This window comes from Balaenoptera borealis (assembly GCF_965194805.1).
Source record: "Balaenoptera borealis genome assembly, chromosome: 4".
Classification (NCBI taxonomy): domain Eukaryota; kingdom Metazoa; phylum Chordata; class Mammalia; order Artiodactyla; family Balaenopteridae; genus Balaenoptera; species Balaenoptera borealis.
The window spans coordinates 34,983,370-35,055,458 of record NC_138861.1 but is presented as its reverse complement, the minus strand read 5'-3'; the positions used below and the strand labels follow the sequence as shown (position 1 = coordinate 35,055,458).

The following is a 72,089-nucleotide window of genomic DNA, read 5'->3' as shown; positions in this document are numbered from 1 at the left end:
TGGGCAAGTGGAAGGCAGAAAACAGAGGCAGTGCTCTCGGTTGGGAACAAGGCATCGTGGAACAGAGACCAGAAAAGAAGTAAAGAGTGAGTAGGGTTGGTTAGACTTATTCACTGACACACTCATCCATCAGTGCAGATCCTAGACGTTTCTTCTTCAACGTTGCCCTTAAACCATTGTAGGGTACACTCACTCAGTTTAATTTTCAACCTGGTCAATTCAGTGGAGGGAAAGTAACCTAGTTAATTCAGGGAAAAGAATAATTTACAGCATGAATATGTTGTTTGTATAAAGTTTTTACCTTTGATTGGCTACATTGATGTTGTTAAAGACAGTGATAATCCACCCCTAGAAACATTTGACATTAGGAACTCTTTTGACTGGTGTCACTCTGAAATTAGGGTCCTTCCCTCCTTTCCTCATTACACAATTTCTTTTCAAAAGAATGCTGCAGAACAGATTAACAGTACATTGTTCTTCTGTAATTCTCTGGTTACTGTAACAGAGTCAGGGTAAATTTGAAGGAAAGAAACGCAAACCAGCTTGAGGAAGCACTGCCCAATTTGATCAAAACGAAACGCAACCATCGTGGGTTCGAGTTTGGTGGTCCAAAACATTGGAATGTTTCAAAGACATCTCAAATCCGATGCCAGTGTTGTTTTATTTGGTTTGGGGTTTGCTAACCCTTTATGTTAAACAGGAGTTTGGAAAAATGACACAAAAGTCTCACTGTCTATTTTCATGGATACCTACATACTAAGTAGCCAGTGTTACTGATAAAGGAAAATATCAAATACACAGAACAAAGTCTCCACTCACCTACCTCGTGAACTTAGAGGAAGCAAAGGATGAATCAGATCTGATCTTTATTTAGCATCCTACCTCACAGGAGTCATTTTCTCTGAGCAACTAGATTCTGAGCCTTGGAACTGCACATAAAACGATATTCACCTGGATCTCCCTGCAGTGACCCATGTAATACCCTTGGTAGAATAACACCATCCAGATCTTCTTAAGAAAGATACAGGAACTATCCACTGTCTTTGAACCCCGGAGAAATATGACACTCTAAGTTAGGTTTGGAGGAGGGGAAGTTAAATTCAGAATCCAGAGCAGCAAATGATACCTTTGTGATGCACCAAAACATATTCTTCTAGCATACTATTTTTAAAAGTTTTATTTTGTTTGTTTAGCCCAGATAGCAAAATATGGTATCGTCAGTCAAGACAGACTTCAAACTGCCTGGGCCCGTTAGAAACGTTTCATTAATAACATGTGTTTACCATTGAGTGGAGTAGAGTTTGTGTGCTAAGATTTTGTTTGTCAGTCATTCATTGGAACCCCACTGTTAATAGCATACAATGGTTTGTGGTTATGCCACAATTTAACCCAAGTTTAAAAATACAAACCAGAGCCCTGGTGGTCTAGAAGGAACAGGGAGTGAGGGAAGGTATTGGCTCAACCTGCTTTGTGGGCTGGTGGCTTGGAGTGCTTTACAAACTAATCAAATTTATTGACTATGATCCTGAGGACAAAAAAAATCCCATGCTGGTGTGTGTATCCTGGTTTGATGGCAGTTTGGTGAGGTTCTGAATGTCTGAAGGGGGAAACAAGGCAACCCTTTGGCATCCCTTTCCCCGAAGACAAATGAGAAACAGATATCACTGAATATGAGAGAGCTTTTTTTTCCAGCAGTCTAATAAGAAAAAGAGATTTTCCTCTATAGTTTTAATTCGACTGTATGTTAAGGATAAGTCAACAAAATTAATATTGTCCTAGGTTGAAGAGTCAATGAAATGTCTATTAATTCGGTAGTTGGAGCAGCAAGTATTCTAAACGCAGCACAGGAAAAATAATTGATTCTGCGTGTGATATCAGTTTACCTATGTAGAGCTGGCTGCAGGTTCGTGGGATTAAACAGAGCTCATTCCATATGCACTTACAGCAGATATATACCCTGAGGGGGAAATTTTTACATTTTGCACAGATCTATGTGTAAAATGTTCATTTAAAATACAACCAAACATAGCTGTCTACAGTAATGGATAGAAAATGCCCTTTGTTTAATGAGCCACCTCAGTGATGCAGAAAGATACTAAACCATAAATAGTTGCTATATGACGTGTTTATGAAATCTCGTAGTCATGGAAATAACACCATGATCCTAAACATTTGTGAAATCTTATATCACATGTGCTTAAAACCAATTTTCCAGTTGCTTACGATGTATCCTTTTAAAAATATTTGCATTTCAAAATAAAACAAGATCACATTGAGAGAAAATTTAACCCATGAGAGGAGGCGGTCCTTAAGTTATCTGTTTACACATTCCTAGAGGGGAGATTTGGGACTTTAAAACGTTTTAATGTTTGAGTGTGTTTTCCTTTCTTTTTATCACTTTTTTTTTTTTAAGGAAAAGAACACATCCAGAGAGAAATGGTTACTACTAAAAGATCCATTTTCCAAGCTCCAAGCGCATAGAAAATGAAGAACAGATAACATCTGTTAAAGTCACACTTTACATTTTCAAAAATCAAAGTCCACAAGTATACATTGTGCGTGGACTACATGTGCAGCGATGTGCTAGGAACCATGAAGGCCAATAAAGATGAAGAAGACTGGATCCACGGTTGAGTGGCTGACGATTTAGCCAAATATACAAACACCTAATGGTTCGTAAAACAAATCTTTCCATGTCTGGAAGTGTAACATCGCGATCTCTTATTTTTAGTCCTATACGATTCTTGGAGGTATTTCCTGTGACTATTTTGTTTGTTTGTTTTTTTATAGCACTTTGTTGTATAATACCGTTTTTCTGTAATTAACTGTAATGGGAACATAAAATGGGCACAAATAGTATTTAGGGTAATGGGCCCTTTCTCCAGAGACTAGAGGAGGCAGCATACATAGATGATGATCCTGGGGCCTCCTCGACGTGAAGAACACCGCAGCTGCACGATCCTTGACATCAGACTGGAAGACAAATTTTTAGAAACCGTGTCCGCTGCTTAAACTCTGCCCAGACCATAATAGAGTCAGCTTTGATCCTAAAGCTGGTCCACCAGAAAACAGCATTTTGAGGTTATAAAATGTTTAATAATATGACAATAATTTATTCAGACAACTCAATATAAAAAAACAAACAACCCAATCAAAAAATGGGCAGAAGACCTGAACCGACATTTTTCAAAAGAAGACAGATGGTCAACAGGCTCAAGAAAAGATGTTCTACATTGCTAATTATTAGAGAAATGCAAATCAAAACCACAATGAGATATCACCACACTCCTGTCAGAATGGTTCTCATCAAAAAGTCTACAATTAACAAATGCTGGTGAGGATGTGGAGAAAAGGGAAGCCTCGTACACTGTTGGTGGGAATGTAAATTGGTGCAGCCACTGAGGGAAACAGTATGGAGGTTCCTCAATAAACTAAAAATAGAGCTACCATATGATCCAGCAATTCCACTCCTGGGTATATATCTGGAAAAATGAAAACACTCATTCAAAAAGATTCATGCACCCCAATGTTCATAGGAGCACTATTTACAATAGCCAAGATATGGAAGCAACTTAAGTGCCCATCAACAGCTGAATGGATAAAGAAGATGTGGTATATATAAACAGTGTACCTGTATACACTGTATATATAATATAATATAGTAAATCAACAATACTTCAATAAAAAAAGTTTAATGAAATAAAATAAAATTAAGAGCTTCTGTTCATCAGAGGACAACATTAAGAGTGTCAAAGGGCAACCCACAGGGTGGGAAAAGATAATTACCTAGAACATATAATGAACTCCTACAAATAAATAAGAAAAATGCAGACAACTCAATAGAGAAGTGGGTTAAAAGACTTGAACAGATATTTCATAAAGGGGATATCAAAGTGGCCAATACATTTATGAAAATATACTCAAATATACTTGGTTCATTAGTAACCAAGTAAATGCAAATTAGACCACAATATAATACCATTAAACACCCTACAGACTGACTAAAACAATAAAGACATAAAATTCCAAAGATAAAACTGGCAAAGATAAAAGCAACTCAGATCTTTATACACTGCTGGTAGTAGTGTGAACTGATACAAGCACTTGTAAAACTGTTTAGCAGTGTCAACTAATTCTTCTCTCTCTCTCTCTCTCTCTCTCTATATATATATATAATATATATATATTCAGCACAAAAATATACTTAAATTTGCCAAAAGTCTTCACTGGAATGTTCACAGCAGTGCTATTTGTAATAGACCCAAATCAAACTGGATATTATCCAGATGTCTATCAGTGATAGAGTGTATAAATAAATTGTGACATATTTACTCCATGGACTTTTATACAGCACTGAGAATGAATGGTCTACAGGTATATGCAACAATAGGGTAAATCTTACAAAAAAAATACTCAGCAAAAATGTACAAAAAAGTACCTGTTGTATGATTCCATTTGTATACATTATGAAAAGAGGGAAAAGTAAGCTATGCTGTTGGAATTCAGGATAGTGGTTAATCTTATGACTAGACGGGAACATGGGAGGGTTTCTACGGAGGTTGGTTATGTTTGTTTTTGATCTGGGTGCTAGTTTCACAAGTCTGTTCAGTTTGTGAAAAATTCATCAAGAAATATGCTTAAGGTAAATACACATTTCAATATATGTATTTTATATCAATAAGAAATTTTAAAAATGTCTTTGTGTCTTTAGTTCATACTGCTTAGGAGAACAGTTGTGATACAACTTCTATATGATCAAAGCAATAATCCTGAAAGATGAGCCTGATGGCTGACAAAATCAAGCATAGGGACTTCCAGTTCATTTCTTCTCTAACCAGCTTCTTTCATCCTTCTTTCCTTCATTCCCTCCTTCCTTCCTTCCTTTATTTTGTTTATCTGCTTAATGAAAGAGCATCATTAAACAAACTTTGCCTAATTCTAGGAAACAATATTGTACCAACTCTCCTATGTAGATTAGTGTAATTAGTTCATCCTTCATTTACTAGCTGCTGTTTCAAGCCAGGTAGGAAGGGTAAGCCTGGTGGTGAGCCATGTGACAAAGAAGCAGCAGCGCTAGATTATAAATATTTTCTGCCTGTCTCTACAACTTGGTAAGGAGACCAGGAGAACACCATTGTCCCATAAAGAGCCCTTCACACCTTAATGCAGGCAATCGACCAAATGCTTTCTCAGCGGACCTACTGAATCTGCACAAAGATGAGTAATAATTCCTTTCAGTAAAAGGCAAGACATGCATATCAGAAAATTAATACACTTCTTTTCAAGGCTTATGACAGAAGTAGCAGCAAAACAAATTGTGAAGAGCATCGACTACACTATCTTTATTTAACCTGACAACCTGGTTCCAGGGGGGCATCCCAAATAGCTGTCCAGTGATCTCAATAACATTTCAGGGAAAGGCATTCATATGTTCTCAACCCCCGAAAGCACAAGACACAATATCATGGAGACAGCGTTGGTTTGGCCTGATAAGAGATTCTCTACTATCTGTAAAAGTCTTTATCCACAAATTCTTCTACTTGGCTTTTTGAATGGATAAGTAGGGACCAATTTATACATCAAAAAGGCAAAAGAGTTGTATGGGCTTCTCTTAGGAGAGTCCTCTTTTAAGAGTACTGTAAAACTAGACATTGAACATTAGAGAACAAGAAGTATCTTTGACATTTCTTCTAGTCCAAAATGACTGCAAAACTGTTTCAAGAGTTCCACCAAATCCTTGTTCCCTAAAATTTTACTCAGCAATTTATAAATATTGATAACACAGATATTGAAGCAAACCCTAACTTTGCAGTGACTTAATCTAATAGAAGTTTATTTTCACTCATCTGAAATGTTGGCGCTCTGCCTAGGGGTAGTGGGTGATTTTCCTCCACACCATGATTCAGAGACCCGGACTCCTTCCATCTCTTGGCTCCACCACCCCTAGGACCTTATCACCATTATCCACACTGAGCTGGAGAAAAGGGGAAAAGTGTAGAAGGCATACTTGCTACTAATAAAGCCAACTCTGAAACAACTTCTGTTCATATTCCATCATTGAAAACTAATTGTATGGCTGTCCCAAGATGCAAGGAGAAGGTTTGGGGAACTACAGTTCTTGGCTGAGCAGTCCCCTGTAAGCAATAATGCCTCATTGAGGAAGAGGAAACATGGGTGTTGGTGGATGTGGCCGTCTGTGCCACAACTGTCTTCACCTACATTGGTCGTGAATTTGACCATAAGACAGGTGAATAGGAAAACTGAGGGTTGATTTTTCAGTCAAATTTGGAAGGAAAGTGGAGGAGGGAAGGGTAGAGGTTAGCATAACAGACTTGAGGCTGGTTATGATTTTTCTCCTCTGCTTAAGAAATGTTCACAACAATACACTTATGAATTCATTGAGCAAACAAGTATGTATAGGACATCTCTCTCTTTTTCTTTTTAGTTTCTTACTTGGTTTTATTTTTTATTTTTTTAACGTCACCTATGCATTTTATTATTTTTTAAATTGAAGTACAGTTGATTTACAATGCTGTGTTAATTACTGCCGTACAGCAAAGTGATTCAGCTATACATATGTATACATTCTTTTTTCTTTACATTCTTTTCCATTATGGTTTATCATACAATATTGAATATAGTTCTCTGTGCTGTACAGTAGGGCCTTGTTTATCCATTCTGTATATAAAAGCTTACATCTGCTAACCCTAGCCTCCCACTTCATCCCTCCCCCAACCCCCTCCTCCTTTGGCAACCACCAGTCTGTTCTCTATATGTATAGGACATCTCTTAAATTCCAGATCTAGGTTCTATGGACATAGCAGTAAACAAAACAAAGTTTCTGCCTCTATGAAGCATACATTCTAATGTAAGAGTCAAAAAAATAAGCATATGCACAAAGAGATGTATAATGTCAAATTGGGATAAGTGTTGTGAAGAAAATTTGGGAGGATAAGGTGACTGAGAATGACAGAAGGGAAGGTGTCTTCAGGGAGGTGACAGCTGAGCAGAGAACAGAATGAAGTGAGGAGGTGACTCTTAAGGACACCTGAGGGAAAAGCAAGACCCTCAGGTGTTGGGTTGGCCAAAAAGCTCATTCAGGTTTTTCTGTAACGTCTTACAAAAGCAAAGGTGACTTTCCCAAAGAACAGCAGATAGCCGATTCCATCTCAGCAGTGCTGCATGGGTTAATTTATGCAATGCATTAATTTTGCTTAGGAAAGAAACATTGAGGAGGGGAAAAAGGATGGACTTTGGAGTAAAATGGTATGGTTCAAAAATGGAGTCTGCCACTTATAGCTGGTATTACTTTTTGCAAATCATTGTCATGCTTGATCCTCTGACTTTTTTCATTAGCAAAACAAGGAGACCGATCTCATTGAATTATGACAAGGTATATATGAAATAATGCACATAAGTTATTCCTGCTATACAGCACATTGCAAACACGCATTAAATATTAATTACTCCTCGTTTGACACATAGTCCTGGGGGTGGTGAGCGGGAGATCATCTCTTTTCCCTCTTTCCTTTCTTCCTCAAGCTGGGCAACTTTCATGCCTTTTCCATTTTGTAAGTTCTGAAATTCTTTTCTCATCTCAGAGAACTGGCCTTGCTTCACAATAATGAGGATAAGAGGAAGGAGAACCTGATAGTCATTCTATAAGGAGATGGACTTTAGTAACATCATCCGTCCCTCTGTGGACACCTCCTTTAGGATTTGTGCCATGTTTAATACAGTTAAGGACTTGGTTGGGAGAAACCAGAAGTTCATGGCTGTACACCACAGTGTGAAGGTCAGACTTCTAAGTGGGCCTCCTCCCCATCTTATTCTCTCTGTGTTCATTATTCATTCATTTCTTTTAAGCTCTAGGGCAGGCCGTTGTCCTTTGGAAAAGTGTTGGGGGAAGATGAGATCAGCAGGGGTTTTTTTTTTCTTAGACCAATCTTTATGGATTCTCCATCTGCCTTGTGACTTGACTATGGCCAAGTAGTTTCTGCATTCATTGGCACACTGATTTGGTTTGGTTTAGCACAAACACGTGTCTAGAAGCCCTACTGTACTTCCAGTGGAACAGGTGGGTATTAGCCCACAAACTACAGTTTGAATTATTTTGTGTGCCTTGCTTTCCATGCCATTTTGAGAGTTCAGTCCCCCCTTTTTCTAGAATGTGTTTGTCATAACAGTGTATACATGGACTTCTAAATTTGTCTCTTTGACTTTTTGACAGCAATATCCTCAAGGCATTTCTGCCCCTCTAGTAAGTCTGCAGCTCCCTGGGGCAGATCTCAGTACTTTCCATCTTCAAGGAAGCACCTTGTCACACTCAAGAGTACAATACACCATGGGTTATTAAACATTTAACTATTTACTTGCATGTGTGGTCACCTAAACCTTAGAGTCCTTGTTGTGAATCCCCTTTTTTCAGGGGCAGTAGCTTTATCATATGAGTAGCACTTTAAGATATGTTTATAGAGTTCTTTTGACTAGATTTTGTAATCACTCATTCAGTTTACTTGCTTGGAGTCAAATCAAGTCTTCCTTTTTCTTTGGACCTCCCTATTCTATCTCCAGGACTACTATTTCTCAGACACTGATAAATGTTTCAGTAATTTCATTTTTTAGAACACTCACCAACTGAAACACATTAAAGTGCAATCTCAGGACCTCAGTGAGACAAACAGAACATCCAAGAGTGTCATCAAAATGGGGATATTTGAATTTTGAACAATTGAAATTGTACTAGAACATCTCTGGCCTCTGTAACAGCAAGAGCTCATTCTCATAAAAAAAGTGCATCCATTTCCTAGAGAAAAGCTTATGTGACCATAGCCTGGAAAGCCCTGCCTTCCTCTCTCCAACACCTCCCTCCAAGCTTCACCCCCTTCTCTCAGCATCTTGCTTCAAGTACATCCATGCAAAGATGCTTTCAGGAACATCTGTACTCTCTCATGCAGGAAGACAAGCAGAGCGGATATCCTGCAGAAGGATGTACCAGTAAACATTAAAACTCCAAGAAAGACATTTGTTGGGGTATCTGCAGACACTTCTCAGGACTAAATGAGTCCACAAATATGCCCCACTCCATGCAGGAGCTACTGAAACTCTGTAAATGCTGCAGAAAATTTCTGTATTCCTTTACATCTCCAAATGCCAGCCTCTGGTGTGTTGGGACAAGGCCTAGATTTCATGGTGCAAGTAAAAAAATAAACATTTGCCTCAACTTTTCTTTCCAAAAAACACCTTCAAATTCCTCATGAATCTTGGACTGTAGTACAGTTGGCTAAGAAACTTCTGTGTCTTGTACTTATTAAGTTTTTAACAAACAGCTGCTATAAATCAAAGAATTTCAGAATTAAAAGTTTCCTTAGCGATTGCCTAGCCTAGGTACATGGTACCTTCGATAAAGTGGGAAAACTGAAAATCAAAAACATCTTAATGGTTATCAACCTAGGAGCCAGTTATTACATTTGAATTTCTACAAAATATTCTAGGAAATATATGGAGCTGTTCAAAAAGAAATCAAAGTATAATCTCTTGATCCTAAGCTTAACTAGTTGTACTAAATTAGTAGAATACATCAGTATTTTTTTTTAGTCAATGACTTGTGTTTTATTGGAACAACTTTGAGTCCATGTAAAAATAATAGCATTAAAAGCTCAACATAATTTCTGAGGTTTTTTAGCATTTATGAAAACTATAATAAATGAAATACATGCTAATTATAAAAATTTTGTGAAATATCCAACTATAAAGAAGAAAATAAAACAAACTGTTGTAGTCCTGCAACAGAGAGATACATAGTTAATATTCTGACATCTTCACGTTGTTGACTTTCTCATTTTTTGAGTAATTAAGGTCTCTCTAATATTCTTTATTTGCTCAGTTATTTTTATCATCAGCATTGTCCTACTGTAGCAGTCAGTCTCCAAGGTGTTCCTCATTGATCCTTACCTCCTGCTAGGCACACCCTTGTGTCGTCCCCGCTCCTTACACCAAGATTTGTCTGTGCCGTCAACAGCACATGACAGAAGCGAAGGAATGTCATTTCGGAAATTAGGTTATACATGACTTCAGCTTTCACATTGGGCTGGCTGCCTCTCGCTGCCTCTCTCTCTCTCTCTCTCTCTCTCTCTCACTCTGGGGGAAACTAGCTGCCATATTATGAACAACCTTATGACAGGTGAGGAACTGAGGCCCCCCAGCCAACACCCAGAAAGCCTGCCAATAACCACATGCATGAGCTTGGAAAAGGCTTCTCCAGCCCCAGTCAAGCCTTGAGAATACTATAGCCCTGGCCAACAGCCCAACTGAGATCTCACAAGGCACCCTGAGTCAGAACCACCAGAGAAGCCACTTCCCAGCCAATCCTGGGAAATTGGGTGAGGTAATATATGCCTGTTGTATTAAGCTAATATGTTTTGGTGTGATTTGTGGTGTAGCTAGAGAAAACGAATGCATCCACAGTTTTAGAGTCTTCAAGAAAACTATTTTTAATGGCTACCTAATATTCTGCCCTATAGATGTATCATGATTTAATTTACTATTACTGGATTCTCAGGTTGATCTCAATTTTTTGCTCCTTTAATTATTGCAGTCTACATCTTTTTGCAATTGTCTGTATCTGTGATTAGTTTCTTAGAACAGACTCCTAGAAATAAAAGTATTAAATAAAAATATTAATATTTTCAATTCTCTTGATATTTATATAATATTTTCCAAATTGATTGTACTAATGAGTAGTCTAATCCATTTAAATTTTATTGACTCACAAAAGGCAGATCTGTGGCGTGACTGAATTGTACTTGTTTAGAGCACCAAATATTGTTGATGTATAATCTAGCTTTATATTTAATCGCCTTTTATTTTAAATGCTATTCTAGAAAATAAGATCTTAAAATCCATTTGCTATTTGGTTATATCTGATGATTCAACTATCCAATGCAAACACATTATCTTTTCCACCGTACTTGCTCTCTTTCTGTTTTTTCTGATCTCAGGGAATAGCTTCACCATCCTCGCATTCTACCAATCCAGACGCCCGAGAGGCATCTTAGACTATTCCCTCTATCTCACCCCTTACATACACTCTACCCCCTTCTCTTTACACCTCCCTCTCCTTTCCAGCCCCACAGCTACTGCCTTATTGCAAACCTTGTTCAGCTCTTTCCCAGACTGTTCTTCCCATCCTGATTTTCAATCTTTTCTTAACCATGGCTCTACTTTGTGATAATGAATTGGTGACTCTTGGAAACACTAGTGATAATTTGATTTTTTTTAAAAATATTTTCTTGGCCGCATCGCATTGCATGTGGGATCTTAGTTCCCCGACCAGGGATTGAACTTGCATCCCTTGCATTGGAAACGCGGAGTCAACCACTGGACCGCCAGATAAATTTTGATTTTATTCAGCTATACTCTCTTACTATTACCTTCTACTTTTATGACTGCATTATGGAACACTATAATGCTAATATTTTATGTATAACAGAATATACTTATTTTCACACACACACACACAAAACACCTGAACAAATTATACCTGCTGACTGTAACAAGGCATGGCCTTCAATGGCCATGTTAATGAACAACCACCCAAGAGGGTTTGGGGATTGCAGATGCAAATCTCAGTGGTGTCAAGACAAAAATCTACCCTGAGTGAGAATCATTCCTTCTTCCACCTCTCTCAGAACATTCACTTTGGTGGGGCTTTGTTTTGTCTTCTTTGGGAACTCCCCACACCCCTCCAGGTAGATTTCACAATTGATTTGGCACAGACTGCAGGCAGCGCCAAAGTGCAGACAATGAGGAAAAGGAACACGTTGAAGATGATGCATCATTTTCCCCCTGTCTTTCAACGGGTACCTACACTGGAGCATATTAATGTTCAGAAGAAGAAAGATGGTCGTTGTTCCAAATAATAAAGTGAACTTTTGTTAATGATTGTAAAATTTTTCTTGCAAAAAAAAAAATGAATGCAGTTCATTTGGCTTTGGATTATCTGGTAGAATTTCCAGGTCTATTCTGGGCCATTTTTTTTGTTGGCCAAAGTGATCAAAAAGAACTAAATGCAGATCAAGTACAAGTTTGAATGTATTTTGCAGATACTTACTAGAACATAGCATTTTTAATGTAGCTCCTCTAGCTGACTAGTATATAATAAAATATATTTTTAAATGATGCCTTCCCCAGATCTAAAAACAAATGTATGCTTTCATTTCTACAGGCACAAAGACAATTTCCAAGTTCAAGAGATGCATCTTCTAGGGTGAGGCTGTTTCTACTTAGTTTAATGTAACTACTATCTAAAGAGACATTCAAAGGATATATTAGAATTAGATTCTCATTTTGTTTGGTTCTTGTTATCTAAGCAGTCATTTTTCACTTTCAGTTAAAATTAGCACAGAACATTCTTCAGGACAGCCCCTACATTCCTCACATATTTCCACAAAGGGCCCTTGGTTGGAGGGCCCTATCCCCATGATAGTGTATTCTTGTCAGTATTTTATGAATAATAGTTTTTCATAGTCATATCTACCTGTTATTTGCCGGACGCAGTGCTAAAATCTGTACACACATTTTCTCATTTCCTCCTCACACTGGTGCCATAATGTACTTATTATTATTATCTTCATCTTCTAAATAAAAACCTTGAAGCTTGTAGTTGAGCAAGTTGACCAAAGTCACAAAGTAAGGGGCAGTGTCCGGCTGGTTTAACTCCAAAGCCAGCTCTCTGCCTTAATGCTGTTTCTTCTCCTGTGACTCGTTGCCTAGTAATTCCATATCAGATTGACCTAAGACCTTGATTCTTCTAAGATATCTTCTAAGACTTTGAACAAGTCTCTGTACATTAGGACCCTGATTTATGAAGAAACATCCCCACAGAGTATTAACTTGGATTTAATGAATTCCAATTGCTTCCTGCTCACAGGAGAGGCCTGTATATACTCTGTGCTCTAGTGACTTAAACATTCAGTTTCTATTTTTAGTGGCCCCCCCCGAGGGGTATACAGTATTTCTCCCAGGGCACTACATTCTCAGGGTCTAACTCTCAAGTGGCATCAGCTTTTGCCAGGAAGCACTCATGACTTGACTTGCACAACTTAAGCTTTTCCTACACATACACACACACACACACACACACACACACACACACACACACACGGGAACTTCCAGAATAACCTCCTGTTCCTAGGAAGTCTCTCTTGAGCCCAACAAGAGAAATGCCCAATCAGTGTTTCTCAGACCTATTTTGTGATATCTATCTACTTGTAAGTGTCAAATAAATGTGTCCTTCAAAATAAACTACATTTTAAAATGGTTTTCCATTCCCTAAAGTAATTAGGATTACAAGCCATATTCAATCATCCCATGGTAGAATGTTCCACTGCCCCTGTTTTCCTTCTTGTCTTTCTCTTGCCCTGTCCACTCCTACCCTATGTATTTTCTTACCTACCCTTGGAGTATTTTGTCATTCAGAAGACAAGAAATAGTAGTCATTCCAAGCAATAAAGTTAGTTCTTTGTTATGTCATTGTATGCTTTTTCTTGGGAGGAAATGAATACTCTCTAAAATTTGGCTTTGGGTTATCTGGCAGAATGCCTATATCAGTTCTAGGTCATATATGTATTGCCTGAAGTTTCCCAAAAGAACTAAGTGTGTATTAAATACAGGCTTAAAGTAACATTTATAAAGACTGATGTGTTATATACAATGGAATATTACTCAGCCATAAAAAGAAACGAAATGGAGTTATTTGTAGTGAGGTGGATGGAGTTAGAGTCTGTCATACAGAGTGAAGTAAGTCAGAAAGAGAAAAACAAATACAGTATGCTAACACATATATATGGAATCTAAGGGGAAAAAAAAAAAAAAAAGGCCATGAAGAACCTAGTGGCAAGACGGGAATAAAGACACAGACCTACTAGAGAATGGACTTGAGGATATGGGGAGGGGGTGGGGTGAGATGTGACAGGGTGAGAGAGTGGCATGGACATATATACACTACCAAATGTAAAATAGATAGCTAGCTGGAAGCAGCCGCATAGCACAGGGAGATCAGCGCGGTGCTTTGTGACCACCTAGAGGGGTGGGATGGGGAGTGTGGGAGGGAGGGAGATGCAAGAGGGAAGAGATATGGGAACATATGTATATGTATAACTGATTCACTTTGTTATAAAGCAGAAACTAACACACCATTGTAAAGCAATTATACTCCAATAAAGATGTTAAAAAAAAAATCTGTTAAAAAAAAAAAAGACTGATGTGTGATTAGCACTTTGTAGTTTACAAATCACTTTTATAAATATTAAGTCACTTAACCCTACAACAACTTTTGGTGGAAGGAAACAAACATTTCCCTTTTCTTAAACATTTATCACAAGCTAGGCGTTATGTTGGTGTTTTACATTTAGACTCTCCCTTAATCTTCACAACAGTCCTTCAAGGCATGTATTAGTCCCATTTTGGAGATGAAGGAATTGAGGTTCAAAGAGGTTAAATACTTATGTAGCACCACACAGCTTTAGGATTCAAACTGAGAGTACTGAGATCCAAAATCTGGTGCCTGCCCCTGCGCTGTTTCTGACATCCCAGACTACTAAGGTGGTCCCCAGGTTCCTCCCAAAGAACACAGTCAAAGCCATGGAAGTATTAGCGTCTACTATATATCTTATTCCATAAACAATTTTTCTCTAGGAGAATGAGTAGAGAGACTTATCCATCTTTATCCACATCACCATTATATCTCTAAATTCTCTTCTTTGACGTTTCTTCCCTAAACTTCTGATTTATAGACAAGTAAATTAATTCCTTCCTGGCTTTCCTTCCTATGTCCAGGAATGAGACCTCTTGCTTCTAGATATATGAAGTTTTCATTACACCTCAAAATGTTTCTCAAGCCCAGGGGTAACTCAATTGTGCCAAGTTCTTATGTGTATCTCTGTTCAGATTATATGAACAATAAGGATGAGATTTGCACTTTGGCAAGACCTGACTTACCCAAAAGAGAATTTAGCTCTTCTAGATGGCCAAACGGTGACTCAGACTTTTTGCTACTTGCTGGAATAGAACTGTAATAGTAACATGAAATGTCCTCAGGACACTCGGCTAATGACCTGGTATAACATAAATTTTCTGTTTTCTTTGATAGACCAAAGTTCCACTTTGTGATTTAGACAAAGAAGGATGACTAAATGAGTAAGGTATCCCAGAAGAGATAATAAATAGTACCTGGGTGGGCTGAATTTTTAAATCTCTCAAAAAGAAATTTTCTCTCCTAATACCCTCTAAGACAAATTTTATAAACAACACATAACTGATTTTGTGCCAAATGATTGTTTATACAAATATGGTTTATACACACACACACACACATAATGCGTGTATATGTGTGTGATTGTGTATAGCTCCTTCATTATCAAATATAATTGCCTTTATGATAATAAGAAAAATAGTCCCATATATCTGAAGCATAATAAGAGTGAAATAAAATTAATGAGTGTTTTGAGGTATGGGTCTGGATCACTTGATAAATACAAATGCAAACCTGAGTTTCTAGTAGACTTTAGAATACGTGTTCTGTGAAATTCCATAAAAGACCAGCTTACAGATATAAGATCTCCAACATTAGAATTTCTATATAAATATTTCCTGTAAATTAACAGCTCTTTCATGGTAATATTTTCTAGGGCATCATGAACTACAGCCTGTAGTTTTGCATTTAACTAAACCTCTCCCACGAATCATACAACAGGTTCCCAACAACATGTTTTTAAATGTGTCTCCTAAGATACAGTGGAAAATGTGACTGTTATTTACAACTTAATAAATAACTCAATGATGTGAAGTGTTTTAAGTACAGCAATGTGCTACTTTAAACAAAGTAGTGAAAATATATAACTGAATGTGTCTCGTTGTTTTCACTTCTTTTAAGGTTTAGATTTCCTTTGCCCGCCTGTCTGATTTAACTTAAAAAAAAAAAAAAAAAAAAACTTATGGAAAGTGGGAACCTTGGATACTTCAAAGTTAACCAAGATCAAAGTCAAATGAGGTCCACAGAATAAGGAATAAGCCTGCCTGCAAAATGTGTCACTTTGATATTGGCTTGAAGTCTCTTAGTTTATGGCTTGTACCAAAGACCTGTCCTTGGATTTGTCAGGTATGTAAGCGCTGGGAGTTCTTAGGGAAAAGAATGGTTTGCTTAGTTTTTCCAGGAGACCGATTCAGACACCAACTCATCTGCATGACCAGGTAACTCATTTCTCTCTTGGTAATTGAAACATTGAAACTATGAGAGTCTTCTCACCGATTGCATCCTTGTGCACTGTATATAACTCCTGACAAGCATATACCTTCCACATGCTGCATCTTGTTTAATTACAGAAACCTCAGCCTTTAATATGAATTCTGCCTTCCTGAAATGGAAGCATGCTGAGAACATTGAAATTCGTTAGTACATTTTCCTTTCTCTGCTCAGTGAAGCCTTTGGAGGGAGACAGTTTCCTTGAGTGTTTGCAGGATTCCAATGTAGTTTTTGAATCTTCCCTGCCTCTCTGTAATTTTAGGGTCTGGGGATTTGGGCTTATGTTGAATTCAAAAAAATGCAGGATCATTACCATGTGAAAAGGTAGTGTGGTCTGTTATTCAAAAGATGCCATGGGTGTTCTTGAATGTTCTGCTTCATTGAAACCCTCCTACACCACACATGTTACCAGTAAAGGCACAACGTTTCTTCCTTGAAATGGTCCATGGTGTTTCATCCGAAACAGTGTATGCCTGCTGCTGGCGTTCTGTGGTTCTGTCTCAACAATATGGCTCAGAACTCACATTCAGCAGGTATCAGCCAAGAGGCCCTTTCATATCAGAGGAGGAAATAAATCACATTCTCTAGAAACACCCATCTGTTTTGAATAGTCCCATAGATAGATGGCTGTCTGTTTCAGGGAATATTTAATGTTAGAAAAAAACTAGTCCAAACAGTTTACTCTCCTTAAGTCTAAGTAGCAAGAGATCTTCCAGTAAATGCTTCAAAACTGCCTAACAGGAGAGGCCAGAAACATCCCTCTGTGACTCAAAATGAAAACGGAAAGAAAAAAAAAAAGACTACTAATCTTTATGACTTTGGTGACCTCTAGTGATCAAAACAGAGAACAAATTTACCAGTTTTATTTTCCTTTTGGAAAAGAGGGATCTTCCAAAGTCAGGAAATGTATATTTGTTTTGCAATTTTTCTACTCATTCTTTAAATAAAATAACTGATTTTTTAGTAGCAAACAGCAATGTATTCTCACGGTAGAATATTTAATAAGCAAAAGGAGGGGGGAAATCTCCTTATTTGAGGGTATATTCTTTTCAGTTTTGTTTCTATACATTTACAAACAGGCTCCCAGCAATACACAAAAGTAGGTAATTCTCCACAAAGTGATCACACAGGACAATTATTTGCAATTTGTATTTTTTACAACATACTAACCTGGTAATATACTATTTCACAACTCGTATTTTTTAACAGTATATTGTGAATATCTTTCCATGTCTTTAAATATCCCTCTACACATGATTTTAACTGATCACAATATTTCATTATATTTTGTTTAAGCATTTCCCTATTACTGGCTATTTAGGTTGTTTTCAATTTTTTTTCTATTATCCCTGGAGCTAATTCTCTGATCTCTTTCAGCATTAAGATAAAGTCTTAGACATGAAATTTCTGGTTTAAAAAATGTTCAAAACAGAATGGTTTTCCATACTTAGTATCCAATTCCCAGATAATTCTAAGAAAGAAATGGTCACCTAAACACTACAGTAGTGCTGTCCAAGGGCGCATGTGGTGAGCTGGGAACTCCTTGGCAGGAGGTCTGTGTATAGACCAGCCACCCAGGCATTCCTTGAAGGGCCTTCGGCCAAAGAAGGAACCAAGAATAACCCAAAACGCTATGTGTGAGCTAATAGCGTATGTCCACTGGTGCAAGGTTATGCCACTTGGAAAAAAGGAATAAGTAGAGAGTTATCAGGTTCTGAGGAGCTCTATTTAGTAAACACATGTAAACATATGGTTCCCACATCAGCAAAAGCCTCAACTTTTACACAAGGTATCTGTTCACCAGCTATCAGCTGAAGGTTATATTTGGGAAGTGTTTGCTGAGGGCTTAATTTGTTTTAATGGTTTTTGCATTCTCAGGGTAAATACAAAGTTCTCTTTTTCTTCTCTGTATAAGATAAATAAGGTTGGGTAAATTCTGTAGAAGAAAGGTAAGAGGGGAGAACAGAATTTCTTTTGCAATGATCAGAGTAAGGGTAACACCTTGTGAAATACTTTCCAAATGTATAAATTACATTTCCTGGCCATACTGCTTGAGTTTACACTGTCAAAGACCTATACTATATTCATACCCTCTCTCTCCCAGGAGAATGTATTAGGCTATCAGGGGGCTGTGTCGTTTTTAATAAAACATATTCATGTGCCCTTTGTTTCTTAATACAAATTACAGAAAGTAAAAATCAATCAGTCTTCTGGGTTGATTAAAACTGAGAAAAGAGGGACTTCCTTGGTGGCGCAGTGGTTAAGAATCCGCCTGCCAATGCTGGGGACACGGGTTTGAGCCCTGGTCCGGGAAGATCCCACATGCCACAGAGCAACTAAGCCTATGCGCCACAACTACTGAGCCTGTGCTCTAGAGCCCATGAGCCACAACTACGGAGACCGCATGCCACAACTACTGAAGCCCGTGCGCTAGAGCTTGTACTCCACAACAAGAGAAGCCACCGCAATGAGAAGCCTGCGCACTGCAACAGAGGGTAGTCCCTGCTCGTCGCAACTAGAGAAAGCCCACGCACAGCAACGAAGACCCAATGCAGCCAAAAATAAATAAATAATAAATAAATTTTTTTTTTAAACTGAGAAAAGATGGAAGGGATGGGTAGCATGAGCTAGAAAAATCGAGGGGCACTTCTTCAGAGCAATGGATGTGTACCAGGTCTTTGCAGTAGAAGCATCACTTGGTGAAGTTGAAGGATGTGTTACAAGGTCCAGCCAACTTGCCCTTGCTCTCAAGCCATGCTCTCCAGGCACTGCTGGCCTCTCACTACCTACAAATAGCCCCTCTGGCTTTTCCCCAAGATTAAATAACAACAGCTGAAGCCCAACATCCACAGAGAGAGGGGCTTCTCAGGCTGGGTCCTTGGCCTTCTCCCAGCATGAAGATACAGATGCCACAAAGCTACTGGTGCCTTGATTAGAAGATCCAGGCTGAATCTGTGCATCCTGGGTCCCAGGTGTGGCATTGCCTCAGATTCTGAATTTCAGGCTACTTCTCTCTGATGGTGTGTGCCTTCTTCTATTCTGTTAGAGTTATATGATTTCAAGCAAAATAAATCAATGCTGGCTAATGTATCGTTCAGTAAAGAAAAATGTAAAAAACAAAAATGAAAAAAATAAAAACAAAAAGAGTAGCTCAGCAGATCCAGAAAAAAGGTACTAAATATAGTCTCTTCTGAGCCCAGGTAGAAAGAACCAGCTCAAAACACATTCTGTGTTTGAGTCCCTCTACCCAAAATACCATGAGGGATATACCTAGGTATCTTAACCCTGCTCACCCAAGGCAAAGACTCTATCTAGAGCCAAAGTCATTTTTCTTTACTGAATGATATATATTATCAAAATGAGACATTTATTTTGTACTTTAATGTCTCCCCATACAAGTAATGGTGTCAATTAGGTGTCTCATTGACAGTCTTGTGTCTTTTTTTCGTTGTTGACATATAGTTGATTTACAATGTTTCAGGTGTACAGCAAAGTGATTCAGTTATACATACATATATATATATACACACATATATATAAATGTATTCTTATTCAGTTTCTTTTCCATTATAGGTTATTACAAGATATTGAATATAGTTCCCTGTGCTATACAGTAGGTCCTCGTTGTTTATCTCTTTTATATATAGTAATGTGTATCTGTTAATCCCAAATTCCTAATTTATCCCTCCCCCACCCCTTTTCCCCTTTAGTAACCATAAGTTTGTTGTCTATGTCTCTGAGTCTAATTCTGTTTTGTAAATAAGTTCATTTGTATCCTTTTTTTTTAAAGTCTTGTGTCTTTTTAAGGAATACCTTTTAGGTTATTTCTGGGTCCTAATTTTTTACTAGCTATGGCATTTTGCAGAATTATTATAATCTACCAGATTTAAACAGCTAAATCCCTAAATCGCTATCGAAGCTATTGAAGTATTACACAACTGAAACCTTGTTTTCTTTCTTACAACATAACATTTTCTTGTACATTCTTTTAAACTCCATTAGTGCCAGTCACAGTTTTCATATTGAAGGCAGTGCATAAGAAATATTCCCATATGACTCATTGGTTAAATCATACACACTGATAAGACATGAGGCTAGTAACAGAAATTAACAGTATTTTTTAATCTATAATAATTTTATTTATATTATAAATAGAAATATGAAACTTAACAGAGTATTTAAAAATGGCTTCTACCCTCAGTTTTTATTCTGAGGGGTTTTTTTTGTCCTGTGAAGATAGACATCAAAATTTTCCAGTAATTTCTTCTTTTTCCCTACTCTGTCCAGGATCTGAGTAGAACACCCAAATAAAAAAAGATGCTGGCCTTCTGTACGGCCACATTCTATGAGGGAAAAAAAAACAACCCTGGCGATTTGGCTGAACCACATAAATGAGAAACAGATTTGTGCAATACAAGCTTGCTCCAAGCCACAGAAGGCCAATGCCATCCTTTGGCATATTTTTAAGACTAAAGGGTAATTGAATCCCTTCTGCACTAGACAGATAGTAAAAAAAAAAAATGAAAATAACAAGTCAGCAGGGTTTGTCTGGAATCTGGAAGAGACAGTGCAGGCTCACATCTCACTTATGGGAGTGTCATGACAGGACTAAGGGGCATATTTGGATTGTGCTAAACATCCCCACATGATCAGCCATGCACAAAAGGGCCCTTTAGTCCTCTGCAGCTCAGCAATCTGTAATACCTTCCAGGAGTGCAATCACTGCTGTCTTCCCACCCATCATGGAGACGTGTAAAGCTGCCTGTCTAGGTCCCCGGCCAGCTCAGCTCAGCATCAGACTTTGCTTTATTCTATTAATGATTCCCTAATTAGACACATCAAGGCCTGTCCTAATTAAGACTCTTTTGGTTACAAGTATCCCAAACCCACTTCAAAATAGCTTCATAGAATGAGAGAATTTCTTGGAAGAACTTTGGGCTACCTCACAGACTCCAGGCGTCACAAAGGGTGGGAACACATGCAGTTCAGTGGAGCTCAGGAAATTCTGGTCGCTATTCACCCGAGAATTCCATCGCTAATACAGCTTAATTCCTAACTCCCAGTCATCTGTGTTTCTCAAGAAAATATTCTCCAGTGGGGAATCAGATGGACTCAAGTGGTATCACTTGTCCATGTATGAGCTCATCAGCCATGGTCAAAATTAATCATCACATAATAAAATATATGTCTACTGTGAGCCCACCTCTGAATTCTGGACTAATGGTATCTTTTATAAGGCTCCAGCTGGATGCTACAGGAACGCAGAACTTAGTTGAGACAATATGGCCAAGATCCCATCCATGTCTCTAGTTACCAAGGCGAGGCTTAGAGACATTCTGGGAACTGTCCATCCAGCCTGAAGACATTATAAACTTTCCTTTGTCTTCTGTCCATCATTACCTCCATTCTCTCCGTTTACAAGCTGACAATAGCAGCACCTCTATCTCCAGTCCAGATTCCTCTTCTGAGTGCAATTACCTTTTTTTTAACCCATACCTTCCATACCAATATTTGAAAGGTAATGGTCAATGGAATGTGGCAAATAATAGATTCAATCATCCATCTTCCTATTTGACCTCTCCACTAAGATCTTCCAGAGAAATCTCAAATTCAGTATTCCCAAATGAAACTCATGATCTTCCCTCATGAACCTGGTTTGCCTCCAGCGTTTCCCATCTCCGTAAACAGGACCACGCTTTACCCAATCATGTAAGCTGGAAAGGTTGGAAGCAACCTTTAGCCTGCCTCTCTCATCCCCCTTACCCAATTCAACACAAGACAGTTCAACCTGAAGTTCTAAACAGTTGTTGAATCAGTTCAACTTACTCCATAACAGCTGCCTTATTCAATCATCTGGCTTTACTCTCACATCATTGTCTGCTAAGACCTTCTTCCTGTTCTCCTTGACAGCAGTATTACCTCCCAAAGATCTGTTCTCCATCCTGGGACAGTATGGCATCACACTGCTGTACAGCTTTCAATGGTTTACCAGTTGTCCACAGGATAAAACCCCAAACCCTAACATAGTTTATGGTCTCACCAACCACAGTCTTTAGCCATATCTCTTGCCACCATCCTTACCGCTCACACTCTACTCCCCAGCCATAATGAGTCAAGTTTACTCCTCTGAACAGTATGCACCTGTCTCAGAGCACAGAGTGGTCTCTACATAAAGGCTCTTCACCTACTCCTGTGTATAACTAAGAAACAATGTCCTTATCTTAGTGTTTGCCCTGTCCCTGCCCCTCCAGACCGTGCTAATTGATTTTCACTATGTGATCTGGCATAGCAGGAGGGAGTGTAGTATTGAATATAAACCTGGGACCTGGTGAGAGACTGCTTGGATTCAAATCCTGGCTCTACCACATGCTAGGGGAACGATATTTACTGCACAGAATCATGATGAGGGTTAACACATTACCCACAAGAAGTAATTCGTACAGTAATTAGCCTGATAATTGGTTAGCATTCAATAACTTTTCATTAATATCATGGACTGGTCAGAAGCAAGAATAACAAAGCCAATGGAGTAACAAGGTAGTAGGCATCCCATGGTATTATAACCTGAAAATAAATCTATTTTTTGGGTTCAGCTGGCTCTCAGGGCCTAGAGAAGCTCACCTATATTTGCTGCTACAGCAAACCACTCAGTTTCTGTCCTCTGACCCTAAGAGTGAGGCCAAGAAAGGGAAAATGGAAGAGATATTGGGATCTATAATCCCAGAATTTTATAAAATACCACCTGTTTCTGGGTTAGTTTTTAAGAAATCGGAAGTCTGTCACTAAAAGCGATCCTTCAATGAGCTATTTGCTCATTGACGCTTGAAACATGTGCTACAACGACTCCTTCAAATTTGGCATATTGGGGAAAATGTGGGAATATCATCAGGAAGATTCTGTTAGAGGTATCATAATCAGGTGCAGATATGAGAGGTAATAGGAGGTCACATTGTCACATAGAAGGAACTTTTTTTTCACTGAGGGAATTTACTTATTTGTTGATTCCTTCTATGGGGACATTAGGTTGTGGAAGGAGAGAAAAAACTATCAGAGCATTTGGCGGTTAATCAGGTTGGCGTAACAGACTAAGAGCAAGAGGGGCCCAACTACAAGGCTTGTTTTCCCCCAAAGGACACTTGCTGAGTTCTAGAATGGCACAGGAGTCTGGGGAGCTAAACTGGAAAAACAGAACAAACTCCTACCAGAGGGAAGGGGCTTGCAACAAACCATGATGAATCTCTTCCTTGAGACATCTCCATGGAAGCTGCATGGATGGGAAGCTTAAAAGTTAAGGTCAATGTCCTGCACAAAAGAATAAAAATTATTAGGCATGAAAAGAGACAGGAAAATGTGGCAAATAATATTTAGAAAATAAGAGCTGATGATTGTAACAATGTGAATGCACCTACTTATGCCATTCAAATGTAGACTTAAAAATTACTAAAGTGATAACTTTCATGTTACACATATTTTATCATAATGAAAATAAATAAATAAAATAAAAGTTGAACCACAGATGTCCAGATACTGCAGTCAACAAACAAGGACGTTAGAATAACTATGATTATTATGTTCAAGGACTCAGAGAAAAAGGTACACAGAACAAATGAAAATGAGTAGAATTTCAACCATGAATTGGAACATATAAAAAAGAATTGTGTGCATTCTGAATTAAAAATGTGAAAGTAGCATCAAAGAACTCATGATATAGGACTATATCTAGGACTAAATTTAACAGCAGACTAGACATCGTAGACGAAGGATTATTAAAGGTCATTAGATAGAATCCAAACTGAAGCACAGTAAGGAAAGAAGGTATGGGTTTAAAAAAACCCCATATGTGTGAGTATTAGTTTAAAAGTCTAATGTATGCATGATCAATATCTCAGAAGGAAGAGAGAGCCAATATTTGAAAGGTAATGGTCAAGATTTTCCAAAACTGCTAAAAATACCAACTCATACATTTAAGAAGCTCAGATCCCAAAGAAAATTACACACAGACATTTCATAATCAAACTCCTGAAAATCTAAGACAAAGAGAAAACCTTAAAAGTAGTCAGAGGACAAAAACACATACTACCCTCAATGAAGAAACCATACCTTGGGAAGAGATGGTCTTTTCAATAAAGGGTGCTGAATCAGTTGGATAACCACCGTACTATAAATGAAAGATCTACTTTTCCATGCAAAATCAACCTGAGTGAATCTCTCAGACTTTATGTTAAAGAGGGAAGAATCCAGACACAAAAGAGTTCTAACGTGTCATTCAATTTTTACGAAGTTCAGGAACAGATAAAAACAATCAACAGTGTTAGAAGACGGAGTCGTGGTTACCTCAATGCAGGATAGGTATTGACCGGAACAAGCAAGAAAGAAAATAATGGGAGTGTTGAAAATGTTCTATATCTTGATCTGACTGGTGGTTACACACACACACACACACACACACACACACACTCACCCTCACACACACACACATGTGTGTATGTATGTATATGTGTGTGTGCATGTGTATCCATCACATTGCACCCTTAAAATTTGTGTGTTACATCTCAATAAAATATAAATACAAGAAATTACTATAGATTTGTTCTTTATCTTTTGTTGATATGCTTCTCCCAGTATTTCTTCATGTAGAGAACCAGGGTCAAATTCATGTTTACATAGGTAAAGGGCAGAGTGGATTGACCTCCTAGACATTGAAAAGTGCAAATGTGCAAGTTTGTGTGTGTGTCCTTGGAATTTCAAACAGTTGTGCAAACTACTACAGTGCTGACTCTCAACTCCAGACCATTACTTATGCTGTTTTCTCTGCCTGGAATGTGCCATCTTCTCCCTTGACCTGGTTATTCATTCTCTAGGTTTCCTTGCTTGCTCTGGAAAGCCTTTCCAGAACACTATGCTTGAGTGGGCCTCTCTTATGTGCTCCCAGAGTGCCCTTTGCTCACGATTATATATCCTGGGCACTCCATAATGCACTTGCCTCCTTACTTGTTTGTCCCTCAGGTAGGGTGTAAGTTCCTGGAGGAGAACTTGATTTACAGAAGGTTGTATCTCCAGCACTTGGTAGGAGCTCACTAATAATTTATTGGACAGTTATATGGATATAGAACACAATGGACCTGTTAATCCTTAATGGAAAGATGATGCATGATACCTGATTCCAGGGGGATAACACATGGGATTAGAGCAACCTGGAGCCATTGTTTACTGCCTACTAATCACGTAGTGATGAGAGTTTCTGACTTCTAGGGCGTGACTGAGCATACCTCCAAAACAGCACATGACACTAAAATTGTAAAGAAAGGAAACAGGGACCTGGTTAAATCTCATCTCTAGAAGACCTTGAAGAGGTCTCCTAACTATCTAAATTGGATTTGCAAGCTTAAATGCAGACAGGAGCAAGGCAGAGAGTATAAATGAATGTGGTTGATTGTATTATTGTTCTCAATTATTCACTGCCCTCCATATAAGTGTTTTCTATATCCTCACCATTGCCATACAACTTACAGGATTTTCCTTTGGAGGAAATGTACTTCCTTGCCCCGTTGCTGTCAGCTTGGCCTGTGATTTGCCAATAGAATGTGAGCCAAAATGGCATATGCCATGTCTGAGGCAAAGCATTAAAAGCTATTGCCCCATTTGGCCATTTTTCTTTCCCCTCTTCAATAAGAATTCCAAATGAGGGCTGCTCCTTCAGTATGGATCCTGGAACCTGGAATCAACACAGACAAACAGGACTGTGAATAGGAAATGAAGCAATGTTGCTGTGAGATGCTGAGGTTTTGAGGTTTTATCAGAGGAGAGCTCCGTCTAAGCTGACGGCGGCAAGCATCAGGCAGAAGGCTTGGCTAAGTCAAGAAAGCCTACCTGTCCCGAGGGACAGCTCCAGTGGACCACCACCATGTGCGACTGCAAGCTCACCCTTGACAGATCTTCCTGTGCTTTCAGAGGGACCAGATTTTTAATTAAATCCCCTCCTGATGTTTAATTGAAATATACCTCCTTTTATTTTTTTTAAATTTTCTATTGGAGTATAGTTGATTTACAATGTTGTGTCAGCTTCAGGTGTACAGAAAAGTGATTTAGTTACACGTATTCATAGATCTATTGCTTTTCAGATTCTAATTAAAGTATACCTCCTTTTAAATATTGGCAACTGGGGACCTTCAAGATGGCGGAGGAGTAAGACGTGGAGATCACCTTCCTCCCAACAAATACATCAAAAATACATCTACATGTGGAGCAACTCCTACAGAACACCTACTGAACACTGGCAGAAGACCTCAGACTTCCCAAAAGACAAGAAACTCCCCACATACCTCTGTAGGGCAAAAGAAAAAAGAAAAAACAGAGACAAAAGAATAGGGACGGACCTGCACCAGTGGGAGGGAGCTGTGAAGGAGGAAAGGTTTCCACGCACTAGGAAGTCCCTTCGCGGGTGGAGACTGCGGGTGGCGGAGGGGGGAGGCTTCGGAGCCACGGAGGAGAGCGCAGCCACAGGGGTGTGGAGGGCAAAGCGGAGAGATTCCCGCATGGAGGCTCGGCGCCGACCAGCACTCACCAGCCCGAGAGGCTTGTCTGCTCAGCCGCCGGGGCGGGCGGGGCTGGGAGCTGAGGCTCGGGCTTCGGTCAGATCCCAGGGAGAGGACTAGGGTTGGCGGCGTGAACACAGCCTGAAGGGGTTAGCGCACCACAGCTAGCCGGGAGGGAGTCCGGGAAAAAGTCTGGACCTGCCTAAGAGGCAAGAGACTATTGTTTTGGGGTGTGTGAGGAGAGGGGATTCCTTCCCTGTCTGCCCACAGAAGGCAGAGCACCGCCTAAACGAGCTCGAGAGACAGGCGTGAGCCGCAGCTATCAGCGCGGACCCCAGAGACGGGCGTGAAACCCTAAGGCTGCCGCTGCGGCCACGAAGAAGCCTGTGTGCAAGCACAGGTCACTCTCCACACCGCCCCTCCCGGGAGCCTGTGCAGCCCGCCACTGCCAGGGTCCTGAGATCCAGGGACAACTTCCCTGGGAGAACACACGGCGCACCTCAGGCTGGTGGAACGTCACGCCAGCCTCTGCCACTGCAGGCTTGCCTGGCATTCCAATTATAACTACCGTACCCCTCCCTCTCCCCGGCCTGAGTGAGCCAGAGCCTCCTAATCAGCCACTGCGTTAACCCCATCCTGTCTGGGTGAAGAACAGACGCCAGAGGGCGACCTACATGCAGAGGTGGGGCCAAAACCAAAGCTGAAACCAAGGAGCTGTGCAAAAAAAGAAGAGGAAGGGAAATTACTCCAAGCAGCCTCAGGAGCAGTGGATTAAATCCCCGCAATCAACTTGAGGCATGCTGTATCTGTGGAATACCTGAATAGAAAACAAGTCAACCCAAAATCGAGGCAGTGGACGTTGGGATCAACTGTAGACTTGGGGTTTCCTGTCTGTGACTGACTTGTTTCTGATTTTTATGTTTATCTTAGTATACTTTTTAGCACTTGTTATCATTGGTGGATTTGTTTATTGGTTTGGTTGCTCTCTCTTTTTATATTACTTTTTTAATTTTTAATTTTAATAATTTAAATTTTTTTTAAATTTTATTTATTTATTTATTTTTCTTTCTTTCTTTCTCCCTATCCTTCTGAGCCGTGTGGCTGACAGGGACTTGGTGCTCCAGCCTGGTGTCAGGCCTGAGCCTCTGTGGTGGGAGAGACTAGTTCAGGACATTGGACCGCCAGAGACCTCCTGGCCCCATGTAATATCAATCAGCAAGAGTTTTCCCAGAGATCTCCGTCTCAATGCTAAGACCCAGCTCCACCCAACGGCCAGCAAGCTCCAGTGCTGGATGCCCCATGCCAAACTACTAGCGAGGCAGGAACACAACCCCACCCATTAGCTGAGAGGCTGCCTAGAATCATAATAAGTTCACAGACACCCCAAAACACACCACTAGACGTGGTCCTGCCCACCAGAAAGACAAGATCCAGCCCCACCCACCAGAACACAGGCACCAGACCCCTCCACGAGGAAACCTACACAACCCACTGAACAAACCTTACCCACTGGGGGCAGACACCAAAAACAACGGGAACTACGAACCTGCAGCCTGTGAAAAGGAGACCCCAAACACAGTAAGTTAAGCAAAATGGGAAGACAGAGAAATATGCAGCAGATGAAGGAGCAAGGTAAAAACCCACTAGACCAAACAAATGAAGAGGGAATAAGCAGTCTACCTGAAAAAGAATGCAGAGTAATGATAGTAAAGATGATCCAAAATCTTGGAAATAGAATGGAGAAAATACAAGAAACGTTCAACAAGGACATAGAAGAACTAAAGAGCAAACAACAATGACGAACAGCACAATAAATGAAATTTTAAATTCTCGAGAAGGAATCAATAGCAGAAAAATGAGGCAGAAGAACAGATAAGTGACCTAGAAGATAAAATAGTGGAAATAACTACTGCAGAGCAGAATAAAGAAAAAAGAATGAAAAGAATTGAGCACAGTCTCAGAGACCTCTGGGACAACATTAAATGCACCAACATTTGAATTATAGGGATCCCAGAAGAAGAAGAGAAAAAGAAAGGGACTAAGAAAATATTTGAAGAGATTATAGTTGAAAACTTCCCTAACACGGGAAAGGAAACAGTCAATCAAGTCCAGGAAACACAGAGAGTCCCATACAGGATAAATCCGAGGAGAAAAATGACAAGACACATATTAATCAAACTATCAAAAATTAAATGCAAAGGAAAAATATTAAAAAACAGCAAGGGAAAAGCAACAAATAACATACCAGGGAAAACCCATAAGGTTAACAGCTGATCTTTCAGCAGAAACTCTGCAAGCCAGAAGGGAGAGGCAGGATATATTTAAAGTGAATGAAAGGGAAAAACCTACAACCAAGATTACTCTACCAAGCAGAGATCTCATTCAGATTCGCAAGAGAAATTAAAACCTTTACAGACAAGCAAAAGATAAGAGAATTCAGCACCACCAAACCAGCTTTACAACAAATGCTAAAGGAACTTCTCTAGGCGGGAAACACAAGAGAAAGAAAAGACCTACAATAACAAACCCAAAACAATTAAGAAAATGGTAATAGGAACATACATATCGATAATTACCTTAAATGTGAATGGATAAATGCTCCAACCAAAAGACATAGACTGGATGAATGGATGCAAAAACAAGACCCATATATATGCTGTCTACAAGAGACCCACTTCAGACCTAGGGACACATACAGACTGAAAATGAGGGGATGGAAAAAGATATTCCAGACAAATGGAAATCAAAAGAAAGTTGGAGTAGCAATTCTCATATCAGACAAAATAGACTAAAATAAACACTATTACAAGAGACAAAGAAGGACATTACATAATGATCAAGGGATCGATCCAAGAAGAAGGTATAACAATTGTAAATATTTATGCACCCAACATATGAGCACCTCAATACATAAGGCAAATGTTAACAGCCCTAAAAGGGGAAATCGACAGTAACACAAGCATAGTAAGGGACTTTAACACCCCACTTTCACCAATGGACAGATCATCCAAAATGAAAATAAATAAGGAAACACAAGCTTTAAATGACACATTAAACAAGATGGATTTAGATATTTATAGGATATTCCATCCAAGAAAACAAGAATACACTTTCTTCTCAAGTGCTCATGGAACATTCTCCAAGATAGATCATATCTTGGGTCACTTATCAAGCCTTGGTAAATTTAGGAAAGTTAAAATCATATCAAGTATCTTTCCTGACCACAACGAGATGAGACTAGATATCAATTACAGGAAAAGTTCTGTAAAAAATACAAACACCTGGAGGCTAAACAGTACGCTACTAAATAACCAAGAGATCACTGAAGAAATCAAAGAGGAACTCAAAAAATACCTAGAAACAAATGATAATGAAAACACGATGACCCAAAACCTATGGGATGCAGCAAAAGCAGTTCTAAGAGGGAAGTTTATAGCAAAACAATCCTACCTCAAGAAACAAGAAAAATCTCAAATAAACAACCTAATCTTACATATAAAGCAATTAGAGAAAGAAGAACAAAAAACTCCCAAAGTTAGCAGAAGGAAAGAAATCATAAAGATCAGATCAGAAATAAATGAAAAAGAAATGAAGGATACAATAGCAAAGATCAATAAAACTAAAAGCTGGCTCTTTGAGAAGATAAAAATTGATAAACCACTAGCCAGACTCATCAGGAAAAAAGGCAGAAGACTCAAATCAAGAGAATTAGAAATTGAAAAAGAGAAGTAACAACTGACCCTGCAGGAATACAAAGAATCATCAGAGATTACTACAAGCAACTGTATGCCAATAAAGTGGACAACATGGAAGAAAATGACAAATTCTTAGAAAATCACAACCTCCTAAGCCTGAAGCACTGAAACTGAAACTGTGATTAAAAATCTTCCAACAAACAAAAGCCCAGGACCACATGGCTTCACAGGCGAATTCTATCAAACATTTAGAGAAGAGCTAAAACCTATCCTTCTGAAACTCTTCCAAAATATAGCAGAGGGAGGAACACTCCCAAAACTCATTCTACAAAGCCACCATCACCCTGATACCAGAACCAGAAAAAGATGTCACAAAGAAAGAAAACTACAGGCCAATATCACTGATGAACATAGATGCAAAATTCCTCAACAAAATACTAGCAAACAGAATCCAACAGCACATTAAAAGGATCATACACCATGATCAAGTGGGGTTTATCCCAGGAATGCAAGGATTCTTCAATATACGCAAATAAATCAATGTGATACACCATATTAACAAACTGAAGAATAAAAACCATATGATCATCTCAATAGATGCAGAGAAAGCTTTTGGCAAAATTCAACACCCATTTATGATAAAAAACCCTCCAGAAAGTTGGTATAGAGAGAACTTAACATAATAAAGCCCATATATGACAAACCCACAGCCAACATTGCTCTCAATGGTGAAAAAATGAAACCATTTCCTCTACAATCAGGAACAAGACAAGGATGCCTACCCTCACCATTATTATTCAACGTAGGTTTGTAAGTTTTAGTCACAGCAATCAGAGAAGAAAAAGAAATAAAAGGAATCCAAATTGGAATAGAATAAGTAAAGATGTCACTGTTTGCAGATGACATGATACTGTACATAGAGAATCCTAAAGATGCTACCAGAAAACTACTAGAGCTAATCAATGAATTTGGTAAAGTTGCAGGATACAAAATTAATGCACAGAAATCTCTTGCAGGGCTTCCCTGGTGGCGCAGTGGTTGAGAGTCTGCCTGCCAATGCAGGGGACACGGGTTCGAGCCATGGTCTGGGAGGATCCCGCATGCCGCGGAGCGGCTGGGCCCATGAGCCACAAATTGCTGAGCCTGCGCGTCTGGAGCCTGTGCTCCGCAACGAGAGAGGCCGCGATAGTGAGAGGCCCGCGCAACGCGATGAGGAGTGGTCCCCTCTTGCCACAACTAGAGAAGGCCCTCGCACAGAGGCGAAGACCCAACACAGCAATCAATCAATCAATCAATAAATAAGAACGTGAATTTCTAAAAAAAAAAAAAAAAAAAATTAAAAAACAAAAAAAATAAAAAAATAAAAAAATAAATCTCTTGCATTCCTATACACTAATGATGAAAAATCTGAAAGAAAAATTAAGGAAACACTCCCATTTACCATTGCAACAAAACGAATAAAATACCTAGGAATAAACCTACCTAAGGAGACAAAAGACCTGTATGCAGAAAATTATAGGACACTGATGAAAGAAATTAAAGATGATACAAATAGATGGAGAGATATACCATGTTCTTGGATTAGAAGAATCAACATTGTGAAAATGACTCTACTACCCAAAGCAAATTACAGATTCAATGCAATCCTTATCAAACTACCACAGGCATTTTTCACAGAACTAGAACAAAAAATTTCACAATTTCTATGGAGACACAAAAGACCCCGAATAGCCAAAGCAATCTTGAGAATGAAAAATGGAGCTGGAGGAATCAGGCTCCCTGACTTCAGACTATATTACAAAGCTACAGTAATCGAGACAGTTTGGTACTGGCACAAAAACAGAAATATACATCAATGGAACAGGATAGAAAGCCCAGAGATAAACCCACGCACATATGGTCACCTTATCTTTGATAAAGGAGGCAAGCATATACAGTGGAGAAAAGACAGTCTCTTCAATAAGTGGGCTGGGAAAATTGGACAGGTACATGTAAAAGTATGAAACTAGAACACTCCCTGACACCATTCACAAAAATAAACTCAAAATGGATTAAAGACCTAAATGTTAAGCCAGACACTATCCAACTCTTAGAGGAAAACATAGGCAGAACACTCTATGACATAAATCGCAGCAAGATCCTTTTTGACCCACCTCATAGAGAAATGGAAATAAAAACACAAATAAACAAATGGGACCTAATGAAACTTAAAAGCTTTTGCACAGCAAAGGAAACCATAAACAAGACCAAAAGACAACCCTCAGAATGGGAGAAAATATTTGCAAATGAAGTAACTGACAAAGGATTAATCTCCAAGATTTACAAGCAGTTCATGCAGCTCAATAACAAAAAAACAAACAACCCCATCCAAAAATGGGCAGAAGACCTAAATAGACATTTCTCCAAAGAAGATATACAGATGGCCAACAGACACATGAAAGAATGCTCAACATCCTTAATCATTAGAGAAATGCAAATCAAAACTACAATAAGGTATCATCTCACACCGGTCAGAATGGCCATCATCAAAAAATCTAGAAACAATAAATGCTGGAGAGGGTGTGGAGAAAAGGGAACACTCTTGCACTGTTGGTGGGAATGTAAATTGATACAGCCACTATGGAGAACAGTATGGAGGTTCCTTAAAAAACTAAAAATAGAACTACCATACTACCCAGCAATCCCACTACTGGGCATATACCTTGAGAAAACCATAATTCAAAAAGAGTCATGTACCAAAATGTTCATTGCAGCTCTATTTACAATAGCCAGGACATGGAAGCAACCAAAGTGTCCATCATCGGATGAATGGATAAAGAAGATGTGGCACATATATACAATGGAATATTACTCAGCCATAAAAAGAAATGAAATGGAGGTATTTGTAATGAGGTGGATGGAGTTAGAGTCTGTCATACAGAGTGAAGTAAGTCAGAAAGAGAAAAACAAATACAGTATGCTAACACATATATATGGAATATAAGGAAAAAAAAAAAAAAAAGGACATGAAGAACCTAGTGGCAAGATGGGAATTAAGACACAGACCTACTAAAGAATGGACTTGAGGATATGGGGAGGGGGAGGGGTGAGATGTGACAGGGTGAGAGAGTGTCATGGACATATATACACTACCAAATGTAAAATAGATAGCTAGTGGGAAGCAGCCGCATAGCACAGGGAGATCGGCTCGGTGCTTTGTGACCACCTAGAGGGGTGGGATAGGGAGGGTGGGAGGGAGGGAGATGCAAGAGGGAAGAGATATGGGAACATATGTATATGTATAACTGATTCACTTTGTTTTAAAGCAGAAACTAACACACCATTGTAAAGCAATTATACTTCAATAAAGATGTAAAAAAAATATGTAAAAAAAAAAAAAAGACTGATCTAGCATGCATGCAGCATTCACCAAATAAATGGAATTACAGAAAAAAAAAAAACCCTACCTATGGAGACAAAAGACCTATATGCAGAAAACTATAAGACACTAATGAAAGAAATTAAAGATGATACAAATAGATGGAGAGATATATCATGTTCTTGGATTGGAAGAATCAACATTGTGAAAATGATTATACTACCCAAAGCAATCTACAGATTCAGTGCAATCCCTATCAAAACTACCAATGGCATTTTTCACTGAACTAGAACAAAAAAATTTCACAGTTTTTATGGAAACACAAAAGACCCCGAATAGCCAAAGCAATCCTGAGAAACAAAAATGGAACTGGAGGAATCAGGCTCCCTGACTTCAGACTGTACTACAAAGCTACAGTAATCAAGACAGTATGGTACTGGCACAAAAACAGAAATATACATCAATGGAACAGGATAGAAAGCCCAGAGATAAACCCATGCACATATGGTCACCTTATGTTTGATAAAGGAGGCAAAAATATACAGTGGAGAAAAGACAGCCTCTTCAATAAGTGGTGCTGGGAAAACTGAACAGCTACATGTAAAAGAATGAAATTAGAACACTTCCTAACACCATACACAAAAATAAACTCAAAATGGATTAAAGACCTAAATGTAAGACCAGCCACTATAAAACTCTTAGAGGAGAATACAGGCAGAACACCCTATGACATAAATCACAGCAGGATTGTTTTTGACCCACCTACTAGAGAAATGGAAATAAAAACAAAAATAAACAAATGGGACCTAATGAAACTTAAAAACTTTTGCACAGCAAAGGAAAACATAAACAAGATGAAAAGACAACCCTCAGAATGGGAGAAAATATTTGCAAATGAAGCAACGACGAAGGATTAATCTCCAAAGTATACAAGCAGCTCATGCAGCTCAATATCAAAAAAACATACAACCCAATCCAAAAATGGGCAGAAGACCTAAATAGACATTTATCCAAAGAAGATATACAGGTTGCCAACAAACACATGAAAGGATGCTCAACATCACTAATCATTGGAGAAATGCAAATCAAAACTACAATGCGGTATCACCACACAACAGTCAGAATGGCCATCATCAAAAATCTACAAACAATAAATGTTGGAGAAGTTGTAGAGAAAAGGGAACCCTCTTGCACTGTTGGTGGGAGTGTAAATTGATACAGCCAGTATGGAGAACAGTATGGAGGTTCCCTAAAAAACTAAAAATAGAACTACCATATGACCCAGCAATCCCACTACTGGGCACATACCCTGAGAAAACCATAATAAAAAAGGACTCATGTACCACAATGTTCATTGCAGCTCCATTTACAATAGCCAGGACATGGAAGCAACCTAGGTGTCCATCAACAGATGAATGGATAAAGAAGATTTGGCACATATATACAATGGAATATTACTCAGCCATAAAAGAAATGAAATTGAGTTATTTGTAGTGAGGTGGATGGACCTAGAATCTGTCATACAGAGTGAAGTAAGTCAGAAAGAGAAAAACAAATACTGTATACTAACACATATATATATGGAAACTAAAAAAAAAAAAAAAAGTGGTTCTGATGAACCTAGGGGCAGGACAGGAATAAATACATAGAGGATGTAGAGGATGGACTTGAGGACATGGGGAGGGGGAGGGAGAAGCTGGGATGAAGTGAGAGAGTGGCATGGACATATACACACTACCAAATGTAAAATAGATAGCTAGTGGAAAGCAGCCACCTAGCACAGGGAGATCAGCTCGGTGCTTTGTGACCACCTAGAGGGGTGGGATAGGGAGGGTGGGAGGGAGACGCAAGAGGGAGGGCATATGGAGATATATGTATACATAGAGCTGATTCACTTTGTTATACAGCAAAAACTAACACAACATTGTAAAGCAATTATACTCCAATAAAGATGTTAAAAATAAATAAATATTGACAACTAAATCAATATGTTTTAAAAAACCCTTAGGGTCAAATCAAATCAAGGATACATTTGCAATTTCTTATCCACCCCTTAGTTTTCTCATGTGTAAGAGAAGAATGATAATATCTGTTCTGCCTCTGTAACAGGGTTATTTTGAGTGTCAGATTTGTCTAAATTTGTGTTTGTTTTATTTTAATTTTGAAATGATAAGAGAAAAGAAGGTCGAGGAAAGAAGTTGAACAACCCTGGCAAAGCAGGCTGGAGATTCCTAAGGTGACAAGATACCAAGAGGCCAATAGTGCAAGCACCGTGTCTCAACTTTCCTCAGCCTCCATAAAAAGCCGACTTCTCCATAGGCAGATCAGACTAGCCAGCAACTATCTTCAGGAATCATGTGATCCTGAAATAGTTGGGGCATAATTAATTGACAAAAAGTAACAGTTCCTTGTCATGAAACAAGTCTGAGCTAGCTTAATAGATCGAGTTTGACTTTCCTCATTTGCAACATTATAATTCATCTTTCTCCTTGACTAATGACAATAAGAAAAAATAGCCCAAGGACATAATATACCTAGAAATGGGATAAGGTTTCCATGTTTGAAGGTATCAACTCAAAATTCTCAAAAGATAGGTAGATTTCTCTGACACCTTTCCACGAAATATCTCACAGGTAGGGTTTGTTGGTGATCCTGCACATGTGTCTGAGTAAGAATATAAAGAAAATTGGGCAAATGCCAGAAAGGGAAAAGCATAAGGTGACGTCCTGTGTTTTTTTCTGTTTCATTTTCAGATTTCACATTTTTCCTTCCATTATGCGGATGCACCACTAGAGGGCACCATACAGTTCTGCTTCCACACACCCTGTGGTGTAATGCTGGGTCCGACCTCCAGTTACTACACTGAAAGCCCTACAGCTTTTGTCTATCTTTAATCAGATCACACAGGGTCAACGTGTCTGCCTGAAGGAAGCTGCAGACCCATCCTTGATCCAAGGTCATTTCCCGCTCCGCATGTCATTAGGAGCTATCTAGTCCTTTCAAGTGACCAAGAGCAAAGCATCCATTCCTGTCCTGTGGCCTCAGGTTCACGTAGGGGGCTACATATGTCATCCAGTCGCCAGTACTGAGGACAATTTCCTGACTGCCCCTCAGCCTCTGTAGGGTGTTCTGCCAGATGCTGGAAGTAGAACAAAGATCACAGGACCTACAGATACAAGAAAAGGGGTCATGCAGGATAACAAATGAACCAGTATGTGTAAGTACTGCAGGAGCTTCAAGACTGATGAATGAAGTGATTCTCCAGGAAAGCATGAGGTCTCTTATGAAGAAAAGTGTTCTTGGAGGCCAATCAGCCCAGGCTGAAGAAGGTAAGAAATTGGATTTTAGGCTGAGCTTCCTTTTCTCCTTCCTGCCTTATTCGGGATCTCCATACAGGGGGAAACCTGAAGCTAAAGGTATGCTATAGGGAATATCTATCTATCTATCATCTATCTCTCTCTCTATATATATATGTATACATATGTATATATTTCTGTGTACATATAGAGAGCAGCTTCTGCTCCCCAAGACTGCCTGAGAGAAGTTACTTTCTTCTGCACTGCAATATTCATTTGTCATTTATTGATTTGACAAGTATTTATTATCAACTGTGCCCCAAACACTCAGTGGTAAATAAGATAGCCACAGGCAGGGCATGCCTGCTTAGAACTTAGAGTCCACTGGGGACACAAAAATGATTGCAACACAATATGGTTAAGTCCTGTAAAAAGGGAGGAAGAGGGTACAGTATGAGTACAGAGCAGGGACCCCTGACGCAGATGTTGGAAGTCAGGGAAGACTTCCTGGAGGAAGAACTATTAAATCAAGATCCTAAGCAGAATAGAAGTAGGTCATGTGAGAAGAACATAAGCATGTTCCAGGCAGAAGTAACACAGCACAGAGGAAAAAAAGAATCAAACAGGATTTTATTTCTGCATATACAGTTTCCGAGCTTGCTGTTTTCCACTTACCTATTTTATCCCAAGTCTCCATATCAAATATTTTTGAAAACATGATTTTAACAGCTGCCTAATCGTCCCTTGTGAGGATAGTAACTAATTTATTTACCGATTTTCAAAGAGACATAGCATTTTCAAGGCTCATGCTAATTGCTTCCCCCTTAAAAATATAAAGTCATGTGAAATAATCTTTATCGCTCATATTAATATCCAAAAAAACTCCTTTACTTGGCTCTCTGTTGAGAACAATTTCTGCAACCCAACCTGATATTCCCCCGGCAGCAAATACTGAATTTAAGCAAGTCATTGGTTTGCTAAATATTGGTTACTATGAATTATTAGTAAATTTTGCTGCAATTGTCTTGCATGCATCGGTGGGGTCTTCAGAGGGGCTCCAGGATTCCAGGGCTTTCAGATTTTGCACTGTCCCTCAGAGTGCCACTCTATACCCCTCAGCCTCCTCCATGTCTGCATCTCAGCTCCCCATCTATCCCTCAATCTCAGGGAGATTGGGATGTTAACAGATATTTATCTCCACCTTTTCCCCAGTAAATATTTTTCTCGTTGGCTCAGTTTCCTAAAGCTGCAAATATCAGTTTCATTAATATTTTTTTAAAACCATCTTTGGGTAAAAATAGAAGTAGAATCTATTTAACAAGTTGCTGACTTAGCAAATTGATTTTCTGGTCCAAGCAGGAAAGATTTGCACAGACTCTTAGAGGAAGTGAGGTGTTTGAGGTAGAGTATCTAAACACTTTCTTTTTTTCAAAATAGATTAAAGACCTAAATGTAAGGCCAGACACTATCAAACTCTTAGAGGAAAACATAGGCAGAACACTCTATGACATAAATCGCAGCAAGATCCTTTTTGACCCACCTCATAGAGAAATGGAAATAAAAACAAAAATAAACAGATGGGACCTAATGAAACTTAAAAGCTTTTGCACAGCAAAGGAAACCATAAACAAGACAAAAAGACAACCCTCAGAATGGGAGAAAATATTTGCAAATGAAGCAACTGACAAAGGATTAATCTCCAAAATTTACAAGCAGCCCATGCAGCTCAATTACAAAAAAACAAACAACCCAATCCAAAAATGGGCAGAAGACCTAAATAGACATTTCTCCAAAGAAGATATACAGATTGCCAACAAACACATGAAAGAATGCTCAACATCATTAATCATTAGAGAAATGCAAATCAAAACTACAATGAGATATCATCTCACACCGGTCAGAATGGCCATCATCAAAAAATCTAGAAACAATAAATGCTGGAGAGGGTGTGGAGAAAAGTGAACACTCTTGCACTGTTGGTGGGAATGTAAATTGATACAGCCACTATGGAGAACAGTATGGAGGTTCCTTAAAAAACTAAAAATAGAATTATCATACGACCCAGCAATCCCACTACTGGGCATATACCCTGAGAAAACCATAATTCATAAAGAGTCATGTACCAAACACCTTCTTTTGAGCTGTTTCAGATCTAATTCCGCCTCCCTTTAAAACTGACCTTCCTCGGATGGCCATACTTCTCATTTTAACCTGCTTCACAACAAAGTTTTGTGTTTGTTTTATTTTTGAGTGTTCACATTTATTGTTTCGTCATCCACTTATGCTTCTTTCGTGAGGTGTGTTTGGAGGGAAACTCACCTCGCTGCTTCTGTGTGGGCCTTAGCTGTTCCATTCAAACTCTATTTTGAATTAAAGATTTCTTGCATCGCATGTATTCTTACATTGCTGTATGACTTGCCATGGGTTGGAGAGTTTTTTCAAACCTCAGAGCACGCCGGTGGTGATTCCATTTCTCCAATACATTTACTTCGTGTAAGAAGTCATTTTCTCCCTGGCCCACAAGAAACTCCACATTAAAAATGAGAATTTTCCTAGCTCTATTATAGTGACCTCAGCCTGGTTCAGACCCTAGTCTCAGGCCTTCACAGTCTATTTCTTGTTTGTCCAATTGGGTGACTCCTGACTGCTACCACCTTACCAAGCCCACTGAATGTATGCAAAGTAAATGTAACATGTAGCTGCCAGTTCCCTGAAGTGAAGACTTGACTGAACACTTTAATAATCCTGGTTAAGCAGATAGCCACGTTATCTTTATGGACAGACGGTTCACAACTTTGCATCATTTAAAAATGCCACCCGGCCTATCACCTGATGCCTGGAGAAGGTGGGCCTGAAAGATAACAGAGTGCAGGCTGAGGCCACAGATGTCACATCAGTCTTCCTTGGCGGATTTCTTGCACTGACCTTGGCAAGCGAGCTCATGATCTCAGGATGCAAGGGAAAATGATCTTTGTACTACTATTGTCAGGTAAGTGGAATTTTTTTTTCGCAGGGTGCTGTTATATGGGATATAGGATTATACCTGCAAAGATAAACTATCCCATTTTAGTCCTATCTGACTTAAACGAATACCTAAATGAGTAGTATCTCAGATCCCAGTCTGGAGGATGGATTCTTATTGGGACTCCGTGGAAGAAATGGCTCCAGGGGGCCCAGTAATTGTGAATCGATCACAGCACAGTTCCAGGATGAGAAACATGCTTCAATCTTAAGCCTAGCCAGAATTAAAAGAATTTTATCAAATACACTGAGAAGCATCTCTGTGTGAAGGAATGTGTTGCTTTACTGGCGTTTTCACGAGTTTAACTTCCAAGTTAGAAAGTCATTCGTGAAGGTGATAGTGGATATACGGTCTTCATATTTCAAAAAAGTCTTCCAAAAAATTATGATTTTCTCCTTCTCCTGCCAAAAATGTACAAGCCACAAGCATGAACCCTGAATCCATGGGGGAGTTATTTCTCACATTGTGGTCCATTACTGAGGTGTAAGGCGGAAAAAAACAAAAAAAAAGAAAGAACTCTCATTGGCTAAGGGGTTATGTGGTTTGGGGAGAAATCGAAATCCATTCATTAAAAAAAGAAATAACATAGGCGTATGATGAAGTGGTATCAAATTAGCATTACTTTTGGCCTCTTCCCGAGAGTGTTATGGTTAACGTCTTCTCAAATGGAGTGTTTATGTGCCAGAAATACTGGTGCCCGGCACATAGATAAGGAGCAGGCAATGGCTTGAAATGTGTTTAGCCCCTCAAACGTGGTTGTAATTCGAGTTACAGCAAAGCATCAAGGATCTACCGGGCGCTCTAGGAGATGCGGAAGGGATCCAGCACTTTCTAAGATACATCAGGGGATACAGTAGTGTCATGGTTAAAGCACGGGCATGAAAGACAGAACTAGCTTCAAACCTGGCTTCACATCTGAAAGCTGGGGAACATTAAGGCAAATTACTTACCCTCTCTTGGCTTCAGCATCCATGTCTGTAAAATGCAGACAATGTTGGTACCTGCCTCCTAGTAAGCGCCTAAGGACTAAACAAACTAATTACTGTAATGTCCTTACTTCAGTGCCTGGCACATAGTAAAGTAGTAGATAAGTATTTAGCTATGATAATAGTTATAAACTAGGAAACAAACCTGGGTATGGGATGGTGATTTCTGAGAAGTGACGGAGAATGGGAAAATTCCAGGAAAACAGAAGACTAACAAAGTTGCTCTAATTTTTTTAAGTGGCAAGGAATGAAAACATTTAGCTTGAAGAAAAGAAAACACATGGAAGGAATGTGGCAGAATATTTAAATATATTCAAACATTTGTAGAGCTCTTACACAGAAGAGACAAGAGGTATTCATTGAGTGGTTCCAGAGGGCAAAGTGGGGTTACTCAATCGAATCAGGCACATTACCCATTTGGGGGAGGGGAGGGGCAGAATATTTGGGAAGGATTCCTGGAAAAGAAAGAAATTCATTTTACAAGTACTCAAGCAGGTAGTGCAGTAAAGCCTTAAATGAGGCTTCATGAGGTCAGCTAGTTCAAGTGACTCCAAAGGCTGCCTTCGTCTCCAGGGCCAAGGCTGTCATCATCTTTGCATCTTCTGGAATCCTCCAAAGCAGGGATCCCCAACCAGCCCGTTAGGAACCGGACCGCACAGCAGGAGGTGAAAGGCGGGCGAGGGAGTGAAGCTTCATCTGTATTTACAGCCGCTCCCCATCACTCGCATCACTGCCTGAACCATCCCCCACCCCCACCCCCACCCCCTGGTCCATGGAAAAATGGTCTTCCACGAAACTGGTCCCTGGTGCCAAAAAGGTTGGCGACCGCTGCTCCAAAGAAACTCTCTTGATGTGATGACTTTATAGAATAATAGAAAGACGCTGGAAAAAATTTCTCCCTCTTATTCATTAGTTGAAGAGGAGAACATGAAAAGTGTGAGGAAATGGGGGGGAAAAAACTTATTTGCTTTCTCCAGTAATCTTAAGGGTAAAGCCAAAACTTCAAATTCTAAGAGTATCAGATATCATCCTCCCAGTGGAGGTAAGTTTTTTCGAAATGATTTGATTCCCAATCCCTGAATTCATTCACTCATTTGTTCATTCAGTAATTATGTGTCAGGTGACAAACACCGAGGCCACGGCAGGGAGATAAATGAGCCTCCAGAGTTGGAGTTCAGGGCGGGTGGGGGCAGATGGGGAGGGGGACACAGACGTTCAGCAGAACAAGTAAATTATTAAAAGAAGAAAAGACAGTGAAAAATAGCACACAGAGAATTAAACCAGGGAAGGTGATAAACGCAGTGCAGAAGGCTGATGTAGAGAAGAGGAGCAGGAAATTTTTCTCTGAGTTTGTGACATTTCTGATGAGAGCTGAACAATGAGAAGAGGCCAACCTTGCAAAATCTGGGGAAGGGCACCAGAGGTGGAGGGGACACGAAGGGCGAAAGTTCTAAGGCAGGAGAAGACATAGTGTGTTCGAGGAAAAGCCAAAGCTTTGGTTTGAAAATCGGGTCCTGATGTTAAGAAGCCCTTGGAGAGAGTTCTGTGTCCCTGGACCATGATTATCCATGTGCACCTTACCACACACGCCTGCAGACACACCATTAGAATGACTAAGCAAAGAAACAAGGCTTCTCCTTTTTCTTCAGTGATCCAAGAGGAGACCCTTTCTCTCCATTTAATTGTTACGGGAATGAGTTCTGAACTGGGTTTCAGGGACCACAGCACTCTAAATTTCTTAAAAGTCAAACCTGTGCTTCATTTATGCACCCTCCACACTGCTAGGCACATAGTAGGCACTCAATTAATAATAGTTGCAGAAATGACAAATGACCAGAATTTTGCTGCAGGTTAGTTTAACTGTGGAGAATCAATTGACCCCCATGGGCCTCAGTTTCCTCCTGCCTCTTAAATAAAACACAGACTAGATGGCATCTAAAATCCCTTTCATCTCTAAACTTCAGTGATACCTCAAAGGTCAGCCTGAGATGATCTGTTAGGCTAGCTACCAAATCTATAAATCTCTAGTTTGATGTGAAATTTTTAGAAAGAAATGAACACTCTCACTATGAACTCCTGGAGAAGGATTTCTAAGAGGGGGAAGAGGAGACAGTATCTCAAAATTGACTTACACTGATTTTAAATTGGGAAGTTGAATTTAACATTCTTGTGATGAATTTCTTTTTACTTTGGTCCCTAGAGGATGACTGAAAACATCTATGAACCTATTGGGGAAGCACATTTTAAATAATTTTCTCAAATGTCTTTATAGGTTATATTTTTACTAAAGCTGTCGCCACAACTACTCCAGGAATAAATGTTACAACTACACCATCAGGTAAGTTACCAACAAAAGCAGACGGGCAATAGATTTCCAGCCATTATTATCATATCTATATATTTAATACATACCTGTGTGGTTTTCTGTGATAAATGAACTAAATTAAAACTAAAGCAGCAATACTGAAAAGAAATATTCCAGGGTTATCTCTGGGTGTTGGGATTGGTTGTCATTTTTTTCTGCTTTTTCATACTTTTTAAATTCTCTGTGAAAAGAATCATAAAATATAATTAGGAAAAGTTTTAAAAAGCTTTTTAAATTAAACTGAACACACACAATCTTTGCTTTCTAAGATGTCTCTATCATTAAGCAATGCTGACAAACATTAACAGAGGAAAACCTAGACACCAGCTATTCATTTCATCGTGCTTATTACTACTCAAATAAACTTGGTTGTGATGTATACTGAAATTGATTTCAGGGATCTGACAGACAAAAGAGCAAAAATTGACAGTAAACGTATGAGATAACCCATGGTTACTATTTTCCCATTTTCTGTTTTTTTTTAAATTAAAATATAGTTGATTTACAGTATTATATTAGTTTCAAGTGTACAACATAGTGATTCAATATTTTTATAGATTATACTCCATTTAAATCTATTATAAAATATTGACTATATTCCCTGTGCTGTACAATATATTCTTGTAGCTTATTTATTTTATACATAGTAGTTTGTACCTCTTAATTCCCTACCTCTATTTTGCCCCTACCCCCTTCCCTCTCCCCACTGGTAACCACTAGTTTGTTGTCTATATCTGTGACTCTATTTCTGTTTTGTTATAGTCATTCGTTTTATTTTTTAGATTCCACATTATAAGTGATAACATACAATATTTGTCCTTCTCTGATTTATTTCACAAGTATAATACCTTTTAGGTCCATCCATGTTGTTGCAAATGGCAGAGTTTCATTCTTTTTTATGACTGAGTAATATTCCTGTGTCTGTGTGTGTGTGTACTGCTTCTTCTTTACCAATTCATCTGTGATGGACACTTAGGTTGCCTCCATGTCTTGACTATTGTAAATAGTGCTGCTATGAACATTGGGGTTCATATATTTTTTGAAATTAGTGTTTTCATTTTCTTTCCATATATACCCAGGAGTGGAATTGCCGGATCATATGGTGGTTCTATTTTTAGTTTTTGGAGAATCTCCATACTATTTTCCATAATGGCTGCACCAATTTACATTCCCACCAGCAGTGTACAAGGGTTCCTTTTTCTCCACATCCTTGCCAACATTTTGTTATTTGTAGATTTTTTGATGATAGCCATTCTGACAGGTGTGAGGTGATATTTCATTGTGGTTTTGATTTGCATTTCTCTGATGTTTAGCAATGTTGAGCATCTTTTCATGTGCCTGTTGTCCATATGTATGTCTTCTTTGGAAAAGGTCCATTTTCTGTTTTTTACAGGGCTTGTTTCTGTTATGATACAATAACTCATCTCCAAGCCCCCAGCTGCCACACTTTAGTAGCTAAGAGTATCTGGAAAGTGGCAGCATATAGAACCTTAGGATGCTTTATTCACTGAGAGACTTCTACCACATCTTGGGAGTCACACAGTGTTCTGACCCATGTCTGTTTCAGAAAAGTAAATGACTCCAAAAACACTGCAAGCCCCAAGTCACAAAACATTGTACATTCTTCCTTCAGTCCCCAAGCACCATACCAACCCCCAGTACAAAATGCAGGAGGAGAGTTCTGGCCTCAGCTTGTGTACAGCCTTATCTCCCTTGATATTTTAGATCTTTCCCCTTTTAATGGTCTTGGCACCCTTGCTGAAAATCAATTATCACAAATATATGAGTTTATTTCTAGACTCTCAATTCTATTCCATTGATCCTTAGAGCAGTGCCACACTGTTTTGATTACTGTTGCTTTGTAGTAAGTTTGGAAATTGTGAAATGTAAGTCATCCATCTTTGTACTTTTTCAAGATGATTTTGGCAATTTGGGGTCCCTAGCAATTCCATATGAATTTTAAGATCAGTTTTTCTGTTTTTGTAAACATTTATATAAATATATATGTATATATTTAACTCATTTATCTTAGTCAATAACTCCATATGATAGACAATTATTATCCCAATTTCATAAATTATGAACAAAGGCACAGAGTGATTAAATCAGCTGCCCAAGGTCTCAGCCAGTAGTTAGTGAAATTAGTTTGAACCCAGGCATTCAGGGTCTAGAGTCTGTGCATTTAATCCATATATGATATTGCCTTATTTGTCATACACATTGATGTTCCGAGCTTGGCCCTTCCTTACTCTTGTGGCATTGTCACTCAGTGTTCTGCTCGTGCTTTCACTAAAATGAAGCCTATAATGAAGGCTGGTAGTCTGTCTTCTCCTTTTGGTGCAGCTAATGAACCCTAATTTTATGACTATGATGTTAACCTTCTACTCCTTTTTATCTGGACTAGATAACTTTTTATCTAGGGCTTTCCCTTTGATATTGCCACTTATTTCTCTGTCATGATGATATTTAAAAATTGAAAGGAAAGGAAATAAACCCAAAGCACAAAATGTGAACATAGTGCATCTGTTGAAGGCAACTGGGAAGATGGATCATGGCAATGACATTGCGCCTTACCAGTAGAAACATGGCACAAATTTGCCTCTTGGTACCCTCCCTGTTCTGTCAGGTACAGATCTCAAAATATCTTGTCAAGCAATTCAGCAATGTCACTTCAGAATGAATATATGGGTATATGGGAACATGTGATAAAGTTTATCCTCATTGATTTATTACCAAAAGAAGTACACATCAATCACTTGTGATTGCAAGGCAGATAATTTTCAGATTCTCTCAATGTTTTTCTTTTTTGCTTCCTTGACTTATCACACTTGGAGAAAACTGTAATATTTTCTCACTGCTATTGTAATTCTGCCAATTTCTTCTTTTGCTTTATATTTCGTTTTGCTCTGTTTTTGAGCATATGAAAACGTTATAGGTTTTTGAGCAGATAATGGTTTGATCAGTTTATATTTATTTAAGAATCATTGTGCAATGTATCCTTTAACAATATAAAAAAAATTTTTAATTAATTAATTAATTTATTTATTTTTGGCTGTGTTGGGTCTTTGTTGCTGTGTGCGGGCTTTCTCTAGTTTCAGCGAGCGGGGACTACACTTCGTTGCGGTGTGCAGGCTTCTCACTGCAGTGGCTTCTCTTGTTGTGGAGCTCGAGTTCTAGGCGCATGGACTTCAGTAGTTGCAGGGCACGGGCTCTAGAGCGCAGGCTCAGTAGTTGTGGCGCACGGGCTTAGTTGCTCCGCAGCATGTGGGATCTTCCTGGACCAGCGCTCGAACCCTGTGTCCCCTGCATTGGCAGGCGGATTCTTAACCACTGCACCACCAGGGAAGCCCTAACAATATAAATTAATTCTCTGTCTTTTTATTGTTTTTGCCTTTAATTTTACTTTGTCTAATATTAAAATGGTGATTTCTGGTTTTATTTATTTTTATTTTTCTAATATACCTTTGCATTTTTATTTACATTTCACATTCTTTTGTTTTATTTGTATTCCTTGTGATCTAGTGTATATTTACTGGGGTTTTTGTTTTTTGTTTTTTGTTTTCTTGTCTATCTTGACTCAGTCTAAAGGTTGTTGTCTTTTAATACAGAAATTTAATCCATATGTGTTTATGAATTCACAACTGACTTTTAGTATCTTTTTTTGTTATTTTTACTCCATATTTTCTTTATTAAATGTTTTTCTTATTTCTGATCTTTTGATACACATTCTATGGTGTATTTGTCCATAACCTTTTATATGTTTTGAAGGTATCCATCCTACCTTCAAATCATCCCATTGGCTAACTTTATGCTTTTGAAAGCATTCGCTCCTCTCAGAACCCCCAAACCATTTTAATGGTGCAGCACACATAGAAACTCTAACTGCTTTTACAGACCTTATATAAGCCGGATAAGGCTGCTAGAGTATGAAGCTAACTGGTCAATAGCTCGTGGGCGCCTTAAGTGGATTTCAATTGTGACAAGGGCTATTGATTCCCTTAGCCCCTCTGGAGGCCAGGTATTCAGATAGGATATAGCCAGGTGTATCAATCAACAAGACATATTCAAGGACGATTAACACATAGTGAATGTACATTGCAACTCATTGTACACAGAGACAAACACATAAACATATATATGTATGAAACAAACTTTCACAAAATCATAACTGTCCTTACAATGTGTGATGCACTTTCATGTACTCTCTTCTATTTTATACAATTTAATTTTTTTAATGCCAGTGGCAAATGAGTAAACTGATTTCATGGCCCCTTATAGCAGGAATTCACTATCTTGACTACATGTTGGAATCATTTGAGGGACTCTAAAAAGTATTGATGACTGAGTTCCACATCCAGAGATTCCAAATACACTAATGCCGGGCCAACAAACTATAGCCCATGAGCCAAATCCAACCCACCACCTGCATTTGTATAGCCTGAAAATTAAGAATGATTTTTACATTCTTAAGTGCTTTAAAAAACCAAAAGAATATTTTGTGACATGTGGATATTATATGAATTTTAAATTTGAGTGTCCATAAATAATTACTGGAACACAGCTGTACTCACTCATTTATACATTGGCTGATATATTGTCGGTGGCTGCTTTTGCCCTGTAAAAACAGAATTATAGAGCTGTAACACAGACTGACCTGCAAAGCCTAAAATGTTTTTTCTTTACCCCTTTACAGAAAAAAGTTTACCAACTCTTGCACTAAGGGATCCCAATCTGAAATTTGAAAACTCAGTTTTAGGCTGAGGATTCTCCAGCTGAGTGCCTGTGGAGTTCCTTGGGGAAGCTCCCAGGTGGCTGTGGACATGGGGTATGAGGTTCCAGGCCTGGAACCCAGGTTTCCACCAGAGCCATTCCACTTTGTCTGTTTCACACACTGAGGAACTTACCCTTGGGAAGTGCATTACAGTGAAATCAAATGTCGGGGAGATGGGGTTTCCTAAGACAAAACCCCAAGAAATACCATCATTTAATATGGAAAACTGTGAATGTTATTCTTTCTCAAGCAAATCAGGCTAATATCCAATCATTTTATGAATCTGTGCAACACAAGGTAAGGGTGACATAAGAACCTTTGAAAATGTAAGAAAAGATCTTAAAGATTAAGAAAATGAAGTTTCTACGTGTTTATCTAGACTGGGACAATGGTTCTTGCTGCAGGCAACACATTAGACTCCAATGTCTGGGTACCACAGATGATTCTAATATGCAGTCAAGAGTGAGGATACTGATCTAATCTCTACTGTTCCTATTCATGGCTGTCCAGCCAGTGACAGGAAGTTTCGGTGGCGTGAGAACTTTGGGGTAAAGTTTTCATTTTTAATTAGAATTTTTCTCATCCAGTCTAACTTCCTTTAACCCCTAACCTAATATGTATAGGGAGTTTAGCTACAGAAATGCCAATATCTTAAAATAAAGCTGACGCCTCTAAAGTATGTGAAATCTCCTTCAGTTCTGAGGATTTATGATAAGCAAGAGTAACTGGGCTGGAAGACACTTCGCTGGAAAAAGTGAGATTTCAGTTAACAAATTGTTACCAACCAGAAACATCTGGCCTTCCGTAACCTGGATCCGACACGACAGGTCACTCTGTCACTGTATGTTAGAGGAATAACCCTCCTACCCTCAGCTTCTGCACAAGGTGAATTATTATTTTTGCATCTTTTCAGTTAACCCTGATTTGCTGCAAGGGAAGGCTTGCTTGAGAGTTAGTTGCCTAATTTGGTGAGAATTTCACCTTCTCTTAACGAAACTTATTTGGTGTCCTCATTCTTTTTATTTTTCATAGATTAGGGTAGACCTTGGCAGACAGTTCTGCAGTCAAGTAGACAGGAATTCAAACTCCAGCTCCACCATTTATCAGCTGCATGATCTTAGGCTAATAATTAGATGATGTTTCTGATCTTTGTTTTTCTCCTCTACACATAATGATTAATATATAATAACATGCTCTCAGGTAATTGTTTTGAAGAGAGAATGCCTATTATGTAGCAAATATATGTGTTGATTATAAATATTACTATCTCAGACATATGAATGTCTATGATTTTGGAATAATGAAGTACCTTAGAGGACATCTGTTCCTTCACTCTCATATTAGAAACGAGACACTGAGGCCCAAAAAAGTTCAGTGACTTACTCAGATCCCCAACCAATTGGTGGCAAAGCCAGGACCAGAATCCTGATCTCCTTTTGCCCTGGAATGATGAACAGAAATATCCCTTGCTTTCTATCTATCCAGGCTGAAGAATGCACAATGGCTGGGATTATGGGCTGGTTTTTCTCTCTCTTATTTGCTGGCTCAGTAATAGTTTGGAGCATTGAGGGTAACCAGAAGCTGGGCGGGACAGAAACAGGCTATAAAGTTCAAGGTTCCATGGGGGAAACCGTTGTCCTCCTAAGCCATAGCAGCTCCAAGGCAGACTCAGGGAGAAGCTGTTCTCCACCAAGTTCAGGAAGGCAGAGGTGCGACCCATTGGCTGCTGGGAACTGCCAAAGCAGGCCACTCTGCAGGTGAGCAGAAACTGGGTCATTGCTTTTGACATCTGGCCCACTAATTTCACCAGTGGACATGCTGTGTCCTTCTTTAAGAGCTATTAACCAGAGAATGCACAAAATTTTGAGGGCTATTCAAAACACTAAGCTCAAATGTTATCCCTTCAACCACTTTATCCTTTAGAAAGTTCAATTTTTCTAAATTGTAACTGGCTTACTTTGGCTTACTAAAACCTTTCCAAAACAGAAAAATGAATAACAAGAGACAAGAGGGACATCTAACTATATTATCACAAGTTGACCCAAATTGAGTTTGTCAATCCTTTGGTTCAAGGGCAAAACTGAGTATTTCTTTTAAAATATTGCTTCGTGGCAATAGCCTTCTCCAAACATCTTTTGGAATAGGCAAGAGCTCTGTTTGTACGTTCCTTCTGTAGAAAACAAAGAAGCCTGGCAGAAGGACATTGAGTTGGAAGCCAGCAGATGTGAGTTTTTTCCCCAGTTTTACCACAAATGAGCTGGGCAGAACTTCCACAAATACATTATCTATCAGTTTTCATGGTCATCACAATGCCAGAAAACTGTAGCACTTAGGAAATTTCCTTTTCTGACTTGGAAACTATTGAAGGCATTTCATAGGTGGGGTGTAGCCTTGTAAGAGTTTGCTTTTGTGAGATAAGACTTCTATCAACTGCAAGTCGGGAGGGAACCAAGCTAAAACCAACAGCTGCGTAAGATGACTTTATCACATCCTGACAGGAGCTCGCCGGCTGGAAGTTTGGGCAGAGAGCAAAACTGGAGGGTGTTTGTCCAACGTTGCATTTTACCTTCTTTCTGATGACATTCCATGTGAGCAAGTTCAGCTGTTTGGGAGAGCCGTGTGGTTTAGTGGCTGGAGCCCAGAGCAGAGTGCCGGGAGACACGACCTCCGTTCCCAACTGTGTCCCTAACCCACAAGTCACCCCACCTCCTCCACACACTAGGAACAGTGTCAGGGGCCCTGTCATGTCCCTCCTGCAACACCCAGACACGGTTTTCATGACCAACCGTGAGGTCAGAGCAGTGAGGATAAGAGACAAAAGAGGTGAATGTTCCAGAACAATTCCGACGTCATGCAACTATGAGATGACACCACCGTGCAAATTTGGAATGTTTAATATTCTGGGTGGTATATTCATTCACTCACTCCTTCCTTCCTAAATCTAAAATAAAGTGATTCCATTCAAGTCGCTAATACGTACTTTGTGCAAAGTACCAAAGCAAACGCCATCTCAGTACCTGGAGAATGAAAAAATTGTTTTTAACTAGGAGATTGAGGCCCTGCTAAACCTACCCTTCTATTCCATTTTGCGCTAATTCGCCACTTGAACATTAAACTATTGTCAGTCTGAGAGGTTTGCCAACCTTGGCCTGCTAGCTGCCCCCGAGCCGCCACATAAATGCACCTTGTACTCTTTCTTTCTCCGTATTTTAGCCCACGTTATTTCTTTACCTTAATTCCTCCTCCTCCACATTTCTACCGAATACTCTACCCATCCTTCAAGCTTCAGCCAGTGATACATTGCAAGTAGGCACGGGGCAAGAACTTCAGAGTACGTTTTCAGAGCTCAGTGCAGCTAAGGAAATGTGCAGTGATGGCCCAAGACCCATCTGTTCCTGGGTGGCCAGATGCTGGAACGTCTTCCATGATACCACAAGGTAAATATGCTTCTCTTGGGGAAAGAGGGGGAATTTTTCAGGTATAGTCTGGATGTGTTCCTGCAAAAGAAGTAAAGGGATTAAGGAAAAGACTCTCAGGTCAGTATTGCTAGAGCAGAAAACAGTTTTTCTTAGTGGCTATAGCAAGAGGACACTGAGGGCTAAGAGATATAATGGAAGTAGTACAATATATTGGTGTGAAAAAATCATCAAGATGAAGACTACGTGATTATTATAACAGTTCTGGCCCTTAGAATGTCTGGAAGTCTTAAGGACTTTAGTTGCCTTTTTTTGTGTGTACAATGCACCCCGATGTTCACCAGCTAATATGCTAAAACATCAAAGAAATCTTGCTGGCAAGATCTCAACCAGGCAGAGATCTGGAAAGTGGGAATATTATAGGAAAGCAGCAGACTTTGTTCTCAGTTTTGTTCCTTACCTGTTGTGTTAAACTGAGCTAATCATTTAATTTTCAAATTTCTTATCTATAAAGTAAGGAAGTTGGATTAAATGATCCAAGAGACTTTGTAAGGTAAAATGTAAAAGTACATTCTGAATTAATTAGGACAATATTTAAATTGACCTTTATTCAGCGAACAAGGCAGACATTGAAAGCTGATTTAGCAACAGAAATGGAGGGACCTAGAGCACAAGAGAAAAAGAAGCAGGAAAGAAGCCCTTCCTGTAATCCAGCCTCTATGAGGTTCAGGCAAACCGTGTCTGTTGCTTAGTGGTTACAAATTTCCTTGGAATCTTTCTACCTAGTTGGCCCAACTGAAGATTAGGTTGTAAAAAGCCCTGTTTAAAATCTGCTTATTCGTAGAAAGTTTGCAACTTTGCATGACTAAATATATCCCCGGTTACCTATTAGCCAATTAGGGCCTTAGGAACCTGGGGGAGTCAGATAAATGAGAGCTCTATTGCTATCGATGTAGCACTAGAACATTCTTGGTGGTTGTTGGAGATATGTTTTATGGGATTTGGGGTTCCTTCTCTTGAATTTTGAAAGCAGCTCAAGCATCTGAGGATGTATAAAGAGATATTTCTTTTGTTTCTCCTAAGTGACATTTTCCAATCAGGGGCTGGTTTATTTAATTTGAGGTGATGGATAAAATTCTTTAAATTGTTCCTTGTGAATCTATGTTAGAATAAAATTTAATTAAAAGTTTGTCTGTGTGATCAGAGCCCGTGTTCTTTCAAGCTGACACTGATTGTGGACTCTGGACTTTGAGGTCTCTGAGCCCTTCTCGTACCACTAACCAAGCACAGGTATTCGTATCGAAACACTTATAAGGTTATCTATTTTTTTCAGAAAATGGAAGAATAACTATGACAAAGGTCATCTCACAGATCAGCTACAGAAATTAGATTGTTAAGGCAATGATGTTAAAAAACATTTTTTATCAAGTTCTTCTTAGGTCATTTATTTACTGACTGCAAGTTAGTATTTATTTATTTACTGTGCTGGTGGTTTTAGGTGACTTTGGTAAGAAATTGTATCAGAGAAACTAAACCTGGAGAATTAAAGCAGCTATTTCTAAGAACATACATGGACAATTTCAGCCTCAAATCCATTTGGCCACCAATCAGTTTTTATAGCACGTGACACTCACCAGTGGAACTTGGATAAAGCATGTGCAATTTTTGGAAATTGCCTCAAGGACTTTGTTCCTCTCAACAACTTGTTGCCTTCAATGTTAGATATTCCTGAGTTCTGACTACAATTTAGAGGCTTGGGACTTCAGCCTCTGCTTCTTCAGAACAAAATTTCCACCAAATGGTCCTTCCCCTTGAGGAGCAGCTGGTAGAGAAGAAAGAAGCCTATCTCTTTGCTAGAGGGTTAAAATTGTTTTGCTAAAGTTCAAAACTAATTTTAATGATCTCTCTCTCCTTAAGCATTTTCTCATTTTGATAGCAAAAATGTTACAGACTTTGATTATCCCTAGCAAATTCTGTTTTCCCCTTCTCTCACTTTGTTTAAAATTAGAAGCATGAAAGTGCCAGTTTTAAGAGACATGAGATCCTACTGTTAGGTCTTTGTCATATTCTTTTTTTGCTGTAATTTTCTGTCCCTTTAAGCCCTTAATCTACAGGCCTTCTCCACCAAAGGCAATGCCAACAAGTGATAAGGACCCTCTGTAAGGAGGAGTGCCCTGCTTTCAAAAGGACTGCATATCCACTATTGAACACAAGATGGGATCCTCTTCTGAAGAGTTCTGGGCATGGTTTTTTTGTTTGTTTTTCCCACATCATCCTTCATGCCATGGATGGAGATCTTCCCCAAATGAAAGTTTGGTTCAAACCCTTCATCATCTTTCCAACTGCCTTGGCCCATGGAAATTCCATGCCATGGCCCACAACAAATGGCACTTCACTGCCTTCACTGCTTCTCACACCATATGCTGTAGCCACATAGATTCTTGTAGTTCCTCCAAACTGCCAGGATGTCTCAAGGGCCAGGGCATCGCGGACCCTGCTGACTCTGTACCTAAATGTCCACATGGTTGGCCGGGTGAAACCCTAGACTTCGTTCAAGGTGGGTTCAGAAAACCCCTCCATGAGGTCTTTCCACCTCCTCCTTTTTCAGATAGAACTGACCACTGTCTCCTGTGCCCTCACTTCACCATCCCCTAAAATACTTCATTACACTTAGATTAAAATTTTATCTCTCTTGACTAAGCCGGAATTTCCTTGACGGAAAGACCATGAATTATTTATTAATTCATTGTATTCCTAGTACAAAAGAGACATGCCTACACACTCTTGTAAATAAACGAACAAGTGAATAAATACCCAAGGTGCCTAGGAACCATTGTCGGCTGAAAAAAATGCACAACCTAAAAGTTGAGAATTATGCCTTATTGGGCGGAATTTCTGAGGACTTAAGCCCAGAAGACAGCCTTTCAGGTCGCCCTGAGGGACTGCTCCGAAAAGGTAAAGGAAGAGCCAAGATATGTAGGAGTTTTACAATAAAAACCAAGTAGTCGGAGTATCAAAAGATTACTGTTAATTAAAGAAAACCAGACACCTCAAGTTAATAAATTTAGTGCTTTTCCATGTGTGGGAAGATGCAAGAGTCAGGGCTTGTTGAAATCATTCCTTTGATCTGTACCTTAACTGTCTAGGGCCAGTAGCCCGCTTTTCTCCATCCTGAATCCCCTCAGGGTGCACAATCTGGGGCAGCTGCAGTGGCTGACGGCTTGATGGCTGTAATATCCTTTGTTAACTGATATGGCAGGCGACTTTCTTCATCCACACCATCAAGGCCTATAGAACACATCTGGATTCTAACAGTCTATCGTAAGATTTCATTGAGCTTTACCACACCATGCCAAGCACTGGGAACTTTGTGGAGTTTTTAGTCTAAATCTAAGTAGGGGAGATCAGAGAAGATCTCCCAATATTATGCAACAACCTAAATGGGAAAACAGTTTGAAAAAGAATAGATACATGTATATGTATAACTGAATCACTTTGCTGTACACATGAAACTACCACAACATTGTTAATCAACTATACTCCAATATAAAATTAAAAGTTTTAAAAAAAGAGAAAGAAAGAAAATGGCCTTGAACTGGGACCTGAAAAGCAGATAACTAGGCAAGTTAGGGCCACGAGAGGATATTTCAGGCAAAGGGAAGAATAGGCACAAAGGTCTGGGCATGGAGAAGAGTATGGCTCATTTAAGGAAGCAAGAGATGTCCAGCATGGCTGGACCACAAGAGGTAATTGGAATGGCAAGCAATGAGGATGGGGAGATGGGGGGGCTGGGTCATGCAGGGTCTTGAGGGTGTTCACAAACAGGAGGGGGCACTGTCCCAGAGACAGAACACACCTCCCTAACTAACCCCTGCAAATCCTGACTCAGACAGTCAGGAAGCCTGGAGGAGGGCCATCTTTGCACTCAGTCAAAACTCCTAGATGGCTTCAGTTAAACTTTTAACTTTTTAACTCATTTACCACTTAAAAACTTTAAATTTGGTATGGTTTTGCTTTTTCACTTCTGGATTTCTTTTCTTCTAGTTGTAAAATTGTGTGTGATTGAAATATCAAAAATATTTTGTTGGTCTTCTGTAGATGCAGGTTTCCACTATCCTTACACTCATTCTGTGCATGCCACTTTGCCATGTGACTTGTTTAATTCATTGTTATGTTCATTTTAGATGCAATCTGGAAACTCACTTATGTGTTTCTTTGTAAGAAATTGGCCAAACAATACATTGCTGTATGTCAATTATATCTCAATAAAACTGGAAGAAAAAATTTTAAACCAGAAAAGAAACTGGCCAAACATTTACAATTGTTAGTATTTCACTGAATACCTATTATGTACAGAGCCCTGTTCTAGTGCTGAGGAATTCAAAATGTGCCAGCCCTGGGATCTAGGAGCCCACTAACTGAAAGATGTAACACTAAAGTAAAGGAGATGTAACACTAACTAAGAGAGATAGATGATTTTTGTTCATTACGTATCCTTTTTTATAATTTTTACATACTTTCATTGATTCTTAATGAAAATATTTCTTTCCATAATTTTAATCTGAGTATTTTATGAAACCTCAAGATTCCTATCATCTGGTTATTATTTAAAAACACTTGTTCTTAACAGATACACACTACTATATACAAAATAGATGAACAACAAGGACCTACTGTATAGCACAGGCAGCTATATTCAATATCTTGTAATAACCTATAATGGAAAAGAATCTGAAAAAGAATAGATATATGGGTATATGTGTAACTGAATTCCTTTGCTGTATACTTACAACATTTAAAATCAAGTACACAACAATTTAAAAAACACTCTTCTTCTTATATTATCTTTTACACCATCATCCCTGAATGTTGAAGGATAACTTAGAGATACAAGTTATTTGTCACACCATTTGTCTAATTTGTGTGGCAATTGTTTACATACAAGTAATGAATCAAGCAGTATGACAAGTCAAGGAACAAGGTGAAAATAGGATTTATAGGAGAGGAGAAAATATTTCAGACAGTTTAGGTTCTTGTCTGAACAATTTGAGGGTGAACTGAGTAGCTGGCAGCTGGTAGAAAGAGGCAGGTCTTGGAAATCTGTCTTTCAGTAGACTGAGCAGAAGTGCCAAAGGCATTTTCAGTTCTTTGTGGATTCTCCAGGAAACCTTGAGCACTTAGCTGAGAAGCTAGGGTGATGCTGTCCTGAGAAGTGTCTGCAGGGGTCCTTCCACCCCCATACCATCATACTTGGGTACCAGTTCCCTCACTAAAATGTCTCAGAAGAATGAGCGGAGATACCTCTGCAGAGTTTAGTGCACTGATGTTTATCTCAGAATGGTATTAACTCTCATAAGAGTAAAAATAATGTGAATGTTCAAAGTCAGAGATTCATAAGTAAACTACAGTATTCATACAATGGAATACTATGCAGCCATTAAAAATCTTGTAATAGAAGAGTATTCAAAATATAGGGCATATGTTCATGGTATATATGTTTTAAATGCTATTTACATATTTAAACACAATTATTCCATATTTAGATGCAATAGCTAAAAGTTCAGATGATTATATACCAAGATGTTTAAAGTATCTGTCTCTCGGTGGTGGAATGATAGAAGACTTTTGTATTTTTCTTTGCCCTTTCTTGTATTTCCCAACTTTAATTTATTCAATCTATATTGATTTTACAATAAAAAATCTTATTTAATTAATAAAACTTCATAAAAGAATTTATAAATTTATAAAACTTATTTTAAAATAAATGGATAATTGCTTAATTATAAAAACCAATTTATTATGTATTCAATGAGATCTTAAAAGGTACATGAGAATACATGTTCTGTACTTATATTTGTGTGCATGTATGTTTGGGGTAAAGAATAACCATGACCTAGAATTCATTACATCACTTGGTCATCTGGATCCTTAGCCAGTAATCTTAGATCGGAGCCAGCATTTCCTACAATTCTATTAGAGCTCGGAAATTCTACTTTTGAAAGAGAGAATGGATGGAGAACCTTAGAAGTGACTCATCCTCTATCAAGCTAGAAGAAAACTAAATTTAATAGTGTCTTTGTTTTAGTTTTTACTGGGGAAATAGGATTGTACTGGGAAGATGGAGGCATGGGGCAGAACTTCGGTCTTTGTATAATTGCCATGAGTCTCCATCTTTCTTTAACATGGACAGTTTTCCAAAGTTAGGTAAAATGGTATGCAAACGCAGCTTCAAGTCGCCCCCCTTATAAGAACAATAATAATAGCCAACCTGAATGTAACGTTCATTACATGCCAAGTACTGTACTAACTGATGTGTGTGTGAATACACACACGTATGTATTTAACTAACTTAGTCCTCACACTGTCATTCTGAGGCAGGTATTATCATTTTACAGGTGAGGAAATCAAGGCTCACTTTCCTACTCTGTAAGGACCTGTGATGTACAAATTCTGGAGCTGCCACTGGGAGAGATGTGGGATAAATCTGTCTTTTGTGATGCACTCTCTGGTCCACTCATCACCTCATTCTTGATTCCTTTCTCAATTTCTCTTTTGTACAGCTTCGTTTTCCACCAACGGCTCAACATCAACCGCTCCTAGTGGTCCAAAGACAACGCCACCTAGTAGGCCTGTACCTACTACAATAAAGGAAGAAGGTTTGTTCATATTTTAAAACAGTTGCTCTGGAGTCATAGTTATGGTGCAACTCTATTTAATGGGACCTACCACTGTGGGGAAACTGTGACAAAGACTGAGAAATGGAAGCAAAGGTGACAGAGTCCCTCCCACAGAGGAATTCTCACTTCTGGAATGTCACACTGAAAAAATACTGTAGGTTAAAAAAATTAAAACAATCTAGCAAAACACATAAACAACGAATGTGACCATGAAATAGTGGTCCAGATAAAAGGGATCCAGTAGTGCAGTGGTGAGGGGGGCTTGGGGTTAAACCCAGCTGGACTCAGCCAAGGGCTTGGCCCTGTCCCAGGTGCTGACCCTCAGTGAGTTGAACCCTGAGTTCCCCAAAGGGCCTCTGTCTTCTTAATTTCAAAATGGGGCTCATTATACTTATCTCACAGTGTTCTCTAAGGATTAAATTAAAAAATGTGTGTAAAATTGCTTGACTCAGAGCCTGACACATCATAAGCGCCCAGTAAAATAGAAGCCATCTGGGTGCTGAGATAAGAACGGTCAGGTGGCATTCACTCTCTCTCTGGTTATTTTTCTAGGGAGAAGAAGATGACTTTACAAGAGCAGGTTGAAAGTAGAAGGGGAGAGGGTCTTTTGTGGGTGGGGTTTAGGCAGGGTCCTCTGGATTTAAAACAAAGCCTCAAAGAAGACTTAGCGTGGCTACCGGATCATTAGCTAATAGAAACATTGAAAAAATACACTGAGATAAATGGAAGCAGTGGATTTTGAGAAGGACAGAGAGCAAGAGAGGAAAATTAGGCTGAGTGCTTGGAACTAATTATTAGGCTTCTGGGCCCAATTAAATAATCTAATTTTCAAAGTGATTGCAGTCTGAAGCCAACATTTTAGTGTCAAACCAGAAAGCACTGATGGGCCAACTCCAGACACACATAGTGCTACATGCCTTGAATCCTATAAATAATGAATGGCATGGTGGGTGGGGCACTGTACTAAGTGTTTTCATGCATTAGCTGGTCTTATCCTCATAGGAACTCAAAGAGATGGGTATTATAATCTTCATTTGCCAAGACAATACTGAAGCACAGAGAAACTAAGTAACTCATCAAGGCCACACAATGAGTAAGAGGCATACAGATGACTGAAACCCTATCTGTTTTATTCCAGAGCTCATACACCAGCCACAACTATCCACTGCCACAAAGATAGAGAAGACAAGCCCAGTTAACCTTTATGCATAAGTGCTAAAGAATGACCACATATAACCAAGTCCTTGATTTGTATGTCATACAACATAGTGTGATATGTTATTGGTAATATTTAAATTCAAGAAAATTATGTGGCTACAGTAGTAAGGCAGCTTCTTGACATGAAATGACATTTGGAGACAGCAGAAAAAGAAATATTAGTTGTGGACTGATAAGGAGGAGGTTAACTCTAGTGGAGCCTTAAAGCAACCGTATTAGAAACTTCTACAGAAAGGGAATCCAGTGGGACTGCTGGCAAAAACTTAGCTGAGACACAGTAAGGGTTTGGATCCTCATGGTGGCTGTGGCATAAATCTGGAAAATTGAGAGCAACGTGGCCTCTTTTGGGGTTGGACTGATGTCCATGCCGGATGATGGCTTAATATGTCTCCTTTCCGATCACCGTTTTTACGTTTTTTAAAAATGCACTGCTTCCTGTGGAAGTCCACGGATGGTTCTTCCAGTACTTTTTCATACCCATCCCTTTAGTTCATGAGATGGTTTACTAATTTCTGATTCATGAAAACTTGTTGGGTAGTTGAAAGTAGGTATTGGAATTACTAATGTTAAGACTGGCATTGCCTCATACATTTTACTAGCTCACTGCTGAAAGTTGAACATTAGCTCTCTAAGCACAGTTAAGAAAAAGAAATCCACTAGACAGTCTGACTCCAAAATGGTATTTTTAAAACATGCCTTATGTTTTCTAACTTTATTTTGAAACGTTGTCCTTTTAGCCACAAGGCAAAGATATCCACACAATTTCTCACAGCCAGGTATGTTAATATTTGAAGTGGAATGATGATCATTCCATTTTAAATTTTGTTTTGCTAGTTTTAAATGCCTATGAAAATAGAAGCGTCAATTTTATTTTTTATGTTTATTTTCTTTCTTTTTTTGCTGTTTTTTTAAATTGAAGTATAGTTGCTGTACAATATTATATAAGTTACAGGTGTACTACGTAGTGATTCACAATTTTTAAAAGTCATACTCCATTTATAGTTATTGTAAAATATTGGCTATATTCCCTGTGCTGTACAGTATTTCCTGGTAGCTTATTTTATACATGATAGTTTGTACCTCTTACTCTCCTACCCCAATATTGACCGTCCTCCTTCCTTCTCCCCACTGGTAACCACTAGTTTATTTTAAAAACAAGAGAGTATATGTTATTGACTTTAGTCACACAAAATTGTAAAGGCAAACAAAATATGCTCTTTTCAAAATTAAAATAAGCATCTGTAATTTCCTTAAACATTTTGGAAACAGCAATACATAATTTGATCATCATTTTTCTTTTAAGTTAGATATTTTTTAGCTTTCTAAGTAACTATGGGTACTTGAGAAAAGTTTAAGAGCTTATAAAACAATGGAACTTCTCCCCTCCCTACTATAAAGAAAGCAAGCAGCTTAAAAATCATCTACTTAATTGGCACCAATCCAGAATAAATACAGACCATTCGTGTCTCCATCCGGATTCGTTCTGGGCCCTGTGCTACCAATTTGTAGCTATCTTCCCAATCCTCTCTATCTGGGGACTGTCGCTTCCCCACTTACGTGCTGCTGTCGCTTTGGCTCTGGTTCATTTATGTGCTTATTTACTATTCTGCATCTCTAGGCCTCCCTTCCCACTTGGCCTGTGTCCATACTTCACACCAGAAAAATGGATTGTATAACTGAGTCACTATCTCATAAATTAAAGCTAAGTGGAGAAGAAGGCTGGACAATACCAGCGACAGGAAAAGCTACTTTTACTTTTTTACCAGTAATAAGGCTTTTAAATATAAACTAGCCAAATAAATATGCTCTTTTCCCTGAATGTCTTGCCCTCAGTTCTATTTACTTCATTTGGAAGCACTGCAAATATGCCGTGAATATGTGAGAGTACCTCTAAATTAAATTCTGTTTCACTCCCAATGTGTAAAAGATTTGAAAAAGATTTTTAGTGATTTTATTATAGACTACACATAAGGATACTGTGGAGGAAACAGAGGCTTAGAATATAGGTGAGCTGGATAGTAGTTACCAGTCTACTTCTAACTAGTTATCTCACCTAGTATAACTTGAACTCATTAGACTTCTTTTCCTTTTATAACGTGATTATACCAGTTTCCTTCCAAATTTTTGATTCTATGTTCTGTCCAATACTCTTTTATACATTAAGACGTTATTTTCTCCCGTATCATTGAAACTATGAAAAAGTCTGTGGTTTTTCCCTTATTGGGTAGAAGGTCCACATAACTCTTACCCGTAATTATACCTCTGAGGTCCTGTAAACTCCACTGGACTTGGAGTTGAAACCCCTGGGTCTTGGTACTGTCATTAGTTGTGTGATCTTGGACAAAAGATTTTACCACTCAAAGTCCCAGTTTCCCACGTGGTTACTGTGAAAAACCTAATTTTTGAAAAAATAAAATATACATAAAAGTTTATTAATGTACTTTCTATAAAAAAGACAAAGTGATATTACCCTGATTTTACCTGCTTTACTTTTCAATTGCTATGTCATTTACTTCACACTTTTGTAATTTGCTGCTTTATTTTTCTCTCATAGTAATAACAGTCATTATTTTTTCTGTGATGGCTGTTATCATTGGAATTATCCTAATAAGTGCTAAGCTTATTGGCCTGCTGATAAAGGTGAGGACTCAGTTTTTAATTTTGCTGTAAATGCTGGTGTAAATAGCTCTAGGAGGGTTTAGTCCTTTGCGTTCAACTAAACTCAAAGAGAAACAAAACTGGGTAAAACTCATCTTTTTCAACCGGACACATAGAAGTCACTGCATTACTCTAACAGAATTTTTTTTTTTTTTTGCACTTGCCCTATAAAGAAACCCCAAATATAAATCTATCCCCCTTTTCCAATGAAAGATCCTCCAAAGTTTTTGTCTAACTTGATTTAATACATTTTGATGGATATGGATGAAATAGTCAAATTTCTAATTATAGTATCTAGTTTAATTTGTGTATGAAAAATATTTAAAATAACATGATATATTTAGGCATGTTTAAAACGTTTGCTTTTTTTTATTCTCATATTTCTTGAGACAGATTTTTCAAACTCCACCTATGAATTTTCCAGCATTAGTGATTTTTTTTTTCACCCCTAAAGTTAATTTTGAGTCTGTATGACAGATTCCAAAGCACACAACCTTTACTGTAACTTTCTTTATAAGACAGTTGGGACACAACATTCTTGTGTGTGATTATAATGCTAGTAATTGGAACTATAATCATAGATCATTAAGTCCCTAGTCACAAAAGAATGGTACAATTGAGTTCTTATTCACACTCTATTTTTTACCTCTCTTTGTGATCTCCATACTATAAACACTATATATTCTTTTAAAAAGGCTTGTTTAGATAGATAACAATATTGCAATGGCAGGGCTATAACAAGATTGACAGTAAATCTACATAAAGTTCCTTTACCCTTTTCTTTTTTAACTATTTTTATTAGGTGATTTTGATAATCATCCAAATCTATGATTGATTAGCATTACTCCATGTCAACGTATCTTCTCTAAATAAAAGTAAAGTAATTGAGAGTATCTACTCTAATATGAGAGATTTTGTAACGACTTGAGTGGGAGATGACCCCTCGTTTGCAGTTTAAATGTTGGGGAAAAAGTCATCTCCTTGGGTTTGGGCATAGATGGCAAACTTAAACTTAGTTGTCTTCTCTCTTGGTTGATGATCTAAAATCTGAAAAAGTCAATGACATACTTAGTTGGCAAAATTCAGAGAAAATCTTCTATATGGATATAGAAGAACTGGGTCATGGTTAATATGACTAAAAGAACTTATCTCTTTTTTAAAAATTTCCATTTCGGCTTTTCATTACAGCAGGGAAATATGACAGAGCCAACGTTTGGGGTAATAATTCACCTGTAGAAATAACAAATACTATTTAGAAATACAAATTTAAATCAAAGTTTGTAAATATCTACAAAATAACGACTTCTCCCGCAAAAGAACTCTGCAAAGTGAAGTTTAATCAAAAGAAAACAAACTTTAGCCAAAAAATATATATTTTTAATCTGAGGTATTTTTTTTTATTGTGTCTAAGTTTATAAAACTGTGGTATTAACATTCTTCTGGTTTTTATTCATAGAGAAATCCAACTCTTGGAACAAGCGATCCTTTAACTTCTGTAAAAATAGGAGAAACAGGTTGGTGCTAATATTTTCATTGCCTTTTGCATTCTTGAAAGGGAAGTAAATTAATGACTTACTTCTTTCTGAGTTGGGAAGGGTGCACCCAATTAGGAGTCATTTATATTCTATTTTATCAATGCCTCCTCTGTAAAAATTTCTTTTGTGAATGTTTATCTGCAGCATAATGAAATTCTCCCTTAGGCATAATGCATCTTTAAAAAAGAAAAAAGTAAAACAAATACGATAAGTAAAGTAAAAACCAAGTTATTTTGTGTACTTCTTATTTTCCAAACTGCAAAGTTGTGTATAGGAGACCTTCCAGCGGGTATAGTTTAATAGTCCTGTATCTGGAGCCAGACCTGGATTTGAATACATACTCCAACACTTATCAGCTGTGTAACCCTGAGCCAGCTATTCATGTGGAGATAATGATAGTGAATGTGGAGATAATTTGACATGGACATGATGATGGCATTCATCTCATAGAGTTTCATGAGGATTAAATGAACCAGCACAAGTACAGCACCTAGAACAGTGCTTGGCCATAGTAAGTACCTGGTAGCTATTATAAATATTGCAGGCTCCATTTCCAAATGACTTCTGCACAAATGGCCAGTCACTTGGCTCTGTTCTCATTTCCACTCCCAGGTGCGAAGGGGTACACAAACATGGGGAAAATAGCGGGTGTATCTTGCTCACCCAGAATAATATTGACTCACCCAGTGTCTTCCAAAAAGAGCACTCATGCCGACCTTAAAAAGTGTGAGATTTTTACATTTAAAGACATCCAGATATTAGTACACTCTTGCAGAAAAGAAAAAAAAGTAAACTCTAACAATTCTGGAGCACCCATACCAGCATGAGAGCAATTCATAAGAGCTATGTAGTAGTTGCTGCCTCTGCTATGTGTTTAAGTACCTAGCCAATTTTATTAAATATGGCCTGTTGTATAAGCTCACTAATTGAGTATATAGTTCTATTAAAATTTGCCTCAGACATAAATCCAAGTGACATCTATTTGGGGAGATGTCCACCAAGAACAAGTCTCTGTGGAATGGGCTTTAAATGCTCAAGCAAAAGGGAACTGATTCTGCCTTCTACAAAATCGATTGAAGTTTTTCCCATAATTAACAAGGGCTGTAAATTTCTAGATTCCAGTTTTAACCCTAGACCTAGCACCTATCTTCAAAGGACTTGCTAGGACTTTGGGGTCACAAAAAATAGAGAGTTTTAAACTTCTACCCCCAGCCACATAACCTGTATGCAGAACTAGCCTCATCACATTATCTTATAGCTTCTTAAAGCTTAATGATGATCGTTATACAATTGTTTAGTCCTAGGAAATTCATGCTCGGTAGGCTGAATGGCCTACATGTAATTCTCAGCTAACAGGATTAATAAAACCCAATCTGCAGATACTTAAAACAACAAAAGTTTTGAGTCATGTACCAGATTCACTTCACTTACTAAGGTTACTTCGTTATAGGACTTGCAGCTAGAACAAATAGGCATTAAGTATTTATTTTATCTACATTCTGCATTGTTTCAAAAAAATGTTTTGAAGCTGTTTTTAAAATGGAGAATTTACCAGTCAAAACCTTTTTTGTTGTTGTTACCTAAATTTCTATATGCTTTTAACTACTGATTTATTTTGGTGACAAATTTAGTGTTTAGTGTTTTGTCTGCTTTTTTTTTTTTTTTTTCCATACAATCTTGAGCCTCTCTGTGGAATAGCCCACAAAAGTTTGAGACAATTTAATCCATCAAAGTGCATTAATATATCCTTGTTAGTCATTTAACACATGCTTACTGTGGGCTGGGCACCGCACTCTCATTAGATATACAAATAGGAATCTCTGTCCTCTAGAAGCTGAGAATCTAGTTGGGGAAACAGACTGTGGTCATTGTAGGCAACAAATTTTAAGATAGCAGAGGCGTTAGCATCTAAAAAAGACCGGGGCAGGTAGCAAAGGCTTCTGGAAATGAAATTACCAGAGGGCAGTCTTAGGGGACAGAGAGACATTTCTGGGGGAAAGTCAGTTCTAAGCAAAAGGGGAGCTTGAGCAAAAGCATGAAAGAAGACAGGATATGGTGTAGTCAAGGAATTGGGTGCATTTCCACATTAGCAAGATTAATGCCTCAGGTCGCCATTCATTTCTCAAATATTTGTAAAGGCAGTGGGAAGTCAGATGAATCAGATTTTAGGCTCAATTCATTTCCCCATATTTGTGCAAATGAAGTTATTAAATGTGTCTTAGTAAGTTATGGAAATTGTTACTGGAGAGTAGGTTCTTGTCTCATCGCAGAAAGAATTCAGATACGAGACACGGAGGTCAAGAAAATAAAGTGAGGATTTATTAAGCGATAGTATGCTATCAAGGGGAGAGCGGGCAGACTCAGGTGAGTAGCTGCCCTGAATTCCTTTAGCAAGCCGGTTATATGGGGTGCAAAAATGAATGGGCAGAATATTCACTGGGGAGGGAAAAGTTTGGAGTTGTATTTCCTGACTTTCATCCCAGCTCCACCTTTCCAAGGAGAGGAGAGATTTTTGTCCTTATTTAGCCTTGATCAGAAGTGTCACAGCATCGGTGCATGATGGCAACTTTTTATCTGCAAGGCTAATTTTATTGTAATGAGGGCAAAATAAGCAAAAGGTTACATTTGGACACTGGAGATTCCTGACTTTTCCCACCTTTCTTTGTCTGCCTCCTGGACACTTGTTACCACAAAATGTGTGGTTTCCTGTCAGTCCTGGGGGTTTTTGTCTGCCCAAAGACCCCCTTGTTTACAAGCTGTATGGTTTCCTGCCATTTGGCCTGTGCTTCCCTTTCTCTTCTCTTATCTAGCTACCTGTCTGCTCTAACAAAATAGGTTATAAAATCTGATCCCCACACCTCACAGGAAATTTTGGGAAACACATAAGATTCCAAAAAAATGCTTTAGCCCTATTTTTGTAGAATACTGCTCTAAAGTAACTTACAAGTCAAAGGCAATAAGAGATTAGAGTGATCGTACCATCTCAATGAGAACTAGAGATGTTAGGGTATAAAGAATGAATTGCTTTAACCTCCTTGAACTTGCACACGATTAATGGTTGGTGGGAAATGAGAATAAGTGAATCTGAGTTAGCTGCCCACAGTGGCGGCCACATGTGACCCCTGCCAGCCCATTTCTTATGGGAGAATTTTGAGCTGCACAGTTCTTATAATTCCCCAATAGAAGAAAACTGTGAAGAATGCTCTGCTTCCATAACAGCAAAAGTTCGTCCCATCCCTTTCACACAGTCTCCGGAAGTAACATAAATCCAACCTACCAGCCAAGAAAGTTGGAATGTCAGATTTGGTGCAGGAGATCAGCCCTTCTTTCACATGCTAGAATCAGAAAGGAATTTAGCAGTGAGTTTCTGTACAGACTTGCCCTTGCTTATGTCTAAGAAAAAAAAAATTATTCCTAAAAGAGATTTAAGATGTGTGTGCTACTTTAAGACTACTTGTCTTAAATTCAAACACACATCTGTAATTCAACTCACATATCATTTACGGCCTTCCCACTCTATTCTACCCCTACACAAGTTCTCTGTTAGTTGCTCATCTCTGCAGAAACTAGAAACAGAGTGATTATGTTTGTTCCTTACCTAAGGTTTTTAGAATAGATTTCCTAAGAAATTTTTTTTCATTTCACATAACTCTAATAGAGCTAATATGAAAAGAAATTCCTTTCATTTCTTAACAATTGTATTCCAGGACAACTCTGATAGAATACAGAATCCTGAAATTTTTGTATGCATTAATTTCCTGTTGTATTTAAATATAACTATGTTTTATACTACTGTTTTGTTTTGTTTTTCTCTATAATCCTTCTACAGTATAGTAATCGATGAGAATCTGTTCACCAAGCCAAGTTTTGGAAGAACTCAAAGACAAGACTTCAGTCAAGTGAAAAATAAACATGTAAATTTTGGTCAAGTGAAAAATGAGCATGTAAAAAAACCAATAAATTGTATACCTTCCAAAGTTGTACAATTTCAGGATGAGAATTTCATTGTAATGAGTCCAGTGACAAATATTTTCTTTCATGCTTGTTTTTGTGTGTTAGCATAACTTTTATAATTAAGTAACTTGGAATTCTTAACCAAAACTTTAGTTGGCTTCGTCCACAATTCTTTAAGACTGACGTTCTATTCTTTTGTATTTTAATGATTGTGCTGTCAAATGAAAGGCTTGTAACATCTAGATAAAATCTAAGTTCTCTTCTCATTGTAAACTTCCAAGTCTATTTTCATTGTTTTGAATAAATTAAGAGGACAGCGAAATGCTATTATTTCCTTCATTGCTGAACAGGCAAGGTATGTATTACAGTAATGATGATGATGTTTAGTCACACTAATAAAGCTTGTGCTTAGAAATGCCTTGCATCATACATACATACATACACATATACATACATACACATATACATGCATACACATATACATACATACACATATACATACATACACATATACATGCATACACATATACATACATACACATATACATACATACACATATACATGCATACACATATACATACATACACATATACATACATACACATATACATGCATACACATATACATACATACACATATACATACATACACATATACATACATACACATATACATACATACACATATACATACATACACATATACATACATACACATATACATACATACACACATACATACATACACACATACATACATACACACATACATACATACACACATACATACATACACACATACATACATACACACATACATACATACACATATACATACATACACATAGACATACATACACATAGACATACATACACATAGACATACATACACATAGACATACATACACATATACATGCATACACATAGACATACATACACATATACATACATACACATATACATACATACACATATACATACATACACATATACATACATACACATATACATACATACACATATACATACATACACATATACATACATACACATATGTACATATATATAAAGACATGGACATAGATATAGATATGTAAAATGACACCTACTTTCATCCTATAATGCATAAATCAACACAAAAGATTTTTCCCATTAAAAAAGTGAGGTGTTACACACGTGTAAATGGCTCATTTAAAATAATTGTCTGATAGTCTAGAGCATTAACTCGTTCAGGGCACTGACTGATGCGTTGTGTTCTACTGGGAGAGTTAGTTATGTCAGTGGGCAGAGTATCCTGAGAAAGATTTAATGACTTTTTCTTCTTAATAACTCTGTAAATGCAACAAAATGTCAAATTTAACATGCAGGTAAATATATTAAAAGTTACTCTGTATTGTCAATTAAATTCTTTAATCTGTCCAGTCCTGGTTTCTCTTATTAGTAAAGTTTTGGAAACTGGTTTAAATAATCTAAAAGAAATTTCTGGATACAAGAGACTAAGGCTTTGTGACTATACAGTTATCACTCATTTACAGTAAAACTTGAAAAGCAATGTAAAAAAAAAGTACCTTCTTGTGATTGTTCTATTTCCAAATGAATAAAAATCCATATAGCTTTTCATTGTTGTGTAATAATTAAGTAAATAATATTATGTACATACTTGAGCCTGGGAATGTAGATTTACTTTTTAATAAGTTAAAAAAATCTAAATCTTAACCTACTTGTATGTTCAGAGAGTATTCTTGTACTAAATTGATTATATAAAAATAAAGAATAAAAACAACATATTTCTGTTGGTATATGTATTTAAAAGTAGTTTTAACAGTATTATTAGGTTAAATTAATCAAAAGAATGACCCAAGCATCAAGCCAACTTTAAATGTATTTTTTAAATAAAAACAAAATGTTGAACCAAGAGAGAACATGAGACTAACCTTGTCTCTAAAGTAATTTATGAGGCAAAGACAATAAGAGATCAGAGTGACTGTGCCATCTCTACCAGGGCAAGAGAGTCCAGAGAATAACTGAAATAGGAATTGCTTTAACCTCCTTCAACTTTTCCTCAATTTATCTGTACTTCTATCAAAGGATTTTTCACATTTAAATTTAATGTTTGTGGGGAAAAAATGGCCTTTACTCTTCATATTTTTATAATTAAATCATCATAAGATTATAGAAAAGAAATCTTACCTATGAGGTCATCATGCCCCTATGAATGGTTCACTTAGAATTTCTTAAACTTTGGGACTGGAGTGGGGGTGGGAGTGAAGCTGATTAGAAAACGTCATCCTTCAGGCCTGGGTGTTTGTTTGTGTAAGTGTGAACAAAGTGTCTACAGTAGGGAGAAAATGAATGGAGAAAAGGGAGAGATGCTTGAAGGCAGAACATGGGGAGGTGAGGAATGACGTGGTTAAAGGGTTATTGTAATGATACCCATAATAGTAATTGAGGGAGAGCCTTCCGATTTATTCCAAGCATTTGTCTTATCAAATATTGCAAATTTCATACAAGAAACTCCTAAGAGCCAAATGTCACTTAAACAAAAATCAGTACAAAATTCTGCCCAGTATCATGCATGAGCCTCTTATTATGTCAACACAGTTCTAATGAATCTGTGCCCTCAGCTCTATTTAGCTGGACTATGTCCACTGGCAACTGATAAAAGATTTTCAGCCTCTAGCTTTAAACAAGTGCTCTCAATTCTCATGCGTTGCTTGTACTATTATTTCAGTTCCATCCCCTACTTAACTGGGTGTCATTGAAAGCAGGGACTTTTCATTCGTTTTTGTAATTCCTATGAGGCTTCACAAAACTCGCTTCTTATTTCATGACGCTTTTCTTAGTATTTAAAATGCCATTATACATAGTGATATCTTGAAAGTTTCACATGGCATGATATGGAAAGAGAATCGATCTTGGAGCCAGAGTTTGAACCCTTGCTTATTTATTCACATCATTTCTGTTTCCTTATCTGTAATGTGAGGATGAGAATAACCACCCTGCAAAAATGTCTTGAGATTTATTCAAAATGAAGTACATAGGGTGGTCAGCACCGAGGGAGTGCTTGTGTCCTCTGAACACTACAGAAGTCCGACTCTCACTTGGGAATCTAAACAATAGATGCCCCAGTCCTGATCCAACAGTGCAGCCAGGACAGGTAGTGATGCTGGGGGTGACAAGCATTCCTAAATTTGGTGGGGAGGGGCCAATGGGAAAAAGACTTTCCTATGGGCTTTCTATGGGCTCTGGGTTGGGGGGGACCGTTGGGCATATCAGACATGAATTCCTAGAGGAGGGACTAGCTTTAAATAGAAAGTAGAAGTGCTGCCAGTTACCTTAGGACTGAAGAAGATGGAGACAACCAACTGAGACGAAGATGGATTTACAGAAGCCAAGAGAATAGTAGGTGAGCAGTCCCCAGTGATGAGAACGTTTTGCAGAACCCACAAAAGCACCTACAAAAGAAAGATTCGAATGGAAATCTCTGCCAAGAGTAGAAAGCTGGGCCGCTGTGAAGATATTGGTCTAGTCAGAACTTTCCTACCCCCTTACCCAATTGTTCCCTTACTGTGTTCGTATGCGAGAGGGGTCAGAAACTTTGGGTAGCAAGATGCAGGAAGAGGAGTAAAAGCTCTAGGTGGGGTGAGGGAAGGAATATGACCATCTCTTTCCTGATCCTAGGTGGGAGAAGGAGTAAAAATATTAATTTAAAATCAGAATGGAAATTTTGATTATTGCATTGGTATAAATTTAAAAAAATTTTTTTAGTTTTTGTACAATTTTTAAGGGTTACACTCCATTTACAGTTGTTAGAAAATATTGGCTGTACAATATATCCTTGTAGCCTATCATACACCCAATAGTTAGTATCTCCCACTCCCCCGCCCTTATATTGCCCCTCCCCCACATTGATAACCACTATTTTGTTCTCTCTATCTGTGAGTCTGCTTTTCTCTTTTTTTGGTGTATTCACTAGTCTATTGCACTTTTTAGATCCCACATATAAGTGGTATCATATAGTATCTGTCTTTCTCTGTCCAACTTACTTCCAAGTCCATCCATGTTGCTGCAAATGGCAAAATTTTGTTCTTTTTTAAGACTGAATAGTGTTCCATTGTATATATATATACCACATCTTCTTTATCCATTCATCTATTGATGGATACTTAGTTTGCTTCCATATCTTTGTGATTGTAAATAATGTTGCTATGAACACTGGGGTGCATATATCTTTTTGAATTAGTGTTTTTGTTTTTTTCGGATATATACCTAGGAGCAGAATTGCTGGGTCATATGGTA

The 72,089-nt window shown here is 38.3% G+C and overlaps 1 protein-coding gene across 1 annotated transcript; it reads left to right on the top strand.

Annotated features, from left to right (window-relative positions):
• The first annotated feature begins 40,114 nt into the window (after window positions 1–40,114).
• Window positions 40,115–67,260, top strand: GYPA (glycophorin A (MNS blood group)). The gene is made up of 6 exons (XM_082390033.1): window positions 40,115–40,176; window positions 43,468–43,533; window positions 58,308–58,403; window positions 60,380–60,418; window positions 62,197–62,282; window positions 63,757–67,260. Exons 1-6 carry the CDS (start codon window positions 40,140–40,142, stop codon window positions 63,823–63,825), a joined length of 393 nt encoding a protein of 130 aa, XP_082246159.1. The 5' UTR covers window positions 40,115–40,139; the 3' UTR covers window positions 63,826–67,260.
• The last annotated feature ends 4,829 nt before the right edge of the window (window positions 67,261–72,089 follow it).

Bases quoted from the DNA above. Each gene is read 5' to 3' on its own strand.
- GYPA (XM_082390033.1), top strand. From the start codon at position 40,140: ATGCAAGGGAAAATGATCTTTGTACTACTATTGTCAG. The intron at 40,177-43,467 runs GTAAGTGGAATT...ATGTCTTTATAG, and splicing joins CTTTGTACTACTATTGTCAG to GTTATATTTTTACTAAAGCT. The intron at 60,419-62,196 runs GTATGTTAATAT...TTTCTCTCATAG, and splicing joins ACACAATTTCTCACAGCCAG to TAATAACAGTCATTATTTTT.